Raw genomic sequence first — 72,089 nt, forward strand, 5'->3', positions numbered from 1 at the left:
CACTTAAATAAATGAAAACGTATTAGATTCTAGTGTATATATATATATATAATTCCGGCAAATTGACAACCTGTTCTTCATACAGTGTGTTTGTCTTGTTTTTCTCTTCTGTTTCTAAAAGGGAGAACGACATTTTCCCACCGAAGGTTTGGCGAACTGACCTTTCCCACCTATCAAGTTTCAAAATGACATTTGCCTACCATTCGTTATGTTTTGTTATGTTTTTTGTTTATATTTTACTGAAAAAATAAAAATACCCTTAAATATTTTACTTTATAAATTTTTTATTATTTTTTAACTAGCCAAAAGTCAAAAAAGAGAAAATAGGTAGTCCCACCCAAAAAGTTAGGAATAATGCTATGAAATTATTTAAACTTAAATAACCTTAATATTTATTTAATTATTTATTTATAATATCATCAATATCCCATCACTATTATTTAATAATCTACTAAATTTATAATGTTTTTTACTTTTACTAATTAACATAAGAAAAAAATATTTCTAATGAATTAAATAAACAAAGAAAAAAATGTATCTTTGTACTTAGACTAGTAAATAATCGAATAAAGACTTTGACTTAACTAAATTTTAATTTATAACAAACTAATTAAGAAATAAACTATTTAAGGGTATTTTTCATCTTTTCAGTCAAATATTAACAGAAAACACTAACATAACTTAACGAATGGTGAGAAAGTGTCATTTTGAAACTTAATGGGTGGGAAAGTGTCGTTTTGCTAAACCTTGGGTGGGAAAATGTCCTTCTCCCTTTCTAAAACTATAAGCGGATTAGATTTTCAAAGTAGTAAACTGTATTTAGTATACCGTGGAGTTAACAACTTTTTGCCACCAAAAAAAAAAAAAAACTTAATGACACTTTCCCACCCTCAAACTTTTAAAATTCCCCTTTACTATCCAAACATTATGTTTCACTCTAGTTTGGGTGGGAAATACAATGATTTACTCTTTTTCTTCTCTTCTTAGCTTCTTCCATTGCCAACAATTGCTGCGAGCGTTGGGGAATGCCGACGACCAAAAAATCAACAAACAAACCACAAATTCTATAAATAAATATTCCTCAATCGTCTTTCAACCCAACAAATATAAAAATTGAATGAGTCAAACCCAATTAATCAATCAAAACTCGAAAACCCTAGGGTGGGGAGGCTTCAATCGTCGGCGATTGGTGAGAAATGAGATCGAGAATGTTGGGGCTTTTGGAGAGGAAGATCAAGGGAGTCAATTGGTGGTGACAGAGACGATTTTCGGTAACAGAATCGACCGAAAAAGCACACAATTGGTTCGCATGATTCTTGTCATTTTTCGGTCGATTCAAGTGTTGGAAATCCCTTTTGAGACCACTAATCAACTCATCAGCCCCCATCTCCAAGACCCCAACCTTCTTAACTCCAATTGCACGTCGTTTGTAGCTCTCAACCAACCTAGGGTTTCACTATTTTTGCGTCGATTCCTCTTGATTTCGGCAACCAAATCCAATTTTCCACCACACTTTCAACCTTCGTCTTCCCTTTTCGAAACCCCTCAAACCCTTGTACTTGATTACTCACTATTCGTTGGTCGTGAATCGATGCCATCTGTCGTTCACTATCTTTTCGCATTTTAATTTTTGATTTCAGATGCAAAATGTTTGTCAACCATTCTGCCCTCACTTATAACAGACTTTTGACCATCTTGCCCTTATTCACAATAAAAGTTACTAACAAAATCGTGCTTTTAAGTAATAAAGTAATATTTTAATAGTAATACTACATTTACAAAGAAATCTTACAAAGATCTCCAAACAAAGTGATGTGACAAAAAATGAATGGAAGAGTGAATATAATGAGTTTAACTTTTTGTTTCACTCTTCCATTTATTTTTTACCACATCACTTTGTATGGAAATCTTTGTAAGATTTCTTTGTAAATACAGTATTATTGATATTTGAAATGTATGAGGGTGGAAAAATGTCATTAAACTTTTGTTCGAGTGGGAAAAAGTCGTTAACTCATGTATCGTGTTAAAACATACAAAATATTGTATAATTTATCAATGCATCACAAGAAAGTCTCAGTGAAACGAGTTGTAGCAAGAATTGAGGTTGATTAGCTCGTTTTGAGTTTGCAAAAATAGGTAGGATCATGGAAGAGAAACAACTTTATTATTGGAATAGAAACGATCGTATTGATGCTTGATTTTGGACACCAATGACTTGCACGTGCAAAGTGCTAAGAGAGTCTTAGAAATTACACGTGATGGATCTATGAGATTTGAATATGGAGCTGAGATTATATATGTTGCAGAAAACATAAATAATAAACTGACAAGAGAAGTTTTTATAGTGGTTCAGATGCTTAAAGCAAATCCTACATCTACTGTTATTTTATTTTCTCTGGCTATTTCTATGATATTGCCCATAAGGCATACAAAGATGGAGAAATACTTTGTTTTTCAGAGAGAAATAATGAAGCTCAAATCTATGCCTAGCTCTCATATGTCCAGCCCCCTCTTTCGTGAAGAGAAGTGCCAATTTATACGCCTCTAAGGTCAATGTAATGAGTGTTTTGTAAGTTTCCTTGACACATGGACAACTCTCATTTGTTCTTCTCTTAAAATGAGATAGGGTTGGTATAAGATATCTTTGAGGCGGTATGGGCTTGACAGGAAGTACAATTTGTCTTTTAGGCATTTATTCAGCTGACATCAGTATGACTTTTTAGGCATAACAAAACCCCCCCAGTTTTTGGAGTGCGTAATCATGCATCAAAAACTTAGGTCTTTTATCTGAATGGCTGTCGCATTGTAGGCTGCAGTCTCGAACTGAAGAGCTCGAACTATGCCTGGCGCGATCGGGTGCTGAGAGCTAGGACTACGATCTGAAATCTTGGAGCGATCCAAAGCTGAGAGCAATCTGGTAACTGACATGAAAGGTCCAATAGATGAATTCCTAGAGGGAGCTAGCGTCAGAAGCCCAAATGCACGGCTTAGAGGCCTTAAATGGATAAGCCAACTTAAAACAGCCATAACTTTTGATTCGGGAGGAGTTTTGGAGCCCGTAAGATATCCACGGAAAGCTTGTTCCAAGCTCCATGTCGTGGCAATTGGGGAACCTAGTTGGGGCAATTTTTGAGGCCAAGATCCACTGTTTCGGCATGTTTCGGGGCTATTTTGAGTTTTCTACGCGTTTTTTCTAACGTTAGCAGCTGGTCACGATTTGAGAACTGATCGCGATCTGAGAGTTGAGAACACGACCTGAAGCTGTTCACAACGTCAAAGCTAAGAGCTGATCGCGATTTGAAAGCTAGGAGTTGATCGCGATCTGAGAGTTAGGAGCTGATTGCGATTTGATAGGAGCTCGACTTGAGAGTCTAAGGCATGTGATCTGAACGTGTGATCTCAATGATCTTGAACGCGCGATCCTGATGATCTGAGCATGCGATCAGCGATCTGGTCATGCAATCGGAGAGCTTAACATCAACGATCTGAAGCTGAAGATCAAGACGATCTAAGCGTGCGATTAGCAATCTGGCCAGGCAATCAGAGAGCTAAAGATCAGCAATCTGAAGTTGAAGATCAAGCTGATCTGAGCATGCGATCAGCGATCCGACCACGCGATCTGAGAACTCTAATCCGTGCGATCAGCGATCTGGCCATGAGCTTTGAGAACTCTGATGCATGCGATCAGTGATCTGGCCACGCGATCTGAGAACTTTGATGCATGCAATCTGCGATCTGGCCGCACGATCGAAGAACTCTGACGCGTGCGATTTGCGATCTGGCCATGCGGTCGGAGAACTTTGACACGTGCGATCTGGCCATGATGTCGGAGAACTCTGACGCGTGCACTCTGGGATCTGGCCACGCGATCGGAGAACTCTGACGCGTGCGATCAGTAATTTGGCCAAGCGATCGGAGAGCTAAAGATCAGCGATTTGAAACTGAAGATTAAGACGATCTGAGTGTGCGATCAATGATCTAGCCACGTGATCTGAGAACTCTGATGCGTGCGGTCAGCGATCTAGCCATATGATCTAAGAACTCTAATGCGTGCGATCTGCAATCTAGCCACGCGATCGGAGAACTTTGATGCATGCGGCGTGAGATCTGCGATCTGGTCATGCGGTAAGAGAACTCTGATGCGTGTGATCTGCGATCTGACCACGTGGTCGGAGAACTCTGATGCGTGGGATATGCAATCTGACCACACCGTCAGGGAACTTGGACGCAGGTTTGAGACCTGCATGAGCCACCAAACTGTTGATGCTTGATTTTGGACACCAACAACTCGCATGTGCAAAGTGCTAAGAGAGTCTTAGAAATTACACATGATGGATCCATGAGATTTGAATATGGAGCTGAGATTATATATGTTGCAGAAAACATAAATAATAGACTGACAAGAGAGGTTTTTGTAGTGGTTCGGATGCTTAAAGCAAATCCTACATTCACTGTTATTTTATTTTCTCTGGCTATTCTATGATATTGCCCATAAAGTATACAAAGATGGAGAAATACTTTGTTTACAGAGAAAAATAATGAAGCTCAAATCTATGCCTAGCTCTCATATGCCCAGCCCCCTCTTTCGTGAAGAGAAGTGCAAATTTATACACCTTTAAGGTCAATGTAATGAGTGTTTTGCAAGTTGCCTTGACACATGGACAACTCTCATCCGTTCTTCTCTTAAAATGAGATAGAGTTGGTATAAGATATCTTTGAGGCGATATGAGCTTGACATGAAGTACAATTTGTCTTTTAGGCATTTATTGAGTTGACATCAACGTGACTTTTTAGGCATAACAGATCGGCACGTCAAAAATAGTATGTTTGTTTCATTTATAGCTATCCATTTTATTCAAACTTAGATCATATGGTTGAAAATTAAGTGATATAAATGAAATGGTGTTAAGAAACTATGAGATGGTAAGGTACTAAAAAATTCTTAGAGAATCTGCTGTCACACATGAACATTTTCTTGCATGCAAAAGACTTTTTTTTTTTTTTTTTTTTTTTTTTAACCCCAAAGGGTTAGCCTGATGATCAATGAGATTTACTTCTTTCATTGATTTCTTGGATTCAAACCTTGAAATCATCAATTACATTTGTGGTTGACCTTGGAATATTGGGCTTGTAAGGTATTCAATAGGTCTTAGAGACTAATTAAGGTGTGCGCAAATTGGCCCGAACACCCCGGTCATCCAAAACAAAGAAAAAAAAAAAAACCATATTTTTTCATATATGAAATCTAGTGTTCAATTATGTTCTAATACTATTTGAGGTGCTGAAATTTGCTTTACAATAAGAGATTGTCCCAAAGTCTCTTTCAGCCATAGGTGAAGTTGTTTTAGCCAGCAATTTTTAAGATACCTGGACACATTTTGAATAAAAAATGATAACGGTTTGCTTCCACTATATTAGCTAGCCAGGATTGACTGCAAACTTGCACATTCCATTTCTACTTTAGCAAAAAGCCTAAGAATATTGAGTGTATTAGAGAATTTCATAATGTTCCCTCAATCAATCTCCTAACCAAAGTTTTATTGTATAAAGATGAAATTTGAACAACTGAATACACTCATATATTCTCTTTTCCAGTAAAGAATACAACTGAATACACACCAACATTTACCACAAGTACTTAATATGCATATACACATTGTCATAAAGACGACGTTTATTTATGTGCCAATTCAAGAAACTCTTGCTTTCTACAACCAAATCCTACTCTTCCATAACTTTTCCACTTCAAGCTCCTGCAACATTTTACATGGAATTAATATGTGCGTATGCATAATTTTAGTAAGCATTTAAATTTTCCCATGTTGAAAGTTAGTTTAAAACCGGTTGATTTCGAATTAGTTTGCATACCTTGGTCATATATTTTTCAACCACAGAGGGAAGGTCAAAACGGGGCTTGTAGTTTCCAAAGAATGTGCCCTTGAGTGTTCTTTCATTCAGTAAATTCATAGGGTGAGTCTTGAACACAGCATCTTTATGAGGAACCCCCACAAGAACAGCAACACTCCAACCCTGAGATTAAATTTTATTGCTCTTTAGCATTCTAAAATAAACATGTTTGGACTAATAGTTCATGCTAAATTTAGTTTGATGTAGGAGGGATGTGAACTTTATGAACTTACATCATGGACACATTCAAATGCAGAAATCATGGCGTCAACATTTCCAGTACATTCAACGCTTCTGTCTACTCCTCCATTGGTAATCTCAGCAATCACCTAGTATTTCAGCAATGTGCAGGATAATTGTTTAGATCATTATCAGATATTAGATCAGAAATATTAATGTGAACACTAGTAGGAATATGAGGAAAAAGAATCTAGAGACAAACCTCTTGAACTGGTTTCTTGTGATCTTTTGGGTTCACAAATTCAGTCACTCCAAACTTCTTTGCTGAAAAAACAAAGTAAAATCTCAGAACTGTAGCAAGCAATGGTTCTTTCACTGATAGATTTTAACTCTTAGTTATAGTTATATATTGTAAGAAACAGATAGTTTACCTTCTTTAAATCTATTTGAATTCAAATCAACACCAATAATCCTAGAAGCCCCAGCAATCCTTGCTCCTTCAGCAGCCTATCGAATGTAACAAACATAAATTTCATATGGTCATTGAAAATTTTAGTGAAAGACACTAAAACAATTCATATGGGCAGTAAAAATACACACAGCAAGCCCCACAGCACCCAAGCCAAAGATAGCAACTATTGACCCTTTTAAAAGTTTTGCAACATTAAGAGTGGCACCAAGACCTAATAAAAAACAACAAAAATTAATTCATAACCAATTCAACAAAGAATTGAGTTTTACTGGAATAAAAGAAAAAAATATTCCCATGTTTCTGTACCTGTTGAAATTCCACAGCTGAGCACACAAACTTTGTCAAGAGGAGCCAAGGGGTTGATCTTGGCAACACAACCAACATGGACCACTGTGTACTCACTAAAAGTTGATGTGCCAACAAAATGGTAAATTGGTTTGTCATTGATGGAGAATCTTGATTTACCATCATTGGGCATAACACCCCTGTCAGTGTTGATCCTAAGAAGATCACACATGTTGCTCTCTTCAGACTTACAGTGAGCACAGTCTTTGCATTCCCCGGTGATCACAGGGAGCACATGATCCCCCGGTTTGAGATCAGTCACCCCCTCACCAACACTCTCCACAATCCTATGCACCAATAATCACCATACAGAATCAAATCAGCATATGCATGAACGAAATGTACATTCAGATATTTAAAATGGTGCACAAATATAAAAGTTCACATACCCTCAAGCCTCATGGCCGTAGATTCTAGGAAATAGAGGATTCTGCTCCTGAGAAATAAAAATAATAATAATAATAAAAAAGATATCATTTCGATGAATTCAGAGTGTATACAAGTCACTACAAAGCGTTTTTGTTTACAAAATTGTGAAGATATTTACCTTGGCTTCCCAGAAGTAAACATCGGTATGACAAAGGGAAGTGTAGAGGATCTTCAAACGAACTTCTTTTGCTTGTGGAGGAGCCACCTCCACTTCTTCAATTACCAATGGCTTTCCAGCTTCCCACGCCACAGCAGCTACATAAAATGATATAAAACTCATTAGTTGCTAAGGAAAAAAAAAATATATATATATAATAGAGGAAACTTATGAAGCATAAACTCTTGAACTTTAGAAACGTAAAATGATCAAAACAATGTACCTTTCAGCGTATGACCTGACTAGCAGTGCATGCCATCTCTTCCTATACTTCGAAATTGACAACGAAACACAGAGTTGAAAGATTAAATTTTGGGCAAATTTTTATAAGCTTTAGTAGTCTTTGCTCTTGGTGGGTAATGGTTGTACTTTGAGGGGATACTTATACCCCATGAAAACAAACAAAGGGTTACATTTAAGGTATTATATTAATGAGATTCTTATTGGCTTAATTTCCTCTTTTCAACCAAACAGTTTCCGAAAACAACATGGAATTGGCGGCTGTGACAATACCGTTGCCAGATTTTGTTTCGAGCTTGGATACAAAACCATTCCCAGTTTTGGTTCCTGGGATTTATGCCCCTGGTTTAGTGGTTTTATTGTTGGTTTATCTTTAATTTAATACAAAACCATTCTCAGAGTTAACGACTTTTTCTGACCCAAAAAATAGTTTACTGACATAAAGGGCTGTAATTGAGCCGAGCCGAATTGAGTATTTGGCTAATCAAGTTTGGCTCGATTACAAATGGTTAGAGCTCGAGTTCGAGCCAAGCTTATCAAGCTTTGGATTTCAGCGCATGGCTCGAACTCGAATTGTATAACGAGTTCAAGCTGAGTTGACTTGGCTCATCTTGAGCCGAGTTTTTTTAAGTCCTACATGAGCCGAACCGATAATATAATATTGAATTGAATTAGTAAGTTGCTGTTATCTTGCTTAGGGTCGTGCTAGGATTACAGGATTTAGCAGGGCAAATCCGTCACATACTTAGGGAATATTCTAAGCGTATCCCTAATTTAATATATTTTTCCATAATAATATTAATATATAATTACAATTTCCCAGATTTTTTTGAAAGTCAAACTTGCAATTCTTCTCTCTCTGTAGAGGTGAGTTGAAACGTTCATGAAAGGCACCTTGACACGCTAATCACAAGTCCATAAAATTGCATAAATAATAAAGCTCGAGTAAACAAATGTCAAATCTTAAGAGAACTACTTACAAAGTACCAAACTAATTTATTTTATTACTATTTAATAAAACAAAATTTTAAGAATGAATTAATTAAAAATAAAACAAATTAAAAACTAAACGAAAGCAAAATTTTATTAATACTTTGAAAAAAAGATCAATATGACTAAACCTAGGATATATATTTTACACCAATTTAATCCTATGCATTGACAATTATTGCTAACTTAATTAAGCTTATTCTAAAGGCTAAACTCCATAATATTTCACTAACTTTCTCTCGAATAATTAGTAAATTAATCCTTAAGCAATAACCCAAAATATCTCTAAAGTGGATTTAGAAGCTAAGAGATCATTAAGTTCTATAGAATTTACCAGAGCCTCAAAGATCACGATAACCTATCTCTAACGTTCACTCAATTTATGGTTTTATTACCTTAGACTAATCAGGTTTCATCTCTCGATTTTAACCTAACTCATAAAATCATTCAACTCTCAGGCCCTTAAGAATTGAAAGCATTATACACAGTAATAAAACTAAGAATTAATGCTAAATGAAAATTAACAACAATAAGGTCAACACATATTCATAAATTGGGCTACATCTTTAGCCCTAAAAAAGGAATTTAGTCCATAATTGCAGTAATAAAAACAATTATTGTATTAACAAACATGAGTTCGAGAAAGAAAATAGAAAACTTCTTTAATTGGTGAACGAAAACTGCAAGAATTCCGATCTCCAAAATAATAGCTGCTCTTTCTCCTTCTCTAACCTCCCTAAAAACTAATTAAAGACCCTTATTTATAGTGTCAAGGTTTGGAGGTTAATTAGGAAAGAATTAATTGCCTAAACCATTTCTATCATCGCGATGATAGTTCTTTCTGTCCCAAAAGTCTAGAATATTCAGAATCTAGTGAAGTCATCAACATGAACTTGTAGCTCTGTAAATAAGCTGTCCAATACCACAAGAATCATCGAATTAAGATTTCTATAGCTCAAGTTATGATAAAAACATCGAAGCATGCTTATCTTGACAAATTTCCATGTTTTATGTTTTATCTTTAACACGTCACAACTTTCTCGTTTCAACTCCGATTCTTGTACCGTTTGTTCTTACTCGTCATGAATTCCATCGAAATCATTCTTCTTCATTCCAATATCGTTTTTAACCTCAAAATACACCTGTGATCTCATAAAAGGTATTTATGAAATAATTAACTCAAATTTCATAATAAAAACACATTTTTCCACAAATAATTCAATTGAATCACTAACAAAACATGTATTTTCAAGCTCTTATCACATCTTCTCTTCTTAATCCTAGTTTCGTGTTTGAGATTGAAGACAGTTAAATGAAAAAAACTTCCACAACCCTCATTTTCCTCTGACCTTCCTTTTTCTTTCAATTTTTTTTTGTGCGAATTTCTTCAACCCTAGCTTTACGAAGAAACAAACAACTTCCTTTTTCTTATTCTCTAAACTTCTACTAATTACTTCTCTTCTTTATCTACGTGCACCATTATTATTCCCTTGATTTTTCTTTTCCCTTATCTTTATATCCTCTTGGACTAGACTCACTCTAGATCCTCATTCTAGATCCATTCACCCACGAACGCTAAAACTATATTTTTTCCAATTAAATCATGGATTTTTGGTCAAACAAAGAAGGCTTTGTTGAAGAAGATTAGATTTAGATGGTTCAAGCTGCCAAACTTCATTTCTCATACTGAAATTACTGAAATTTCAGCTGATAATGATACCTTTGCACAACTCTGTCGCAAAACGTTTTTAGGGATTTCAAGGTTTAGACTTCATACTCTATTTTCGATTTGGGAAATTTGGTTTGGGGGGCTTATTTCATGTTTTTTCATTAACTACATTGGGGTGAAATGTTATTTTTACCAATTTTTAAGATTGAAGATAGCGTTTTACTACCCCATAGTTTGTAAAAGTCACTAAAGTAACCTTGCATATACGAACCAGCTCAGGCTCGCGAGCCGCAAGTTCGAATTGAGTTAACTTGGCTAATTTCGAGCTGAGTCTTTAACAAACTTTAGAAGAGTCGAGTCAGCCGCGAGCTGCTCGGCTCATCTAACAGTGTTAAATTTGACATGTTCCCATCCCCACACTTTTAAAATACCATTTTACTACCCAACATTAGCAATTTTCATTGTGAGGAAGGGCAAGATGATCAAAAGTTAGTCAAAATTGAGGGCAGGACGGTCTTTTGACTTCCTTAATCACTCCTAAAAAGCCAGCTGTCTTTAGCAATTTCTCAACCTTTTTCCAGCCACTTTCTCCACTGAAAATCATCCCCACCTCGCCATTCGACTCATTGTTGAGGGCGTTAGCCCCATTAGTGACGATCGTCATAAAATTAGGTTGTTTTCAAATGGTTGGGGTTGCAAAAAAGCGACTGTCTCGCGGCAACAATGGCCGGTTGTAATACCCAAGATGTTAAAGGCATGTTCCCAACTCAAAATAGTCATTTAGATGTTAATTTTATGTTAAAAAACATAAAATCTAACTAAGGACAAAATAGTCAATTCATTTGTAACGGTATGAATCAATTATCCATAAACAGGTATTAGGGGCAAAATAGTCATTTTTCCTATAGATAAGAATTGAAAAGGTCAAGGATTAATAGACTTAATTGCATTAATTAAGTAATAATTATGTCTAGTGTGAAATGACCAAAATGCCCTTATATGAAAAATTAAGGACTAATGAGTTATACAATTAAAATAATTTGCCAATAGCATAATTTTGGAAAATTAATGAAATATTTTCCAATAAATGAGAGGAAATTCGTTCAACCTAAAAGAGATATCATTTCTTCAACCTTTCTTCCATTTTCTCTCAAATCTTCCATGAAACAAGCTTTCTCTCTCTAAGTTTTAAAGGAGTTTTGCATAATTTTTCAAGGAGAAGAAGATAGGAGCCTTGGATCTTCAAGTTGAAGGGTTTAAGGTGAGAAATAAAAACCCTAGTTTTGATCAAGTTGAAGGGTTTAAGGTAAGGAATAAAAACGCTAGTTTTGATGTAATTTGAAGATTTGAGGTAGATGTTAAGGTATAATGTTATATATGTACGAATAAGGTGTAAAAGAAGATAAAGGCAAAGGATTTGGTGGGGGAAATCTTTAAAAAGGTAAGGAAGAACCTCCCATGACTTTAGGAATTATGCTAGGATTTGTAGATTTTAATGAAACCTTGAATTAAGGCTTTAAGGCATGTAATTAGTTGATGACACGTGTAGTTGAACTCATTAATGTTATTTATTGCCTTGAATTCATTATACATGAAGTTATTGCCATTTGTGTTTTATGAGTTGTTGTGTTTAATTGAAGAAAATGAACTATTGATGTTGATTGTGACAAAACTTGTAGTATTGAAGGCCACATGGTGTTGAATGGTTGCTATTAGAAGTGTTGATGTGTTATTTGCATTAACTTACAATGTTACAGCAATGATGGATGATCATGGGAGTGAGGTTTTACACTTTCCTTAAGATGTTAAAGACTATCAAGGGGAGGTTTAATTCCATAAGTTGACATATTTGTTAATTGTCAATAGAAGTTTATATGGCATGGTTTAATATGAAAAATTCGGATTTGGCAATTTTAGGAGTTATGTTAAACATGCTTAAGTATTTCAACCATAACTTGACTTATAAAAATCAAAATGAGATGATTCTTGAAGCATTAGAAAGTTAAGACATAACCCTATAACTTTTATGTTTATGCCAAGAGCCAATTCACTTGAGAAATTGATGGAAAATGGCCTGAAGAATAAATTTCTAGTTATTAAAGTTTAAGATTTAACATGATCAATTCTTATGATTATGAATTGATTATTAATGTATTGTTGTAATTAAGCCATGTTCTAATATTTACCCATTAGTTTGATGATCTTTGAAAGATATACATGGTCATGGATGCGAATGCATGATTAATGTTATGAAATGGCATGAAGATGTAATGTAATATATGTTTCAAGATGATGAATGTGAGCAAGAGGTAATATAAATGGATTGATAATCCATAGATGAATCAAAAGTATTAAGCTCACTAAAACATGTATTTAAATGCCATAAAATGTTAGAGATGTATATAGATAGGATAGAAAACACGTAAGCATATCCTTGTATACCGGTTGAGGAAAGATGAATATATGCTTTAGATGCTAAATAACGCGTAAGCACGCCTCTCAATGATATGAGCTCTAGATGAATTTGATGCTAGATGACAGGAAAGATAAATATATGCTTTAGATTCTAAATAACGCATAAGCACGCCTCTCGGTGATATGAGCTCTAGATGAATTTGAGACTAGATGATATGAAGTGCTTAAGATGCTAAGAAAAGTTTGATCGGCTAGATTAGGGGTGTAAACGAGCCGAGTCGAGCCGAGTATCACCTTAAATGAGCCTGGCTCGGTTAAGCATTAGACGAGTTTGAGTCGAGTCATGAGTCAACCGAGTCAGGAAAATTCAGCTCGTGACTAAACGAGCCGGCTCGTGACTCGACTCGTTTAACACGAGCTCGAATTAGCTCGATTATGAGTCGATTACGGCTTGTTTGGCCCTTTTTTAATATAATCTGTCGATCTTGTTTTACACAAATCAGATTCAATTTTTAATAAATTTGCATCTAAATCAACATAAATCACATCCAAATCAACATAAACAACGTATTACACAACAAATTATATAATCCAAGACAAAAAAAAAAAAAAAAAAAAAAAACCGCAAATGTCCATCAAAATTATCATCAAAACGGCGTAGAACTCAAACTTTCAAGTTAAATCTCTAATGATTACTTCTGTTCTGAATTTTAAAACAAAAAAAAAAAAAAAAAAAGTTAATATCAATGTTAGAATGAAATAAGAATAATATAATAAATATATTAAATTACAAGTAGCTTTAAAGAGATTTTGCCACAACTTTGTTGCTGTAAAACTAAAGTTTATCTACTTACGCTACAAATTTTAATTATTCTACTTAGGCTTAAAATACTTTTCATTTCCCAAATTTCTTTTGAGCTAAAAAATTTCCTCTTTTTTCTGTATTAATTTTAATTGTCTGTATCATTTATCTTCAACTACTAGATTAGAATTTCATATTCTGTCAAACTAAATTAGCTTTTGGATTCTTATGTTAATATAGTAGATTGGAGGAAGAGCTACCAAATCAATCCTCTTTATGAGCTCTTCCATGGCTGCCTAAATCTCCAACTAGCAAATCAGCCGTCAACATAGTTGTTAATATATTTCCTATTTTAGTTTTATAATCCGAATGAGCAGCAGCTGAACAAGATCTACAGACTACAGCTATAACCATCATTCATTATTCAACTGCGCATCACACCAAAAATAGTTTTACAGTAGTTGTCCATTCCCTAAACCAAATCAAAACAATTTTCTAAACATCTCTGCACTAACCTAACTACAAATAACCAAACACAACTACAATAATCCAAAAAAGAAACCCAACTACAAATGAAGGAACGAACCTGTTGTCGTCAAAATGCACAACTCCTCACACATTCTGCGCAAAAATCAGTGTCGTCGGCAATGAACAGGGCAACAAAAAGCAGTGGTTATCGGTGATTGGGTAGTTCTTGTGTTTGTGGGTGGCTTGGTGTGATAATAGGGAAATTATTTTTTGGGTTTCTTGTTTTAGGGTTCTTGATTTGGGGAGACTGAATTTTCAATTTTCCACGATTTGATTTTGGCTTTGGGTTAATTGGTTAAGGGTTTATTTGTGATTTTTTAAACCTTTTAATCTTTTACATGTCAAAATTCAAAAAAAAACCAAAAACTTGTATTTATGCGCAGAAAAACCCTAAACGAGCCTCTATTGGCTGGCAAGTCGAATCGAGCCGAGTCGGGATAGACTCGAACTCAGCTCGGTAACTTACTCGAGTCGAATTCGAGCCAGCTCGGCTCGATTATAATTGAGTCGAGTTCGAGTATTTAACGAGTTGAGCCGAGCCGGCTCGCGAGCAGCTCAGCTCGACTGACAGCCCTAGGTTAGATGTTGGACGATTCATATGCATTTAGTTGCATTACATGAGTTATGATGTTATTTACATCATGAGATGATTTGTACTCATGTTAGATGATATTTAGATGTTATGTCTTGACGTGTGATGTGTATGCACTATGTTTACATACTTTTTTGTTTGTGTACACTTAATGTTTTATATGACCATGGGGAAGATGATGAAAAATATATTAGTTAGTAAAGAAAAAGAACCATACTTAGATGCAAAAGAGGTGTGGTATGTGAATGAATGTGTTTGAATGAATGTCAAATAACATACTTGGTATTAAATGGATCATTCCTTAATGAGTAATTAGCGCTCACCCTTTCATGGTTGAATGTTTTACAGGTAATCCAGAAGCAAGGGATGCTGGAGATAGCAAGGCTATGCATGAGGGGAGATAATTTATTGTCATCCTGACGTTTTATCTTGATATAAATAATGTAAATGACAAATATTTTTGAAACACCTTTTTGAAGCTTCCACCATATGAATGAAAATAGCATTAATATGTTTTGATTGATTGATGCCCAAATGAATTTAAGTTTTTACTTTTATTTTTGAAGGTACAAATTTTGATCCTACGGTACATCTTATAGTAATGTTTCGGACATTATTATTACTCTTCCACATGTTTTCTAGATACAACTCGTTCTCCAGACATGAATTCTCTGGATTCTCATTGAGAGATATTCAAGGGTACGTGACTAAGGAGGGGTTTTACACAGGTCACTGGCGGCAAACGGCGAGATGGGAGGGCGAGTGGAGGTAGGGGTTTTGAAGAGGTGAGGATGGGGATTGGAATGGTGGTGACAATGGTGATTTCTGGTGTTAATAACGGCTGGAATCTAGCCATGAAACAGTGAGATCGCGAAACAACCAAATAGATGAAAGATGGAATGCATAGAGAATGATGTATGTGATACTATAACATGTATATTCATATTTTGCAAAAAAAAATTCAATTAAATTGAAAACAAATAAGGTATAACTTGTTACCTTAAGCCCTTAGCAACCTTGGAGACTTTTAATTTCAAGAGAAATTAAACAAAAGAGTATCCACACTAAGATAAAAGAAGAATTAGGCCAAGAGAGACATTTAGGGTTCTAAGAAATTTTGATTTCTATCTTAAAATTGGTTTATCATTTTCTTTATATATGTAGCATTGTAAACAATTCAATAATTGTTTTAGACTTCCTTAAACAATTCCATAATTGTTTTAGAGTTGTAAATAATTTCATAATTATTATGAAGTTATTAAATTTCTTTAAATAATAACATTGGATTAACATTTAATCACAATTAATAATTTAACTCTTAAATTGTTTACATAATAATTTAACCCTTAAATTGTTCATATGTTTAAAATTACAACTCATTGTTAAATTCAATTTAATATAAAGAAAATGATTAATTATGAATTGGAATTCTATTTAATTCCAATTAGCAATTTAACTCTTAAATTATTCATAATAACTAATATAACCTTCAATTGAATCTAATTCAATGATAATAATATAAATAACTTTATTACTCTTGGTAGGTGCTAGCCAACCTTCGATAATCAACTCTCTTTGGTTATTTCTTCATTCTCCTTAGTTTTTTATGTGTGACCTCTTAGGTTTACTGTGGCCCAGTTGTGGGCCCAATATCATAGTCTATTCTGATATGTTTTGTCATAACTCTTTATGAATAAAACTCCCACCGATTATTGTAGACATCTAGCAATGTTCCATAACCCCTAAGTCACAATGAAGATATACTCCAACGAACCCTTTTATAATCATGTGCGTTGTATAATCAAATCTTTCTATTGTCTAATCCCAATTAAGAATGGATTCATGGTATGTCAAAATCCTTATCTTAATTTTATATCAAATTGACAATCAATACATATGGAACGTGTCACCATGAAACAACCTTTCAGATAACATTTTATATACCCCGATCGGACCCTTTTCCAATGTATCTTGACATTTGTCTAGGAACTTAATATTAATCTATACCAAGTCAACGGATCCCATCTTGACTATCACTTGTCCTCATACATAAACAACACATGGCCAAATCGACTTATTAACACATGACATGATTAGCCTCGTGTTTATACATCATATGAACCATATGCATTTATGCAGAATCTAACCATGATATCTCTGGTTTAAGGATTAATAATACACTAGTATGATCTTATGATGAATCATTTACTACATTTTAAATATCCATGTGATTTATCATAAATGGTCATATTCGATAAACAGTTCACTAACCGCTTATCCATGCTAATGTCCTAGTGATATAACTTTTATAATTACCCACACTAATACCATCACATGATATTTTACGGAGGCATTCAACATGCCTACTATATAATATTATTGCCCAATTAATATTATCTATGTAGGGAATACTTTGATGATTTTGATATTTTAAAGATTTGTATCATCCGGATATTTCACATATAATATAATATAAATGAAGCAATAAACCACATGTGAAATAAGAACATTTTTTTTTATTGATAAGATAAATATGTACTGTATATACAAAATATATACATTAACATATATATACAAAACATAATACCTTGGAACCGACGACACGATTGGTTCCTAGGGCATACACTAACAATAGGTAGCGGTCGGCGAACGGTGAGTGATCAGGCACCAAAAGGTTGGGGGTTTTGTTAAGGGGTTGATGGTGAGTCTAGGGGTGGTGTCAATTTTGATTTTGGTTGTCGAAAATCACCAAAATCCGGCAAGAGAAATAACGCGAACCCTAGCGGCAATTGGCATAAAATTGGGTGGAATCAGGTGGGGAGAGAGGGAAAATGGGGAAAGTGGTGTCAATTTTATGTCGATTTCCCGTGCCAAAATTTGGTTGAGGTGCGTTGCGGTTGCCGATGATTGGGGGTCAATCTTTGTTGGGGGTATTTTTGTCCTTATAATGTATTTAATAGAAATTGTTAAAGGAATATAATTTTTGGGTGGTGAAATGGTGTTTTAAAAGTGTGGGGATGGGAAAATGTTTGTGAGCTATTTTTTGCGTGGGAAAAAGTTGTCAAACTCTTAATTTAATGATACCAAACAAATGATAAACACAGAAGATGGATGTTTCTGGAGTAATTTAAAATCAAGATGCTCGACACCTAATCCAATAACATATGAGATCAAGCGGACGGCTATTTGCGTAATATTCAGACCCCATCAACCTTTATCAGTTTTTTTTTAATTGCTTCTCTTCCCGGGTACAAATAAATGAAGAGTAATATTATACTACTCTTTTACACTATTTTCATTATATTATGATGTAGCATATGTTATAATCATACAAATTTTTAATTTTTTAATTTTTTTAATATTATAAAAGAATTTGTATAATTGTGACATATGCTATATGATGATATAATAAAAATTGTGTAAAAAAATGATGTAAATACAGCATTACTCATAAATGAATAATCAAAGAATAGTGCCGTTGTTTTGTAATGAACAAACAAGATTATAATAAGCGACTGCAGCTCTGGAAGTTGAATTTGTTTGTAGTTTACTGTAATTATTGCTTAAAAATAAGCATAAAGCTATGCTAATGAATTGTAGATCTGTAATTATTATTTCTTCTTCATACATATATCACCACAAAATCTTTCACATATAATATTCAATTTTTTCTTTGTATTTCTCTTTTCAGTTTTTCAGCAAAGTCTCCTGAAATCCCCAATTCTATTGGAAAAGACTCAAGGTACTTGTGATTGAGCTTAAAAAAAAAAAAAAAAAAGGGAATAGTTAACGAAGTTACGGAGTAGTAGTATATACGTCAACTTTTATTAAATTATTTCTTCACTTTCATGAAAGACAAATCCAATAATCTCCAGTCTCATCTTTTGTGCATAATAATATATTTGGGTCATTGGCAACTTGTTATTTATATCCAATGTGTTTTGTCTTCTTTCTCTTTTCTGGTTCTAGATGTAAGCGGATTAGATGTCAAAGTAGTATACTGCATTTAGGGTCAACTTTGAGAGACATATAAAGTTAAAAACATACAAAAATACCGTATAATTTACAATCATCAAAACAAGTCTCAGTGAAAAGGCTCTGGCGAGAATTGAGGTTGACAAGCTAGTGGAGTTTGCAATAATAGGCAGGACCGTGGCTGGAGACAACTTCTTTTGTTGGAGGAGGCATAATTATAAAGTCAAATATAGAAGACATAGCTATACGGTGTATACTGGTGTCTAAATTATTGAAGTTGAATTTGTCCCATATCCTAATTTGGTGGACTGTTATATTATATATATGGTTGGCTTCTCTTATCCCTTGAGCTGTTTTGTGGAATAAGTTTTATCAAAGCCCACTTTATAATAGTATTAGAGTCAGTTTATTGGCGATGAGGGTTTGGATCTGGCCTTGCCACGCGCAACGTGAGAGAGGGTGTTGAAGTTGAATTTGTCCCACATTGTTATCATGGTATTAAGGTCAGATGAGGGTTTGAACTCAACCTTTCACATTGAGCGTGAGAGAGTATACTGAAGTTGAATTGTCCTACATCGCCAATATGGTATCACTCTACCTTTCATGCCGAGCGTGAGGGAGTGTACGTGGTATTACTCGACCTTTCATGCCAAGCATGCCGAGTGTGATCGATGGTGTTAAAGTTGAATTTGTCACATCGCTAACATGGTATCAGAGCCAGATGATGGTGTTGGATCGTATTGAAATTGAATTTGTCCAGTATCGCCAACATAGTATCAAGCTAGATGATGGGTTTGAACCCGACCTTGCATGCCAAGCCTAGGGAGTGTATTGAAGTTGAATTTATCCCACATCGTCAAATGGTGGACTATTGGACCCAACCTTGCACACCAAGCATGAGGGAGAGTATTGAAGTTGAATTTGTCTCGATCGCCAAGTTGGTGAGCTGTCATGATTTGGACCCGGCCTTGCACGCGATTGTGAGACAGGGTATTGAAGTTAAATTTGTCTCACATCATCAAGTGGTGGCTGTATAATGTATATATGTGATTGGACTATCTCTCCCCATTAGCCAGTTTTTTAGAGTGAATTATACCCAAACTCACTTTACCATAAATTATCTTTATCAAGATAGATGCCAATGTTTGTTTCATTTATAGCTATCCATTTTTATTTAAACTTTGATCATATCGATGAAGGATGCGAAGAACTATGAGTTGTTAAGGTACAACAAAATCTTAGAGAATCTGCTGTCATACAGTTCCTCTTCTCCCTCAATTTACGAATATTTATTGTGCAAAGTCCATATTTTCTTATATGAAATCCAGTGTCCCATTATTTAAGACAGATATGTAAAAGTCATCAGACTTATTTCTAATGCAGTTGAAGTTCTGAAATTTGCTTTACAATAAGAAATTGCCCTAAATCTTTTTCAGCCATATGAAGTTGTATAAGCCAGCAATTTAAGATACCTGGACACATCTGAATGAAAAATGACGAAGGGTTTTGCTTTTGCCATATTGGCTAGCCAGGATTGACTAAAAACTTGCAATTCCATATCTATTTTAGCAAACAGCCTAAGAATGTTGAGTAAAACAGAGCGCACAAAATGTACCGTAACTGAACCGAAAATTGATCTTCCAACAAAAAATTATTGTATAAAGATGAATAATAAGCCGAGTGTGAACAACTGAATACAATACACAACATTTAACAAAATGTAAATACTTGGATATTATCATAATAAAGACAACTTTAATTATGTGCCAATTCAAGAAACTCTTTTTCCTTCAACCAAATTCTACTCTTCCATGCGGATGATGCATCGAAGGCCTTCGCCTTAAGCATATACTCAAACGCCTTGTTGATCCTGAGAAGGAACTGAATGGGTGATGAACTTTCCACTTCAAGCTCCTGCAAAAATTTACATGGAATTAATATGTGCGTATGCATAATTTTAGTAAGCATTTAAATTTTCCCATGTTGAAAGTTAGTTTAAAACCGGTTGAATTCGAATTAGTTTGCAGACCTTGGTCATATATTTTCAACCACAGAGGGAAGGTCAGAGCGGGGCTTGTAGTTTCCAAAGAAGTGCCCTTGAGTGTTCTTTCATTCAGTAAATTCATAGGGTGAGTCTTGAACACAGCATCTTTAGAGGAACCCCCACAAGAACAGCAACACCCAACCCTGAGATTAAATTTTATGGCTCATTAGCATTCTAAAATAAACATGTTTGGACTAATAGTTCATGCTGAATTTAGTTTGATGTGGAGGGATGTGAACTTTATGAACTTACATCATGGACACATTCAAATGCAGAAATCATGGCGTTAACATTTCCAGTACATTCAAGCTTCTGTCTACTCTCCATTGGTAATCTCAGCAATCACCTAGTATTTCAGCAATGTGCAGGATAATTGTTTAGATCATTATCAGATATTAGATCAGAATATTAAGTGAACACTAGTAGGAATATGAGGAAAAAGAATCTAGAGACAAAACTCTTGAACTGGTTTCTTGTGATCTTTTGGGTTACAAATTCATCACTCCAAACTTCTTTGTGAAAAAACAAAGTAAATCTCAGAACTGTAGCAAGCAATGGTTCTTTCACTGATAGATTTTAACTCTTAGTTATATATTGTAAGAAACAGATAGTTTACCTTCTTCAAATCTATTTGAATTCAAATCAACACAATAATCCTAGAAGCCCCAGCAATCCTGGCTCCTTCAGCAGCCTAATAAAATGGAACCAACATAAATTTCATATGGTCATTGAAATTTTAGGGAAAAACACTAAAACAATTCCTAGGGCAGGAAAAATACTCACAGCAAGCCCCACAGCACCCAGACAAAGATAGCAACTGTTGACCCTTTTGAAGGTTTTGCAACATTAAGAGTGGCACCAAGACCTAATAAACAATAAACAAAATTAATTCATCACCAATTCAACAAAGAATGAGTTTTACTGGAATAAAAGAAAAAAAAGTATTCCCATGTTTCTGTACCTGTTGAAATTCCACGCTGAGAACACAAACTTGTCAAGAGGAGCCAAGGGGTTGATCTTGGCAACACGCAACATGGACCACTGTGTACTCACTAAAGTTGATGTGCCAACAAAATGGTAAATTGGTTTGCCATTGAGGAGAATCTTGATTTTCCATCATTGAGCATAACACCCCTGTCAGTGTTGATCCTAAGAAGATCACACATGTTGCTCTCTTCAGACTTACAGTGAGCACAATCTCTGCATTCTCCGGTGAACACAGGGAGCACATGATCCCCGGTTTGAGATCAGTCACCCCCTCACAACAACTCCACAATCCTATCACCAATAAACACATACAGAACAAATCAGCATATGCATGAACGAAATGTACATTCAGATATTTGAAAGGTGACAAAATATAAAAGTTCCATACCCTCCAGCCTCATGGCCGTAGATTCTAGGAAATAAGGATTCTGCCCCTGAGAAATAAAAAAAAAAAAATTAAAAACAAAAAAAAAGATATCATTGATGAATTCAGAGTGTATACAATCACTACAAAGCGTTCTTGTTTATCTAATTGTGAAGATATTTACCTTGGCTTCCCAGAAGTAAACATCGGTATGACAAAGGGAAGTGTGAGGACTCAAACGAACTTCATTTGCCTGTGGAGGAGCCACCTCCACTTCTTCAATCACCAATGGCTTCCCAGCTTCCCACGCCACAGCAGCTAACATAAAAGAAAACAAAACTGATGTTACAATAAAGAGTGATAACTGAGACACATAAAAAGCCAACTTGAGTCCAATAAACATAAATTCTTGAACTTTTTTATGTAAAAGAACAAAACAATGTACCTTTGCAACGAATGACCTGACCAGCATGCATGCCATATTTTATTTTCTTGGACTTTGAAATTAAGAAAAGATTAAACACAGAACTGAAAGATTAAATTTTTTATAAGCTTTAGGACTCTTTCTCTTGGTGGGTAATGGTTAGATCAGTTTGAGGGGATATTTACCCCATGAAAGCAAACAAAGAGTTACATTAAGGTATTATATTAATGAAATTCTATGGCTTAATTTAGAACTTTTCAACAAAACAGTTTCTGAAAACAACAGGCAGCTGGCGGCTGTGACAATACCATTCCCAGATTTTGGTTCATGGGATTTATAAGTCCCTGGTTTAGTGGTTTCACTGTTGGTTTATTCTTTTTTGATCAAGACTAATATAAAGACAAAAGGTGACGATGTTCCTGGAGTATTTTAAAAGTGAAGATGGATGCCAATTGATAAAAGACCCCACCAATCTTTTCAATTGACACTTAAATAAATGAAATGTATTAGATTCTAGTATTAAATAAAGATTAACACAAGTATTATCTTTTGATTATTATTATTTTTTATATTTAAATTGTTTCTTTAAAAATTAAATAAAGAAATAGTGAAACCAGTGTTAAACAAAATAGTTATCAAAGATTAGGAGTAATCACTATTTTGTAGTTTTATATCGAACTTTCATTATACATTATTTCTTGACTTTCTTGCCAAAACAACATAAATAAAATGCTTCAGTCTCATCCGTCGGCATAAATATATATAATTCCGGCAAATTGACACTTGGTCTTCACACAGGTTTTTCTTTTCTGGGTTTCTAAACTATAAGCGGATAGATTGTCAAAGTACTATTGTATTTAGGTCCAACTTTGAATTAATATATCGTGTTAAAAACATGCGAAATAATATAATTTATCAAATACACCACAACAAAGTCTCAGTGAAAACGAGTTGTAGCAAGAATTAAGGTTGATTAGCTGGTCTAAGTTTGCAAAAACAGGCAGGACCATGGAAGAGAGACAACCTTATTATTGGAATAGAAAGGATCGACACGTCAAAAATAGGTTTGTTTCATTCATAGCTATCTATTTTATTCAAACTTAGATACTATGGTTCCAAAGTGATATAGAAAACGATGTTAGGAAAGAGTAAACGACTTTTTTCCCACCTAAATTATGGTCAACAACACTTTCCAACAAAACATAACTTTACTATCCAAAGCATTATTTCGTTGGTAAATTTCGTTGTGAGGAAAGACAGGATGACAAAATTCCGTTATATGTAAGGGTAGGATGGTCAATTTAAAATTCCACTTTGTTGATAAAAAACGAATAGGGAAAGAAGGCGGCGATTCATGGCCGACGAACGGTGAATAACCGAGTGTTGGGGAGGGGTTTTGAAGAGGGGAGGTTAGAGGTTGAAAGGTGGTGAAAGATTGGATTTTGGCGTCAGAATCAGCAGAGTCGACACAAAATAGTGAAACCCTAGGTGGTAGAAAGCGGCAAACGACAAGAATTGGGTCAGGAGGTTGGGGGTTTTGGAGATGGGAGGCCGATTAGTTGATTGGTGGTCTTAAAAAGGATTTTCGACACCGAAAGTAACGGGAAAGGGCAAGAATTGCGTGAACAACTGTGTGCAATGGCAAGCAAGTGGAGGGGTTAAACGGATGGGAATGGGGAGTGGGAGTGGGAGAGGTTTTGGTGGGGATAGTGAGGGAAGTATTTTGGTGGTGGGGGAGGGCTCAACGATGTCGGATTTAGGCTGAAATGGCCTAAAAATGGTGGTCGCGTGGTGGGCGCGGGTCATGGGAAATCGGCGATGGTTAAACTAATTTTGCTTGGTTTTCCATGAAATCTGATGGAAATCTTCTCCCATTCATCGATGTGCCTTTTTTCCAACTTAATGTCTTTAATTTGGCCAACATGCGCTTTTCTTCTTGGAAAACCCTCGATTGATGTGTGACCAAGGCCAAATCGGTCTTTTTTCGGTGTCGTCGATCTCCCCTACCACCACCAAAATACTCCCTCACTTCCCTCACCAAAACTCACTATCGTCCCACCCTTGTCTGCCCGCCATTTGTGTTGTCGGCTCAATTGGTTTTTGCACATCGTTTGCTTTTTCGGTCGATTCTGTCACTGAAAATCGTCCCTATCACCACTAATCGACTCACTGGCTTCCTCTCCAAAAGCCTCAATATCCTAATCCCGTTTGCTCACTAATCGTTGATGATGAAGCTTCCCTACCCTAGGGTTTTTTGAGTATTGCTTGATGAATTAGGTTTGATTCATTGGGTTGAAAGACGTGAGGGAAGCTTTATTTGAAGCGTTTGTGGTTTGTTTGTTGATTTTTCGATTGTCAACACTCGCCAACGCCATCAACTTCCACAGTTCCTAGAGTCACACACTAGCTCTTCGACAAAAGGTTGCTGACAATTGCCAACAAAGAAGAGGCTAAGAAGAGAAGAGAATAAGAAAGAAGGGGATTTTCGTCTTCACAATGGATATCACTGTATTTAACAAAATTATTAACGGAACATAATGTTCGGCTGGTAAAGTTGTATTTTGAAACTTTGTTGGTGAGAAGTGTATTAGACCATTATTTGGGTGAGAAAAATTCGTGTACTCTTCCATCTAGTACCTTACCATCTCATAGTTTCCTTCATCAGGCATTATTTGGGTGGGAAAAAGCGTTAGGCCAATATTTGGGTGGGAAAAAGTTGTTACTTGATTAGGAAACTATGAGATGGTAAGGTACTAGATGGAAGAGTAAACGAATTTTCTCACCCACAAAGTTTCAAAATACAACTTTACTACTCAAAGCACAATTCCGTTAGTAAATTTCGTTGTGAAAAGGGCATGTGATCAAAAGTCTGTAGATAAGAGCAAGATAGTCAATTAACATTAATTTTGTTTTTCTCCTTTTCTCTTTGCCCTAACAACGCGTTTCCTTTTTTGACCGATTGACTGTTATAAGAAACTTTCGGCCTTTCTGTGACCACCACAAGAAACCTCGAGTCCCACCATCAAAACCCCATCCTTTCCCCTCGTCGCACCCACGTTAGTCGTCCATAACCGTCGATTTGGGCCACTATCCTTTGCCGTTAGCCAATTTGGGAGACAAAACTCCTTCCATGACCACCCCTCGACTCACCGATGTCTCCCTTCCAAACCCCTATCCTCTCCGACCACGTCAACCATTGTCCGTCGTTCATCGCTCAACCATGGTTTTTTTTTTTTTTTGGTGTGTATTTTCTTGAAATTGGTTGTTTGTTGAAATTGAAGCTTGGGGTTGTTTGCTTGGTAATTGGAGTGTTTTTGACCGAAAATCCCACCAATCACCCTCCCCTTTAGCTACCCACCACTTGTTTGTTGTTTTCCCTAACCAAACCTAGAGTGAGTGGAGGCCGGTGAACGGTGGAGCAATCGTGTCAGGGTTGTTGGGGGTTTTGGAGAGAAAGTGCCGGTGGTTCAAAAGGTGGTGTTGAGAGGGATTTTCAGTGTCGGGAACAACCGGAAAAGCTTAAAGCGCGCAAGCCAAACCCAATGGTGGTGGTTGACGAACAACGGGGTGAGAAGGTTGATGGTGGGATGAGTTTTGGTGAGGGGGCTATGGGGAGTGGTGATGGGGTTGCGGGGCTGGTCAACGACGTCGAAAACAGGCTAATTTGGCTTGGTCGACGGCTTGCGGTGGGTGTTTTTGTGACAAATCGCTCAAATTCCGGCCATATTAGGATAAATTGGTTGGGAGATGATTGAGAAGATGAAAGAGTATTTTTGTCTTCACAATAAAATCATTATATTTAACAGAAATTAATAACGGAATATGATATTTGCGTAGTAAAATTGCATTTTGAAACGTGGAAAAGTGTCAGTAAGCCATTTTTGGGTGGGGAAAAAAGTCGTTTACTCTTTGCGTTAGCAAAATAGGCAAGACCATGGAAGAGAGAACACTTTATCATTGAATAGAAATGATTGACACGTCAAAAATAGTATGTTTGTTTCATTATAGCTATCCATTTTATTCAAAGTTAGATCAATGGTTGAAAATTAAGTGATATAATGAAAGGGTGTTTAGAAAACTATGAGTCGGTTAGGTACTAGAAATCTTAGAGAATTGCTGTAATACATAAACATTTTCTTGCACACAAAAGACCATATTTTATTTTTTCAAGAGGTAGGCAGTCAAGAGATTACTCTCTTTATTGATTTATTGAGTTTAAACCTTAAGATCATTTACCACATTGGTAGTTGAACTTTGAAGATTAAGTTTGTAAGGTGTTAATTGGGCCTTAAGGCTATCAAGGTGTACGCAAACTGATCTAAAATCCAATATTAAAAATAAAAATAAAAAAACCATATTTTTCTTATATGAAAACTAGAGTTCAATTATTTCTAGTACTAGTTGAGGTGCTGAAATTTGCTTTACAATAAGAGATTGTCCTAAGCAACTTTTAAGATACTTCCGACACATTTTTAAGAAAAATGATAACGTTTTGGTTCCGCTATATTAGCTAGCCAGACTGCAAACTTGCACATTCCATTTCTATTTTAGCAAAAAGCCTAAGAAATTGGGTGTAATAGAGATTTTAGAATGTTCCCTCAATCATCTCCTAACCAAAGTTTTATTGTATAAAGATGAAAGTTGAACAACTGAATACATTCATATCTCTTTTCAGGCAAGAATGCAATTGAATACAATACACAACCAAACTTTACCACAAGTACTTAATAGCATATACCACATAGTCATAAAGATACCTTATGATGTGCAATTCACGAAACTCTGTTAATTTCCTTCAACCAAATCCTACTCTTCCTGCGGATGTGCATCGAATCCCTTCGCCTTAAGCATGTACTCAAACGCCTTGTTGATCTCAGAGAATGGAACTGAATGGGTGATGAACTTTTCCACTTCAAGCTCCTACAACATTTTAAATGGAATTATATGTGCGTATGCAAAATTTTAGTAAGCATTAAAATTTCCATGTTGAAAGTTACTTTAAAACCGGTTGAATTCGAATTAGTTTGCATACCTAGTCATATATTTTTCAACCAGAGGGGAAGGTCAGAACGGGGCTTGTAGTTTCCAAAGAATGTGCCCTTGAGTGTTCTTTCTTTAGTAAATTCATAGGGTGAGTCTTGAACACAGCATCTTTATGAGGAACCCACAAGAACAGCAACCCCCAACCCTGAGATTAATTTTATGGCTCATTAGCATTCTAAAATAAAACGTGTTTGGACTAATAGTCATGCTAAATTAGTTTGACGTAGGAGGAATGTGAACTTTATGAAATTAATACATGGACACATTCAAATGCAGAAATCATGGCGTCAAATTTCCGGTACATTCAACGTTCTGTCCACTCCTCCATTGGTAATCTAGCATCACCTAGTAATTCAGCAATGTGTTAGGCAATGTTTAGAACATTATCAGATGCAAGATCAGAAATATTAATGTGAGCACGTAGTCAATATGAGGAAAAAGAATCCAGAGACAAAACCTCTTGAACTGGTTTCTTGTGATCTTTTGGGTTCACAAATTCAGTCACTCCCAACTTCTTGCTGAAAAAACAAAGTAAAATCTCAGAACTGTAGCAGCAATGGTTCTTCACTGATAGATTTTAACTTTAGTTATAGTTATAAATTGCAAGAAACAGATAGTTACCTTCTTTAAATCTATTTGAATTCAAATCAACACCAATAATTCTAGAAGCCCCAGCAATCCTTGCTCCTTCAGCAGCCTAATCGAATGTAACAAACATAAATTTATATGGTCATGAAAATTTTAGTGAAAAACTCTAAAACAATTCAATGGGCAGGTAAAAATGCTCACAGCAAGCACCACAGCACCCAAGCCAAAGATAGCAACTGTGACCCTTTTGAAGGTTTTGCAAACATTAGAGTGGCACAAAAGCCTAAAAAAAAACAACAAAAATTAATCATGACAATTCAACAAAGAATTGAGTTTTAACTGGAATAAAAGAAAAAAATATTCCCATGTTTCTGTTACCTGTTGAAATCACAGCTGAGAACACAAACTTTGTCAAGAGGAGCCAGGGTTGATCTTGGCAACACAACCAACATGGACCACTTTGTACTCAACTAAGGTTGATGTGCCAACAAAAATGGTAAATGTTTGCCATTGATGGAGAATCTTGATTTTCCATCATTGAGCATAACACCCCTGTCAGTGTGATTCAAGAGAAACACATGTTGCTTTTCGACCACAGTGAGCACAATCTTTGCATTCCCCAGTGAACACAGGGAGCACATGCTCCCCGGTTTGAGATCGATCACCCCCTCACCAAACACTCTCCACAATCCTATTCACCAATACAGATCAATCAGCAAATGCATAATGAAAGGTACATTGAGATATGAATACAAATGCAAAATTCATACCCTCAGCCTATGGCGTAGATTCTAGGAAACAGAGGGTTCTGCCCCTGTAAAAGAATAAAATAAATCATTTGGATGCATTCAGATAGTGTGTCCAAGTCACTACAAAATGTTCTTGTTTATCAAATTGTGAAGATATTACCTTGGAGCTCCCCCAAGAAGTAAACATCAGTGCGACAAAGGAAGTATAGAGGATTCTTCATACGAACTCTCTTGCTGTGGAGGTGCCACCTCCACTTCTTCAATCACCAATGCTTCCCAGCTTCCCACGCCACAGCCAGCTAAATAAAAGAAAACAAAACTCATTAGTTATAGTAACGAGTGATAACTGAGACACTAAAAATTCTAACTCCAGTCTACATTAAACACATAAAATTCTTGAACTGTATTCATGGAAAAAGTGAAAACAATGTACCTTTGCAGCGAATGACCTGACAGCAGTGCATGCCATCTCTTCTTAAACTTTGAAATTGAGGAACAAATCAAACACAGAACTGAAAGACTAATTTCTTATAAGCTTTATGATCTTTGTTTCGGTGGTAATGTTCAGTTTGAGGGATATTTAATCTCAATGAAGTAGACAAAGAGTTAAATTGACGGTTAATGAATGAGATTCTTACTGGCTTAATTTAGACTTTTCAAATAAACAGTTTTGAAAACAACATGCAATTGAGGTTGTGACAAAACCACTCCAAGATATTGGTTCACGGATTTTTTAAGTCCCTGGTTTTGTGGTTTTACTGTTGGTTAAGGATAAAGATAAGATAAAGGAAGGATAAGATAAAAGACGATTGATGTTTCTGCAGGTGTTTAAATGTCTAAGTCAATGTGTTTGAAATTTTCACCTGTTAAATCAAAATGGATGCCAATAAGATAAATTAGACCCCACCACCTCTTTCATTTCATGTATAAAATAAAGATTGATTTTTTAAATATTATAACTTTGTTAACCACTATGCAATTTGCAAAACCTGTAATTGATTTCCAGTGTGTTTGCCTGTTTTACCTTCATAGTTTTAATTGTCTCATACTGTGAATTAAATGTACTTATTTACAAAAGGCATGGCCCAAAATCTCAATTTCTAGTGACATGTGAATAATTATATTAGACATAGACAACATATTCAAGATAGGTGGGACTTTTTGAACCAGATGATGAAATGGGTTTTGAATTTGGTTAAGATTAGGCAGCCAGGATTGATGACTGAAATTTGGGGCAGATGGGTATTTATGGTACCTGTAAGAATGACGAAAAGATAGAATATTTGGGTTAATATCAAAAGATTATTGGAATTATCATAAAATCATATTGGTAATGCCATTTGACGTTTTAAATTATTAATTATATATTTTGTGATCAAAGATATTCAAGTCAGTTTACTGTATTTAATTATCTTTCGGAACTTTAAAAAAAATACTAGTAAAATCTTCTTAATAAATCATTCTCATTAGGCTTGCAGAGAATGAATTCAAAATCTATATTAGGTTCTTTTGTTCTTTATCATCAGAGGAACAGGATGGTTTAATGCATGACTTGGTAGCTATTTCCAAATTAGATTTTTAATTTGCAAGAGAAGACGACAATACATGACATCTTGTTGGGTTAATGCAAGTCTATTAATTGTTACAGTGGGCTTTGAAATGAAAGAGGCCCATGAAGGGCCCAAGGGATGAAGCAGTAGTAGTAGTAAGTGGGGGTGGGGCAAAGCAAAAGGAGGGAACGGTGATGATGGGGAATTAATAAGAAAAAGTGGGGTCGACGAAGCATGCGTTGCCAGCCGTTGCCCACATGTCATATCACTATCAAATCTTAGAAACAAAAGAAATATGACAAAATAGTTGCCCCTTATTTACGGACAAACACCTTCCACTTTTCTCACTATTCTGTGTCCCTTCCAGGCCTTCAACCATATTCCTCTTTGCACTTTCATTTCTCACATCACATCTCCCATCTTCTATTTTATAAAAAATTAAAAAAAATAAAAAATAAAGGAAAGTTTCATCATGAATTGTGCTTATAACTTGAAGCATAATTCTCTTTAACACAATTTCATCATTCCACCAACATGGATAAATCACACCCTTGATTTTTATTCAGATTCAGCTCTACCAATCATATTCTTTTTTTTTTTAAATGGATTCCAGCCACGCTGCTGATAATTGAATAAAAATAACTTCAAGTTTTCAGTTCTCTTGCATAAGATTTATGAAGAAAGTGACAGAAGCTTGGTATGTTATTGTTTGGCCCTTAATTTATAAGTTGGAAAGCTACCAAACTTTTTAAGTAGAAAAGCTGATTTTAGCTCTGTGCTACTGCTTCACTACAACTCAACTTTATTGAAAAGCCCATCACTGTACAATATTGGGCGATCATTCCCACTAGATTTCCAATTTCTTTTTTCAGATTCTCAATCATCTCATTCAACCTATGCTTTTTCCCATCGAATAAGGTAAAAAAAATGTTAATTTCTATAATATTGTTCAATATATTCAAAGAAGAAGAAGAAGAAGCAGAGAGTTTTTGTTTTAACTGGCACATGAAAATGATTCAAATAAGTTAAAGGAGCCATTGTCGCTGCTTCAATACTTTTATAAGCTTAGGAACAGCCTTTCCTGCGACTGATTATTCTGGCAATGGGCAGTAGGGTTGTCTTACTTATTCTTTTTAACTTCTTGTTTGGAAAAAATATCATAAACACATTTGGTTTTCGGAATATTTTATTACTGGGAATGTTATATTAATAGAAAACCATATTACTTTCAAGATTATTGAAAATGTTTAGGGAAATATGTTTGGTTGGTTGGAATAAATTAGTAGATATCTTATATTGATATGTTTGGTTGGGAAAAATAAACTGGTGAGTACATTATATAGATTATTAAATTGATCTTCTTTATAAATAATATAATATTATTATTATTATTATTATTTTAATCATTCTTTTAACCCCTTACATTTGAGATTTTGTTAAAACACCTTGGTCATATAAAAGTTTAATTTATAACAAAATCAACCCCACCCACCCTAAGTCATTGACGAAAGTTGGCTACCACCGTTAGCCGTCATCAATAATCATCATAACGATGCAAGATCGGCTAGTCGTATGCCAATCTGGTCGTTTCTGGCCAGATAAATGGTCGGAAATGGCCAGATGGTTATGGATCTAGTTAGTAATGGCTAAATATTCTGGTTGTTTTCGACTAGATCTGTGGTCATTGTGCGTCATGGATTTGGCCATTAATGGCCAGATCTATTTTGGCACACGGTGCCATGGATTTGGCTGTTTTTGGCCTACAGTCATTTGGTTGTTTCAGATTATCGATCTCTGGCTAAAATGGCCAGATCGTTGCACATAATAGATCTGGTCCTTAACGGCCATGGATCTAGTTGTTTCCAACCAGATTTACAACTATCAATCTAGCGGGAAATGGCCAAATCGATGTAGGCCAGTCAAATCCGACCGGTCGTGTGTCGTTCCGGTGATGGTAGCTGGCGGGCGACGGTGGTCTTGGGTGGCCTACAATTTGTTTTAAATATAAGGACATTATTTTTTAAAAAACTTAATTAATTAGGGGTAAAATTGTAATAGTAGGTTCATGTAAATTAATTTAAAAAATAAGGGCATTGCTGTCTAACAATTTTAATAGTTAAGGGTAAAATTGTAACAAAAATAAAATTATCAAGTAATCTTAAAATATCTAAGAAAATAAAGGTAATCAAATTATTTCATGTACAACTAAAAGTAATTATTATTGATGTTGAAACTTAAAAGATTATAAAAATCTTATATTACTTAACAACTAACCCCCAATCAAACACACCCTTAAAGTTTTTGAATTTATTCATTCATATGGTAATTTTTGCAATTTTATAATCAGATGGACACTCAGAGTTTGAAAATTGTATTATAAATACCATTTTATCCGAACTCTGTTATGTTACCATTTGTGATAATATTCTTTGCCATGTTGTTAAATCCTTAAGAATAATAAATAAATAAAAGGAAAAAGAAGAACTAGTTGAATCTTGAATTTGCTTCTTTCTTTGTTTGTACTTCATTTTTCATTGCAATTTTGAGTAAAATATTAAATAAAAGAGGAGAGTCATTATCAGTGATTCCTATATTTCCTAACTCATCAACTACTTAATTATTAGAGGAATAAGTAAGGTCGGGTTGCCCTGCCTCCATATTTACTCCATAAAATAAAATTAATTATTTCATATAAATATGTTTAATTACTAATTAATCAAGCTGATTTATGGAAAAATCATCAACACCAATAATCCTAGAAGCCCCAGCAATCCTTGCTCCTTCAGCAGCCTAATCGAATGTACCAAACATAAATTTCATATGGTCATTGAAAATTTTAGTGAAAAACACTAAAACAATTCATAGGGCAGTAAAAATACTCACAGCAAGCCCACAGCACCCAAGCCAAAGATAGCAACTGTTGACCCTTTTGAAGGTTTTGCAACATTAAGAGTGGCCACAAGACCTAATAAAAAAACAACAAAAATTAATTCATACCAATTCAACAAAGAATTGAGTTTTACTGGAATAAAAGAAAAAATATTCCCATGTTTCTGTACCTGTTGAAATTCCACAGCTGAGAACACAAACTTTGTCAAGAGGAGCCAGGGGGTTGATCTTGGCAACACAGCCAACATGGACCACTGTTACTCACTAAAGGTTGATGTGCCAACAAAAGGTAAATTGGTTTGCCATGATGGAGAATCTGATTTTCCATCATTGAGCATAACACCCTGTCAGTGTTGATCCTAAGAAGATCAAACATGTTGCTCTCTTCCGACTTACAGTGAGCACAATCTTGCATTCCCGTGAACACAGGGAGCACATGATCCCCCGGTTTGAGATCAGTCACCCCCTCACCAACACTCTCCACAATCATTACACCAATACAGAATCAATTCATCAAATGCATAAATGAAATTACATGAGATATTGAATACAAATGCAAAATTTCACATACCCTCCAGCTCATGGCGTAGATTCTAGGAAAAAGAGGGTTCTGCCCCTGTAAAAGAAAAGAATCATTTGGATGCATTCAGTAGGTGTCAAGTCACTACAAAATGTTCTTGTTATCAAATGTGAAGATATTTACCTTGGCTTCCCAGAAGTAAACATCAGTGTGACAAAGGGAGTATAAGGATCTTCTACGAACTTCATTTGCTTGTGGAGGTGCCACCTCCACTTCTTCAATCACCAATGGCTTCCCAGCTTCCCACGCCACAGCAGCTACATAAAGAAAACAAAAATCATTAGTTACAGTAACGAATGAAACTGAGACACATAAAAAATCCTAACTCGAGTCCACATTAAACATAAAATTCTTGAACTGTATTCATGGAAAAAGAAGAAAAACAAGTACCTTTGCAGCGAATGACTGACAGCAATGCATGCCATCCTTCTTAAACTTTGAAATTGGAACAAATTAAACACAGAACTGAAGACATAATTTTTATAAGCTTTATGACTCTTTTGTTTCGGTGGGTAATGGTTCCAGTTTGAGGGATATTTATACTCATGAAAGTAGACAAGAGTTAAATTGATGGTAATATATAATGAGTTCTTACTGGCTTAATTTAGACTTTCAAAGAACAGTTTTTGAAAACAACATGCAATTGGCGGTTCACTGGATTTTTAAGTCCCTGGTTTAGTTGTTCACTGTTGGTAAGGATAAAGATAAAGTAAAGATAAAAGATGATGTGTTCTGCAGGTGTTTAAAAGTCTTAAGTCAATGTGTTTGAAATTCTAACCTGTTAAATCAAAATGGATGCCAATAAGATAAATTAGACCCACCCACGAGCCTTTTTCATTTCATGTATAAAATAAGATATGATCATTTAATTTAAAATATTTAAATTTGTTAACCACTATGCAATTTGCAAAACCTGTAATTGATTTCCAGTGTGTTTGCCCTGTTTCAACTTTATAGTTTTAATTTGATCATACATGTGAAATTAAATGTACTTATTTACAATAAGGATGGCCCAAAATCTCATATTTCTAGTGACATGTGAATAATTATTATAGACATTAGACAACAATATTCAAGATAGGTGGTGACTTTTTGAACCAGATAATGAAATGTGTTTGGATTTGGTTAACATAGGCAGCCAGGATTGACTGAAATTTGGGGCAGATGTGTATTCCATGGTACTGTAAGAATGACGAAGCAAGAATATTATGGGTTTAAATATCAAAAGATTATTGGAAATTATCGTAAAATCATACTGAAAATGCCATTGACTTTTTTTTTTTTTTTTCCAAAGTATTTGAATCAATTTACACGTACTTAATTAATCCTCGAAATCTTAAAGTAAAAATCTAATAAATCATCTTAATAATCATCTTCATAAGTGCTTGAAGAGACTTAAACTCAAAATCCATATTAAATATTTTACTCTTATCATAGGACGAACTAATGGTGATTTAATGCCATTGACTTGGTAGCTAATCCAGATTTTAATTTGAAAGAAGAAGACGACAATACATGACATCTTGTGGGTTAATGCAAGTCTATTAATTGTTACAGTGGGCTTTGAAATGAAAGAGGCCCATGAAGGGCCAAGGGATGAAGCAGTAGTAGTAGTAAGTGGGGGTGGGGCAAAGCAAAAGGAGGGAACGGTGATGATGGGGAATTAAAAGAAAAAGTGGGGTCGACGAAGCATGCCGTGGTTGAAATTGAAGCTTGGGGTTTGTTTGCTTGGTTAATTGGAGTGTTTTTGACCGAAAATCCCATCCAATCACCCTTCCCCTTTAGCCTACCCACCACTTGTTTGTTGTTTTTCCCTAACCAACCCTAGAGTGAGTGGAGGCCGGTGAACGGTGAGCAATCGATGTCAGGGTTGTTGGGGGTTTTGGAGAGAAAGTGCCGGTGGTTCAAAAAGGTGGTGTTGAGAGGGATTTTCAGTGTCGGGAACAACCGGAAAAGCTTAAAGCGCGCAAGCCAAACCCAAGGGTGGTGGTTGATGAACAACGGGGTGAGAAGGTTGATGGTGGTATGAGTTTTGGTGAGGGGGCTATGGGGAGTGTGATGGGGTTACGGGGCTGGTTAACGACGTCAAAAACAGGCTAATTTGGCTTGGATCGACGGCTTGCGGTGGGTGTTTTTGTGCAAATCGGCTCAAATTCCGGCCATATATAGGATAAATTGGTTGGGAGATGATTGAGAAGATGAAAGAGTATTTTTGTCTTCACAATAAATATCATTATATTTAACAGAAATTAATAACGGAATATGATATTTGCGTAGTAAAATTGCATTTTGAAACGTGGAAAAGTGTCAGTAAGCCATTTTTGGGTGGAAAAAAGTCGTTTACTCTTTTGCGTTAGCAAAAATAGGCAAGACCATGGAAGAGAGAACACTTTTATCATTGGAATAGAAATGATTGACACGTCAAAAATAGTATGTTTGTTTCATTTATAGCTATCCATTTTATTCAAAGTTAGATCAAATGGTTGAAAATTAAGTGATATAAATGAAAGGGTGTTTAGAAAACTATGAGTCGGTTAGGTACTAGAAAATTCTTAGAGAATCTGCTGTAATACATAAACATTTTCTTGCACACAAAAGACCATATTTTTATTTTTTCCAAGAGGTTAGGCAGTCAAGAAGATTTACTCTCTTTATTGATTTATTGAGTTTAAACCTTAAGATCATTTACCACATTGGTAGTTGAACTTTGAAGATTAAGTTTGTAAGGTGTTTAATGGGCCTTAAGGCTAGTCAAGGTGTACGCAAACTGATCTAAACATCCAATAATTAAAAATAAAAAATAAAAAAACCATATTTTTCTTATATGAAAACTAGAGTTCAATTATTTTCTAGTACTAGTTGAGGTGCTGAAATTTGCTTTACAATAAGAGATTGTCCTAAGCAACTTTTAAGATACTTCCCGACACATTTTGAAGAAAAAATGATAAAGGTTTTGCTTCCGCTATATTAGCTAGCCAGGACTGCAAACTTGCACATTCCATTTCTATTTTAGCAAAAAGCCTAAGAATATTGGGTGTAATAGAGAATTTTAGAATGTTCCTTCAATCAATCTCCTAACCAAAGTTTTATTGTATAAAGATGAAAGTTGAACAACTGAATACATTCACATATTCTCTTTTCCAGGCAAGAATGCAATTGAATACAATACACAAAAAACTTTACCACAAGTACTTAATATGCATATACACATAGTCATAAAGACAACCTTTATGATGTGCCAATTCACGAAACTCTGTTAATTTCCTTCAACCAAATCCTACTCTTCCATGCGGATGATGCATCGAATCCCTTCGCCTTTAAGCATGTACTCAAACGCCTTGTTGATCTCAGAGAATGGAACTGAATGGGTGATGAACTTTTCCACTTCAAGCTCCTACAACATTTTACATGGAATTAATATGTGCGTATGCAAAATTTTAGTAAGCATTAAAATTTTCCCATGTTGAAAGTTACTTTAAAACCAGTTGAATTCGAATTAGTTTGCATACCTTAGTCATATATTTTTCAACCACAGAGGGAAGGTCAGAACGGGGCTTGTAGTTTCCAAAGAATGTGCCCTTGAGTGTTCTTTCATTTAGTAAATTCATAGGGTGAGTCTTGAACACAGCATCTTTATGAGGAACCCCCACAAGAACAGCAACACCCCAACCCTGAGATTAAATTTTATGGCTCATTAGCATTCTAAAATAAACATGTTTGGACTAATAGTTCATGCTAAATTTAGTTTGACGTAGGAGGAATGTGAACTTTATGAAATTACATCATGGACACATTCAAATGCAGAAATCATGGCATCAACATTTCCAGTACATTCAACGCTTCTGTCCACTCCTCCATTGGTAATCTCAGCAATCACCTAGTAATTCAGCAATGTGTAGGCAATTGTTTAGAACATTATCAGATGCAAGATCAGAAATATTAATGTGAACACTAGTAGCAATATGAGGAAAAAGAATCCAGAGACAAACCTCTTGAACTGGTTTCTTGTGATCTTTTGGGTTCACAAATTCAGTCACTCCAAACTTCTTTGCTGAAAAAACAAGGTAAAATCTCAGAACTGTAGCAAGCAATGGTTCTTTCACTGATAGATTTTAACTGTTAGTTATAGTTATATATTGTAAGAAACAGATAGTTTACCTTCTTTAAATCTATTTGAATTCAAATCAACACCAATAATCCTAGAAGCCCCAGCAATCCTTGCTCCTTCAGCAGCCTAATCGAATGTACCAAACATAAATTTCATATGGTCATTGAAAATTTTAGTGAAAAACACTAAAACAATTCATATGGGCAAGTAAAAATACTCACAGCAAGCCCTACAGCACCCAAGCCAAAGATAGCAACTGTTGACCCTTTTGAAGGTTTTGCAACATTAAGAGTGGCACCAAGACCTAATAAAAAACAACAAAAATTAATTCATTACCAATTCAACAAAGAATTGAGTTTTACTGGAATAAAAGAAAGAAAATATTCCCATGTTTCTGTACCTGTTGAAATTCCACAGCTGAGAACACAAACTTTGTCAAGAGGAGCCAGGGGGTTGATCTTGGCAACACAACCAACATGGACCACTGTGTACTCACTAAAGGTTGATGTGCCAACAAAATGGTAAATTGGTTTGCCATTGATGGAGAATCTTGATTTTCCATCATTGAGCATAACACCCCTGTCAGTGTTGATCCTAAGAAGATCACACATGTTGCTCTCTTCAGACCTACAGTGAGCACAATCTTTGCATTCCCCAGTGAACACAGGGAGCACATGCTCCCCCGGTTTGAGATCAGTCACCCCCTCACCAACACTCTCCACAATCCTATTCACCAATACAGAATCAATTCAGCAAATGCATAAATGAAATGTACATTGAGATATTGAATACAAATGCAAAATTTCACATACCCTCCAGCCTCATGGCCGTAGATTCTAGGAAACAGAGGGTTCTGCCCCTGTAAAAGAATAAAATAAATCATTTGGATGCATTCAGATAGTGTGTCCAAGTCACTACAAAATGTTCTTGTTTATCAAATTGTGAAGATATTTACCTTGGCTTCCCAGAAGTAAACATCAGTGCGACAAAGGGAAGTATAGAGGATCTTCATACGAACTTCATTTGCTTGTGGAGGTGCCACCTCCACTTCTTCAATCACCAATGGCTTCCCAGCTTCCCACGCCACAGCAGCTACATAAAAGAAAACAAAACTCATTAGTTATAGTAACGAGTGATAACTGAGACACATAAAAATTCTAACTCCAGTCTACATTAAACATAAAATTCTTGAACTGTATTCATGGAAAAAGATGAAAACAATGTACCTTTGCAGCGAATGACCTGACCAGCAGTGCATGCCATCTCTTCTTAAACTTTGAAATTGAGAACAAATCAAACACAGAACTGAAAGACTAATTTCTTATAAGCTTTATGACTCTTTTTGTTTCGGTGGGTAATGTTTCCAGTTTGAGGGGATATTTATACTCCATGAAAGTAGACAAAGAGTTAAATTGACGGTTATATATGAATGAGATTCTTACTGGCTTAATTTAGACTTTTCAAATAAACAGTTTTTGAAAACAACATGCAATTGACGGTTGTGACAAAACCACTCCAAGATATTGGTTCACTGGATTTTTAAGTCCCTGGTTTTGTGGTTTTACTGTTGGTTAAGGATAAAGATAAAGATAAAGATAAGGATAAAGATAAAAGACGATTGATGTTTCTGCAGTGTTTTAAATGTCTAAGTCAATGTGTTTGAAATTTTCACCTGTTAAATCAAAATGGATGCCAATAAGATAAATTAGACCCCACCAACCTCTTTCATTTCATGTATAAAATAAAGATTGATTTTTTTTAAATATTATTAAACTTTGTTAACCACTATGCAATTTGCAAAACCTGTAATTGATTTCCAGTGTGTTTGCCCTGTTTTAACTTCATAGTTTTAATTTGATCATACATGTGAAATTAAATGTACTTATTTTACAATAAGGAATGGCCCAAAATCTCATATTTCTAGTGACATGTGAATAATTATTATTAGACATTAGACAACAATATTCAAGATAGGTGGTGACTTTTTGAACCAGATGATGAAATGGGTTTTGAATTTGGTTAAGATTAGGCAGCCAGGATTGACTGAAATTTGGGGCAGATGTGTATTTCATGGTACCTGTAAGAATGACGAAGTAAGAATATTATGGGTTTAAATATCAAAAGATTATTGGAAATTATCATAAAATCATATTGATAATGCCATTTGACTTTTTTATAATTATTATTATTATTATTATTTTGTGATCAAAGATATTCAAGTCAGTTTTTATGTACTTTAATTAATCTTTCGAAATCTTAAAATAAATAATCTAGTAAATCTTCTTAATAATCATTCTCATTAGTGCTTGCAGAGACTTGAATTCAAAAATCTATATTAGTTCATTTTGTTCTTTTATCATCAGAGGAACTAAGGATGGTTTAATGCCATTGACTTGGTAGCTATTTTTCCAAATCTAGATTTTAATTTGCAAGACGAAGACGACAATACATGAGATCTTGTTGGGTTAATGCAAGTCTATTAATTGCTACATTGGGCTTTGAAATGAAAGAGGCCCATGAAGCAGTAGTAGTAGTAGTAAGCGTGATTATTAAGTGGGGATGGGGGGCAAAGCAAAAGGAGGGGACGGTGATGATGGGGAATTAATAAGAAAAAGTGGGGTCGAGGAAGCATGCGTTGCCAGCCGTTGCCCACATGTCATATCACTATCAAATCTTAGAAACAAAAGAAATATGACAAAATAGTTGCCCCTTATTTACAGACAAACACCTTCCACTTTTCTCACTATTCTGTCAGTGTCCCTTCAACCATATTCCTCTTTGCACTTTCATTTCTCACATCACATCTCCCATCTTCTATTTTATAAAAAATAAAAAAAGTTTCATCATGAATTGTGCTTATAACTTGAAGCATAATTCTCTTTAACACAATTTCATCATTCCACCAACATGGATAAATCACACCCTTGATTTTTATTCAGATTCACCTCTACCAATCATATTCTTTTTTTTTTAAATGGATTCCAGCCACGCTGCTGATAATTGAATAAAAATAACTTCAAGTTTTCAGTTCTCTTGCATAAGATTTGTGAAGAAAATGACAGAAGCTTGGTATGTTATTGTTTGGCCCTTAATTTATAAGTTGGAAAGCTACCAAACTTTTTAAGTAGAAAAGCTGATTTGAGCCCTCTGCTACTGCTTCACTACAACTCAACTTTATTGAAAAGCCCATCACTGTACAATATTGGGCGATCATTCCCACTAGATTTCCAATTTCTTTTTTCAGATTCTCAATCATCTCATTCAACCTATGCTTTTTCCCATCGAATAAGGTAAAAAAAATGTTAATTTCTATAATACTGTTCAATATATTCAAAGAAGAAGAAGAAGAAGCAGAGAGTTTTTGTTTTAACTGGCACATGGAAATGATTCAAATGAGTTAAAGGAGCCATTGTCGCTGCTTCAACACTTTTATAAGCTTAGGAACAGCCTTTCTCTGGCAAATGGGCAGTAGGGTTGTCTTACTTAATTCTTTTTAACGTCTTGTTTGGGAAAAATATCATAAACGTGTTTGGTTTTTTGAAAACTGTATTATTAAAAATATTATATTAATAAAAAGATATATTACCTTCAAGATTATTGAGAATGTTTAAAAAAATATGTTTAGTTGGTTGAAATAAATTAGTGGATATATTATATTGATATATATTGATATGTTTGGTTGGGAGAAATAAACTGGTAAATATATTATATAGATTATTAAGTGGCTCTTATTTATAAATATTAATATAATAATATTTTTATTATTATTTTTTTAATCATTCTTTTAACCCCCTATATTTGAGATTTTGTTAAAACACCTCAACCATATAAAAGTTTAATTTATAATAAAATCACCCCCACACACCCTAAGCCACTGCCTAAAGTCAGCCACCACCGTCATGAATCTGGCCATTAATGGCCAAATCTATTCCGGCACACGGCGCCATGGATCTAGATGTTTTCGGCCTACAGTCATCTGGTCGTTTCCGGCTATCGACCTGGCCGAAATGGCCAGATCGGTGCACATAATAGATCTGGACCTTAACGGCCATGGATCCAGTTGTTTCCAACCAGATTTATAACTATCAATCTAGCTGGAAATGGTCAGATCGACGTAGGCCAATCAGATCCGGCCGGTCGTGCACCATTCGAGCTATGGTAGCTGGCGGGCAACGGTAGTCTTGGGTGGCCTATAATTTGTTTTAAATATAAAGGTATTATTTTCTTAAAAAAATTTAATTAATTAGGGGTAAAATTGTAATGACAAGTTCATGTAAATTAATTTAAAAAATAAGGGCATTATTGTTCAAAAATTTTAATAGTTAAGGGTAAAATTGTAACAAAAATAAAATTATCAAGTAATCTAAAAATATCTAAGAAAATAGAGATAATCAAATTATCTCTTATATAACTAACAGTAATTACTATTAATGTTAAAAGATTATTAAAATCTTATATTACTTAACAACTAAACGTGATAATCAAGTAATATAAGATACATTACTTTAGTAATAAGGGATTACCCCGAACCAAACACACCTTTAAAGTTTTTGAATTTATTCATTCATATGGTAATTTTTGCAATTTTATAATCAAATGGACACTCAGAGTTTGAAAATTGTAATATAAATACCATTTTATCCGAACTCTGTTAATGTTACCGTTTGTGATAATATTCTTTGCCATGTTGTTAAATCCTTAAGAATAATAAATAAATAAAAGGAAAAAGAAGAACTAGTTGAATCTTGAATCTGCTTCTTTCTTTCTTTGTACTTCATTTTTCATTGCAATTTTGAGTAAAATATTAAATAAAAGAGGAGAGTCATTATCAGTGATTCCTATATTTCCTAACTCATCAACTACTTAATTATTAGAGGAATAAGTAAGGTCGGGTTGCCCTGCCCCCATATTTACTCCATAAAATAAAATTAATTTTTTCATATAAATATGTTTAATTACTAATTAATCAAGCTGATTTATGGAAAAATCATTCTGTCTAGACCTCATCAAACAACTCATCTCAATCTTTTTTTTTTTAAGCACATCTCTGTTTAAATTATTAATTATAAGCTAACTTAGTTTCCTATTTTAATAGCTAATCTTTAATTAATATTAGAAAAAATCGTAATGATTGTATAAATTATATAGATAATCTTTTTGTTCTTTTGTGGGTATATATGTACAATATATAATTAATTATGTCACATAAATTATAATATCAAAGCCAAATATAAAACATTGATTTTAAATGTGTCCGCCAATTACACATATAAATTATTTTGTGAAAAGGGGTTTCCATGGACAGGGGCAGCATCATTAATTTTCAACAAGGATGTTTAATTTTTTATCTTTATATATCATGCTTGAGATTAATTGTCATCATATTAATTCATGTATTATCATGCCACAATATTGGTCGGCCGATCGTGCGGTCTAGATTGATTCCTCAACTAATTTTAACGAGTTGAATAATGTAAAAGAAAGATGAGTAATCTTTTATGGGTTCAAAAATGGAATTTCCTTAATAAGCTAATGAGTGTGGCAGTGGCACATTCAACTAAAATCATTAAAAACAATTGTCGATATTTTCCAAAGTGCTTTTCATTATTGCTGTTCTCATTTCACTTATATTTACTAGTTTCAAAAGATGTAGCAAAATAATTTACCAATTCCCACCACAAAATATTTTCGGTGACATTCAATATTATTAACTTATTAGATGAGTAAACCACTTTTACCCACCCATGGTTTGCCTTAATGACACTTTCCCTCCCAAAAAGTTTTAAAATATTATTTTTTATCCAAAGTTTATATTCCGTTAAAATACTCTTCCTCACCATCGTTTGAACCTTCAGTCTCCTCTCTACAAAATATCTCTCACTTGGGCCCCTGATTTATTACTGATTGTCAGTCATCGCAAAGCTAAGGTTTTCTGTTCTTAGCTGATTTCCGTCTGATGGTGAATAATTAATCAATCACCATTATTCGATTCGCCGACTTCCACTTTACAAAACCCCTTTCACCTTGGCTCTTGATAACTCGTTGAACGCTGGTTAAGAAAGTGAAATGTATTTTGAGATATAAACTTTGGGTACGACAGTAATATTTTGAAACTTTTTGAGTAGGAAAGTGTTATTAAGACAAATCTTGGGTGAGAAAAAGTCGTTCACTACTATTAGAATTATGTATATATATTAAATCAAGTTGTAAATTATTCTACATACATTCATTTTACAACTTACTCTATTTCATTTCTTGATATTCGACGTACTATAAAGAATGTTTTGGAATGAAAATTTATAGACATATTAAATTACTTAATTTATGGGTCTGTCTTGAATATATATATTTATAAGAATGGAAGAAATATTTAATTTATTTATTTTACTTTTTTGACAATAATCCTCATATATATATATATATATTGTATGTCTGTATATACTCTTCACAATAAATATATTGAATATTTAGGATAATGGTACGTGTAGAATGAATTAGCTAATTATATATATAATGAAATAATAAGATCTTTACTTAGTTTGCCTCGTGGACAATTGAATTAAGCAATCCTCACAACATGATTCACCACTAACCTTACCAACCGAAATTCCCGCTAACAACAGTACCTCTCCAGTAAATCACAAACTTTCCCAAGGTCAAATCCGTCCACAATTCTCCTATATAAACACGCACCTCAATGCAAATTTACATAAACATAAATCTCCCTCAATCAAACTCACCATCCTCTCAAAATGATAACTGCAGATGATTTTTACAAGGTCATGTGCGCCATGGTGCCTTTATACTTCGCAATGCTGGTGGCTTATGGCTCCGTCAAGTGGTGGCGAATCTTCACGCCCGACCAGTGCTCCGGCATCAACCGGTTCGTCGCCGTTTTCGCTGTTCCCGTTTTGTCCTTCCACTTCATCGCTCAAAACAACCCTTACCAAATGGACACCAAGTTTATTTTGGCCGATACTCTGTCCAAGATTTTTGTTCTTTTCTTGCTCTCTATTTGGGCCGTCTTCTTCCATGGTGGCTTGGATTGGCTCATCACTCTTTTCTCGGTCACCACTTTGCCTAACACTCTCGTCATGGGCATCCCTTTGCTCAACGCCATGTACGGCGAGTTCACTCAGAGCCTCATGGTGCAACTCGTCGTTCTTCAATGTATCATCTGGTATAATTAATTACTTTGTCTTCTTCTTTGGCTAGACTACTTTTCAATGTACCTGAAAAGTTTAAATTTTGAAAACACAACCAAGATCAAAAACACATCTTTAGCTGAAAAGCAATATTCTTTTTACGCTTAAAAAAGCTAACTTTCTCTAACAAATAAAATAAAAACACAAAGAAAACAAGAACATTTTACACATTTTCATGTTGTTTCGTTTTTTTCCTTTTGCAGGTATACACTTTTGCTTTTTCTCTTCGAATACAGAGCGGCGACTCTTTTAATCCAAACACAATTTCCTGGCCCTGCAGCAGCCTCCATCACCAAGTTCGAGCTCGACAACGACGTCATCTCCCTCGACGGCCGTGACCCACTTAAAACAGAGTCCGAAACCGACGGAAACGGCCTTATCCGTGTCCGTATCCGGCGGTCCACTTCATCGGCCCCAGACTCAGCTCTATCATCGTCCATATGTCTCACTCCCAGAGCATCGAATCTCTCCAACGCTGAGATATTCTCCATTAACACTCCGGCTCCATTGCACGACTACCATTACAACTCAAACAACGAAATCGTATTCTGGGGCTCCGCCACGAGTCCGCGGTTGTCGGGGTACGCGTCCTCTGACGCCTACTCGTTGCAGCCCACCCCACGCGCCTCGAACTTCAATGAAATGGATACGATCACCGTCATGACAACGAACACTCCTACGTGGGCACGTTCTCCGGTTAACGGGAAAGTCTACCGGCAGCAGTCTCCGGTGGTCCCTGGCGTGAAAAAGATGTGGGAGTCGCCAGGGATGTCTCAAGGTGACAGACAGAGCTGCAAAGACGTTGCGGGTACGTTCACATTACTTTCTTAATTCTCTCTCTAAACGTTGTCGTTACACAAAAGAAATGTTAAGATAAAATTATAGAAGAGATTAGTTATATCTAAGGAAACGGAAACATGAGCAGCTTTTAGAGGAGGTGATGGATTGTACGGAAAGTCTTGGAAGAAGATGAATGTAGTTGTTGTCGGAATCTGAATCTGAATCTGAAACCAACAGATTCACAAGATTTTGTTTGGTTTCGTGACATGATAATAACGGAATTAACTAACAATTTTACGTAATGGAATGGAAGGAGTTAAACTTGATTGGGTTTTAGAGTAGAGGTGGCCCCAGTTAATTCCAAGTTTAATTTCAATCTAGCCATTGATTATATTAATTAGAGGTTTTTGAAGATTTATTATTTTATTTTCTCTCTTTTTTCACCCAAGGCCCCAAAGACCATCTGAAAACATACAAATTATCAGTTTTCAAAAATTATGTATAAAAATTTGACAAAAATATTTTTAATAGTGTAAATATTTGATTTTTTTTTCATTTTCCAAAAATATTTACTACCAAATAATTTTTATTTTTTTATTTTTATAAGATGAAAAGTATCTTAAATAATTTTTAGTTTAAAGTAACTTTCCAAATTCAGATTTATCAAATACGTTTATTAATTTAAATTAGTGAAACGAAAAAAAAAAAAATGTTTTTTCAAGAATTATTAATACCATTATTTGTTGAATTGACCATTGTAATTATAGAATTAGAATCTCTCCTCGCCTAAGGGCATAATATTTATCCAATGATACAAATATTTGACCACCTTCAATATTTCTAGTAAGATCTTCAAAATCTAATATAAAATTAGACAACCAAACACATGTACATATGTAACCTGGATAAATAATATTTTGTTCTCTTTTGTCCTAAGTTTCCTCATATAAAATTAAAATTAGGCAGACAAAGAAAAGTGGCCTAATATAATATGGTCAAAAAATAATTTAAATTTTTATCATCTAATGTCAAGGATCTTATTAATTCATACACAACATCATTACCTTTGAGCACGTGTGTAATGATAAGGGGGTGACCTAATTATTAATTAATTCTCTAATTGGCTCTTTTAACTAAAGATTCTCGTTAATTAAAGTAGTAATTAATACTAATTCTAACACACCAAATCTTGGTCGGCCATTATTTTTCACTTTATAAATGTTTTCCATTGACCTTTTTATATTTTTTGCACCAATTTCTTCTTTCTTTTTGGGTTAAAACTTTTGACATCTTTTTATTTTTGTCATATACATTAATCAACTTATTTTTTATTTACCCTATAGACTAGGTTTCCATATTTGTGTTTTTTTGTTTTTTTTTAATATGATTTTAATTAACTTTACTGAGTTATCAAGTCAATAACATTACATACTTTTATAAATAATAAAATTGTTTTCTTTTTTAATTTTATTAACAGCATACTTGAGTTAAATTATTGATATTATATTATGTTTGGGTTCAGAAGCAGTGATTTAATTTTTTGACAGCCTTTCTGAGTTGTTCATCGAATAATGAAGAGAGGTGTTGCCTTTAATAAAGATGAATGATTCACAAATAATGTTAAAAAATAAAATAAAAAATTAAAGTCACGAATTTTCAGAGGATTAGCAATATTGATAATTTTCTTTCATGAATTTTCAGAGAAAGAAATAAGTTTCAGAGACAATGCAAAAATTCCAATGCCGGAGGATACAGAAGCCAGAGAAGCAGCAACAGATCAGAAAATGCCACATGCCTTAGTGATGATTCGACTCATTCTTACAGTAGTTGGAAGGAAACTTTCTCGGAATCCAAACACATACTCAAGTGTTTTAGGCCTTCTTTGGTCTCTAATCTCATTCAAGTGAGTCCATTCATTCATTAATCACATTACTTCAATAAAATTTCCCCAGTTGAGAACCTAAAATGTGGACACTTATAAAAAGATTTGCTGGATTTCTCTTAACAGATGGGATGTGGGGATGCCCAGTTTGGTGAAATATTCAATCAAAATAATTTCAGATGCAGGCCTTGGAATGGCCATGTTCAGTTTAGGTATTTTATTTTCAGCCTTTTTCACATAAGTTCACATGGTTTAGCAGCAACATAAATGTCAGCATTTATGATTATCATGTTACCTTTCGCATGAATTTTACTGCTGAAATTGTGCCTCAATATTTTATCGAATTGGGTCGGTGTGTTTTTGAATTGCAGAAATGGTAACTCTGATTAGGACTGATATGCCTAAATTTGCAGGGTTGTTCATGGCCCTGCAGCCCCGGATCATTGCCTGCGGCACCAAAAGGGCAACCGTGGGGATGGCAATCCGGTTCATCTGTGGCCCCATTGTAATGACCGCCGCGTCCCTTGTCGTTGGACTGAAAAGTGTTAAGCTCCACGCTGCCATTGTGCAGGTATAATAATGTCCATGCTTTTAAAGGTAACTGCATTTTATGAAAGATTTGACATTTTGTTAATGGTGAACTTCAGGCAGCTCTTCCTCAAGGGATTGTACCATTTGTTTTCGCCAGAGAGTATGGGTTGCATCCTGATATATTGAGTACAGGGTAAGTAAAAATCAGATTGAAATTGTGTTACCTGATCTGACTTCATAATCCTGAGAAAGCGATCTACTTTGCTTTTATGACAACTTTAAGAAAGCATAAATCCTGAGAGCTTTAGGAAAAGGAATGTTAATTATACATTTTGGTAATGTGGAGGCACAACTAATTGGACATAATTATGAATCTGTGACTGAAAAGCTCATTTCGACCTTTTCTTTTAGTGGCAATAATCATACATATTCACAGAGCACTTCAAAACCTGATACATATTTTTAAATTTCTGGCTTTGCAGGGTTATCTTCGGGATGTTAGTTTCCTTACCAGTAACCCTCCTCTATTACATATTTTTAGGCCTGTGAAACTAAAAATATTGGAAAATATGTCACAGAGAGAGCTTATGATTTGACGTTCAATATTGGAAAATATAATCTTTGCCTTGAATTTCGCCTACGCCGACGATGACGACGTCTACATCCTGGATTTATTAGCCATTATACAACAAGTGATTGATTAGCAAGATCGAAAAGTGGTATCAGTGAAAGCAGACTGACTTGTATGATTTTGAAAAGTCAAAAGTGTTATAAGTTTTAGAAAATGACAGGATGAAATTGATTGTAGAAATGCATGCTCAGGTCAGAGCTTAATGTGATGTAGTTATTCTAGTACATAGAGTAGTGGTGGCCGAAAGAAGAAAACAAAAAAAAAAAAAAGGGAAAAATCATGACTTATGATTAAGTTAGGAGACTTATTTATCTTGTTGTTGGAGGTGGGTAAAGTAAAGTTGCTACAACAATATATAAATATGTATGTTTGGACTCAAGATGAAACCAAAAAAAAAAAAAAAAAAAAAAAAAAGCAGAAAAATTATATATGTTTCTGCTTCTACTTTTGCTTCCTTTTTTTTTTTTTTAATAGGATTATTGTCAAGAACGAGTTGAATGCCTTCTTTTTGAAGCTTTGTGAAGAAAAGAGAGGTTAATTCTTGATTTGATGTTGATATACTAAATGTAAAAAGAAGGTAGAATTTGGATTACAGGCCAAAACCCAAAAAGCTTAAACATCAAAATCTTTGTCATCGATTAAAGAATTTGATTAACATAATAATGTGTTTCATATACTGATTAACTACTCATTTTGGACATTCAAAAAGGCCATTAATATGCAATATTTAATTAAATGATATACAGTTAGCTTTAGTCAAGCTTAGAATTGGGCTCCAATTAAAACTAAAGGATTTATATGTTACCAGTATCATTGTAGATTTGTAATATAACAGATTCAGATATTCTGATAATGTTTATTGAATTATTATTATGGTAATGTTTTAATATAAAATATAAAGGATGGATAACACAATTAAAATATTAGGAAAGTCCCTTAATGTTAAATTGGATTGATACCATATTGCAATTAAACTTTAGTAGCAACACATAGTACAAACCATAATTAAGGAACTTAATAGAGTGAGATTGTTCACATAATCATTAAAATTTTGATTTTTAATATATATATATATAATGATTGATTTTAGAAAAAAATCATATTTACGATATGTATAAACAATTTATATGTATAGTATTATTATAAAAGTACATTAGAACCTCTCTATAATGATATTATATATAAGAATAATCTCCATATAGTAAAAAAAAATTATAGTTCCAACTTGAGTCAATTATAAATAAGAATAAATTTCATATTATAATAAGTTATATTTTTTTAGGTCCTGTCTTACGGAATTTGCTTCCACATAGTAATAATTACATGTATATTGTAAAAAATATATGCTATGTTACAGTAAAAGTTTAAGATAAAATAAAAATATATATCTAAAATTGTTTGGGACAATGATTTATGCTTTAGAGTTATCACCACATCTTTTATATTGTGAGTACGTAATAAGCCGTTAGTATGAACACCTTCTTGTTGAAGCTAAAATATTTCTAACTTCTCAAGTATGTTTAAAGCTTCTTGACACGAAACTTTTGGTATTTTCGTACTATCATCCTTAGGATCATCTCCTTCTTTATCTTGTCTAATTTCAACAATGATTTTTTTTTAGTTAAAACGTATATGACTTGTTGCTCAAATAATATTCCTAACAATTACACTTCTATTAAGTTATAATCTCCTCGTAGTAATAAAATTAATGGGTTCAATATTATATATATGGAATATAGAGTGGTTCTACTTTATATACTTTCTCCTATTCAATATTGTAAACACATTAATTGAGATCCACACATAATATTATTGGAAAAATTAAATATAAAGTATAAAATTAAATGCATACAAGTCAACGTATATAATATACTTTATCCTGAATGGTTGGTGTTAATGGATAAGTAATAGTTTTGTTGTTTCTGGATTTAGGAAATGATAAGAAAATCATATTAACTGCATGGCCCGTGTCTCCTGAAGACCCCAAGAAGTTCTTGCTGTGCTTAGATATTGCATTAGTATAAATACGTAATAAACACATTCATTACTGCACCATCTAACACCTAAACATAATTATGTCTACCAGGGCTGGTCAAGTCATTCGTTGCAAGGGTATTTCTTTTTCATCTCTTGCAGAAAATTTGATTGTTTCATTTTTTTTTTTTTTTACAAGTGTTCAGAGCTGTTATCTGATTGTATAGTATTCTTTGTTAGTTCTTTTATCAGGTATGTAAGCTTGGAATCATATGGTGTGTTGTTCTTTATTTAGAACCGTCTTTTCATGGTTAATTATGACATGGATAACGTTTACTGTTATCCAATTTAACAAAACACAAAATCAAAACCAATATCTGAAACCTTAATTGCTTATTGGTTTGTAATTTAGATCCAAATTATGACGAAATTTTATATTCAGTGTTAAAGGGACATTAGCTAGATGTTGGTCCGCCCTTTAGGTCTTGATCCGCAACTTGGGTTACACCATGTAGTTATATTGTAAATTGACTGTGGTTTGTTCATGACATTGCTAAATGAGATGGTGTCTTTGCAAATTGAATTTTAGAAAGGTTGAAGTTTGCATTGTGTTTGTGGAAATGACTTTAGGATGATTTTTACATAATCCCTGAGTCACTTTTCCAAAATAAGTTGATTTTCATGTTTAAGTTTGTTGTAAATTTGAGGATTTTTGTCAATATTTGATGTAATGAGAATAATTTTTGTCAATATTTGATGTAATGAGAATAATTTTAAGTAGCTTCTGGTAGAATTCTTTCACTTATTGGGATCTTGTAGTGAGTAATATGCCGCATTGGGTGTATTTGGTTGCAGCTGCTGTGGCATGGGAGGCTGGAAAGCCACTGGTTATTGAAGAAGTGGAGGTGGCACCACCACAGAAAAATGAAATTCGATTGAAGATTCTATTCACTGCTTTATGCCACACTGATGTTTATTTCTGGGAAGCCAAGGTAACAACAAATTTTTATCATCTTTATACCTCATGCTCAACATCGACTATATGGTTTCCTATATAATGCAAACAAGAATGAGCATACTGTGAAATGTTGCAGGGACAGACACCTTTGTTTCCTCGCATTTTTGGTCATGAAGCTGGAGGGTATGTGCATCTTTGAATCGCCTTTAGACACAAACTAAATGTTAGAAGTAGAAAAAGAATGCACTTCAATTGTTTTTGAAAACATTTTTTCAATTATTCAATACTATGAAGTCACTTCCTTTTTGGTCCATGCTTCTGTGTTATTTAGAGTTGTAGAGAGTGTAGGGGAGGGGGTGACTGATCTCCAACCCGGCGATCATGTCCTTCCGGTGTTCACCGGAGAGTGCAAGGAGTGTCCCCATTGTAAATCAGAGGAAAGCAACATGTGTGACCTCCTTAGAATCAACACTGACAGAGGTGTTATGATTAATGATGAAAAGTCTAGGTTTTCTGTCAATGGAAAGCCCGTATACCATTTTCTTGGCACCTCCACATTCAGCGAATACACTGTCGTCCATGTTGGCTGTGTCGCCAAGATCAATTCTGCAGCTCCTTTGGAGAAAGTTTGTGTTCTTAGCTGTGGAATATCCACAGGTTTGAAAAAGTTCCTTTTTCTTAAATATATATGATACTAACAATACTAGTAACATTACAAATTTCTAAATGTTACTGATCTATTTATCTTCTTTCTTCAAGGTCTTGGCGCTACGATTAATGTTGCAAAACCAAAAAAGGGCCAATCTATTGCTGTTTTCGGACTGGGAGCTGTAGGTCTTGGGGTGAGTTACTTCCTTCCCTTCATCTCTAATTATATGGAACTTCCAGGTCCATAAAAGGACTGTAATGAGCTATATCATTAAGCATCTATTTTTGTTTCTAGGCTGTTACAGGGGCAAGGATAGCAGGGGCTTCAAGGATTATAGGTGTTGATATGAACCCCAGCAGATTGGAAGAAGGTAGAGTCATTTTCATATAAATGAATATACAAATAAACTTCATCCTCAATTTCCAATTTCCACAGATGCATATTTTCCCAAATGTCATTCATATGAGATGCTATTTATTTATTGATGGAGCTCCTTTCATATTCTTATTTCTGCAGCTAGGAAGTTTGGATGTACTGAGTTTGTGAATCCAAAAGATCACAAAAAACCAGTTCAACAGGTGTGGTTCTAAAACCTAATTTCAAGTTATTTTGCACATGATTGCATAGTCTTACTTCCTTTCTGTCCTTGTTATTTGTACATTGATGTGAATTTTAACAGAGAATTTATGTATGGTTTTGATGAACAGGTGATTGCTGAGATGACTAATGGTGGAGTGGATCGGAGTGTTGAATGTACTGGAAGTGTCCAAGCCATGATCTCAGCATTCGAATGCGTCCACGATGTAATCATCTTTACTCTCCAGAAGATATAAAATCCCAAGTAAATTAATAACATTGTTCGCAATTCTAAAATCTGTATAATCTCAGGGTTGGGGTGTGGCTGTGCTGGTTGGTGTTCCAAACAAAGATGATGAATTCAAAACTCATCCCATTAATTTCCTTACCGAGAGGACTCTCAAGGGCACCTTCTTTGGCAATTTCAAACCTCGTTCTGATATCCCAAATGTTGTGGAAAAATATATGAAAAATGTAAGATTTACATCTCAATGCAAAGCAAATATGAACCAATATCATCTGATGCCAATTCTTCTGACATTACTGAATCCATTGTGTTGATGTTGCAGGAACTGGATTTGCAACTGGAGAAATTTATCACTCACTCAGTGCCATTCTCAGAGATCAATAAGGCATTTGATTACATGCTAAAAGGAGAAGGCCTGAGGTGAATCATTCGCATGGAGGGTTAGATATCTACAAGATTAAGTATGAGTGTGTGACTAGTTGAGCTATATATTGCCAGAGAATAAGTATGGCTTTGTAGATTTGACTTATAAGAGATTGGTTTTTAATAATAAAATATTTCCTAATTTTGCTCTATGCCTCTTTCCATTTGTTTCTGAAATCCGACGTTTATACCAGCTACACTGAACATAGATTTTGATTGCTATTAAAAAAATGCCAAAATTACAACTTACAATGCATAATGTTTGATCTTTTCCTAGTTGTTTTATTTACATATGACTGTCTGCTTGTTTACACTAACATTTAGGATAATATAAATTAAGACAATGAACTTGAATATATATTACTTAATACAAACAAGCAACGAAATGACCAAAGGCCACTCAGGCCTATACTATTTATTTTATTAATTTGTTTAGTTTATCTTCTGTTTTCCTACTTCTATTATGCTGGTATTGTTATATCATTTTAATGTATGAATTTAATTTATGTACACTATTATTTATATAAAAAATATTGATTCCATGTAAATGAAATTGTGAAACAACCACCATTAAGTGGTTTGATGATAAAAAAAATAAAAAGAGGTTTATGAACTCTCTTGAGTCCGTTGTATTTATTTTTTCATTTATTTTTTGTTATCTCATTTTGTATAAAATTTTTTATAAGATTTCTTTATAAGCGTAATATTATTGTAAAATCAAATACTAACACTAATCTTTTTTTCCTAATTTCATTTAAACTAAAACTCTTAATTAGTCAAACATTAATACTTATTTATTTAAACAACATTAACAAGACTTTTAATAAAAATATTAAAAAATGGAAAAGATAAGACAATAACATGAGGCTCCATGTGGTTTAGCACCTTAATTTGAAGTCAAAAGTCAAGGGAAAACATAAATTGATAAACCACAATCCCACCCTTGGTTTCTCTCTATCAAACCGTGTGCTTTTCTCTCTATCAAACCGTGTGCTTTGCTTCAAAATTCTCTATTTACATAAAATTTCCTATTTTAAATTGCAACTCTATCTTTCATCAATTGTAACAAATAATATGGTTAAATGTTTAATTAATTTTTATAAATTTATCATTTTATATGACAATGACATATTATAAGAATTTTTAAAATACAAGGGAATACGTCATGGCATCCCACTATACCATTTGATTAGTTAAAAGAATAAAATTAACTCAAAGAGTAAACGACATGTTCGTCCCCACCAAAGGTTTTGAGAATCTACAAGTTCCAGTTCCCACCCTGGTTTCATAAATTTCATATTCCCACCCTTAAATTAATACTGTCAGTCATTTTTTGGTTCAGACACAGTATACATAGTGCTATTACCAAACTGTCCTTAACAAATAAATTAATAAATTACTTTTTAACCCCAAATTAATAGAATTAGAAAAATAACTATCACACTTCCAAATTCATTTCAATAACACCATTTTCTTCAACTTGGGCAATACGTGGGGTAGGCAGTGGATGACAACAATGGCAAGGAAAATCAGTGGCCGATAGCAGGGAAAACAGCAAGAAAAAAACCACAACCAATCAACAAATCAAATTCACTCCAAAACACAACAAAACCCCAACAAATCGAACCCTAAACGAAGGCTCCAAATCAACCCAAACCAAGTTGTCGTGCAAAAAGATGGGGAAGTGACAGACGACGACAGGCAACCAAACGATTTTCAGAGTTGAAGGAGTTTTTGTGTGGGGAGGCCGGTGAGGTGAATGGCGATGACTGGAGGGATTTTCGTTGCCGGAATCGATAGGAAAATGGCAAACAATATTTCAGCTCATTTCAATCAAAGGTGTTTCATAAATTCAAAAACTAAAAACTACATCTATTTCTATAATCTCGAAATTCAACTCAACCAAGGCATGAGTAGCCAAAGCCAACATCCTTCCATAAATACCAAACTGTGACTTCTTCCTTTTACCAAACTTCTTCAATTCTTTCCACAAAAAATCACAGAACATAATCCTGAATCAGCATCAACCTATAAAAATTTTACAAGAAACTATCACACCCATTGTTATGCCTAAAATAACGATTGACCTATGTTGATGTCAATGAGCACCAATCAGAATTCAGGAAGCCTTCTCACTGTCTAGAATCTGCCACGTCTCCAAAGACATAAAGAATATGGTTGTCAACAACCCAGCCAACTCAAGTTTTGCCTATGAATAAATTTGGTTCGCACACCTGTCCAAGCCTTATTTAAATTAAGGATATTCTTTGAGTTCTCAACGAATGGGAAGGCAGGAGACATTTGCATGACACCAATCCACTTACAAAAGTGTAATCATTACCTTGATCACAGCAGGTATAAATAGACAACTCTTCCTCACAAGATCGGGATCAAACCTTTTGAATTCAACAAAGAAAACAACAAGGACACGCTACGAGAAAGAGATTGGGTTGACATTCTCTAAGAACACTTTAAACACCAAACACTTGTAACATCAGATCGCAGTTTGCAACCTATTGTAATATTGGCTAATGACTAGGAACACACTCATATAAAAGAATACAGTGGATAGAGAATTCGCTTTAAGCATTTGAACTAATATAAAAACCCTACTGTCTCCGTTATTATTTTAAGTTTTTGCACGCTACTGTGAAAACCATACCATAATCAACTCTCATAATCATCTCGCGTGTGATCTCTTAGCATTTTGTATGTGCGAAGTCGTTGGTGTCAAAATCACATAAAAACACCCACCAAACTTTTCACTCTCTTTCTTTGATACCAAACTCTCCCACTTCTTTTCCTCTTCACTTTCTTTAATTTCAACCCAAAAAGATGGTCATTGCTATTAGCAAACCGGCTTAAAGATTTGGTGTGTTGGTTAAGGCAAAGAAATCAGGCAGTTGGGCGCCGCACTCACGGGAAAGGCAAAAGTTGTGTGGTGAAGAAGAAAAAATGGAAAAATACGAGAGGGAGATGGACAATCACGACTAGATCTAGGCTAGGCAAGTCTGACCAGTGGCTAGGTAGACACAATCACCGGAATGGACTGAAAAATGGCGAGCGATGGTGGTGGCGCCAATAAAGATGAGGGAAAGCAAAAGAGGAAGAGATTAGAGTTGAGAGAGTTTTTTTTTTTTTTTTTTTGGGATTCTCTCTCTTCTTTCTTCCTCCCCAAAAATGAGTAATTTAACCATTCATTGTTATATTAAAGGATTTTCTATTAGTTTAAGGGTGGAAATATGGAATTTATGAAACCAGGGGTGGGCATTGGTCGTTGGCGAAACCTTGGGTGGGAGCATGTTATTTACTCTTAACTTTTATTCATCAAATACACGAGAAAGTGTAAAGTTAAAGCCGCGTCGTTGCCGGTGATTTGTCCCTCGAACACACCACCACGTCACTATATAATCAAACCACGGAGAACACGTGTCGCTTCATGAAGAATTCAGGGCGCCCCCTGTATTCTATGCCAAAAACAAAACAGTTGTATCAGTACGCAGAAAGGTGAAAAATAACTTTGAATTTGTTCCGTCATAACACATTAATCTTGCTATAAATAATAACTCAGAGACGCCTCTTTTCTTCACTTCAAACACAAACTATTTTGTTCATCTTCAACTTAAAACATAATGTCTACCAAAGCTGGTCAAGTCATTCGTTGCAAGGGTAATTCTTTTTTTCTGATTGTTTATCTCTGTTCAGTGTTGATGTTTCTTGATCGTGAAACGTTCTTTGTTGGTTGTTGGCAAAAGGTTTTTTTTTTTTTTTTATTCGATTGAAGATTCTATTCACTGCTTTATGCCACACTGATGTTTATTTCTGGGAAGCCAGGTAACACACAATTTTATCATCTTTATACCTCATGCTCAACATCGGACTATATGGTTTCCTATATACTGCAAACAATGAGCATACTGTAAATGTTGCAGGGACAGACACCTTTGTTTCCTCGCATTTTGGTCATGAGCTGGAGGGTATTGCATCTTTGAATCGCCTTTAGACACAAACTAAATGTGAAGTAGAAAAAGAATGCACTTCATTGTTTTTGAAAACATTTTTTCAATTATTCAATACTATGAAGTCACTTCATTTTTGGTCCATGCTTCTGTGTTATTTGAGTTGTAGAGAGTGTGGGAGGGGGTGACTGATCTCCAACCCGGCGATCATGTCCTTCCGGTGTTCACGGGAGTGCAAGGAGTGTCCCCATTGTAAATCAGAGGAAAGCAACATGTGTGACCTCCTTAGAATCAACACTGACAGAGTGTTATGATTAATGATGAAAAGTCTAGGTTTTCTGTCAATGGAAAGCCCATATACCATTTCTTGGCACCTCCACATTCACGAATACACTGTCCCATGTTGGCTGTGTCGCCAAGATCAATTCTGCAGCTCCTTGGAGAAATTTGTGTTCTTAGCTGTGGATATCCACAGGTGGAAAAGTTCCTTTTTCTAAATATATATGATACTACAATACTAGTAACATTACAAATTTCTAAATGTTACTGATCTATTTATCTCCTTTCTTCAAGGTCTTGGCGCTACGATTAATGTTGCAAAACCAAAAAAGGGCCAATCTATTGCTGTTTTCGGACTGGGAGCTGTAGTCTTGGGTGAGTTACTTCCTTCCCTTCATCTCTAATTATATGGAACTTCCAGGTCCATAAAAGGACTGTAATGAGCTATATCATTAGCATCTATTTTTGTTCTAGGCTGTTCAGGGGCAAGGATAGCAGGGGCTTCAAGGATTATAGGTGTGATATGAACCCCAGCAGATTGGAAGAAGGTAGAGTCATTTTCATATAAATGAATATACAAATAAACTTCATCCTCAATTTCCAATTTCCACAGATGCATATTTTCCCAAATGTCATTCAATGAGATGCTATTATTATTGATGGAGCTCCTTTCATATTCTTATTTCTGCAGCTAGGAAGTTTGGATGTACTGAGTTTTGAATCCAAGATCACAAAAAACCAGTCAACGGTGTTGGTTCTAAAACCTAATTATCAAGTTATTTTGCACATGATTGCATAGTCTTACTTCCTTTCTGTCCTTGTTATTTGTACATTGATGTGAATTTAACAGAGAATTTATGTTGGTTTTGTGAACAGGTGATTGCTGAGATGACTATGGGGAGTGGATCGGAGTGTTGAATGTACTGGAAGTGTCCAAGCCATATCTCAGCATTCGAATGCGTCCACGATGTAATCATCTTTACTCTCCAGAAGATATAAATCCCAGTAAATTAATACATTGTTCGCAATTCTAAAATCTGTATAATCTCAGGGTTGGGGTGTGGCTGTGCTGGTTGGTGTTCCAAACAAAGATGATGAATTCAAAACTCATCCATTAATTTCCTTACCGAGAGGACTCCAAGGGCACCTTCTTTGGCAATTTCAAACCTCGTTCTGATATCCCAAATGTTGTGGAAAAATATATGAAAAATGTAAGATTTACATCTCAATGCAAAGCAAATAACCAATATCATCTGATGCCATTCTTCTGACATTACTGAATCCATTGTGTTGATGTTGCAGGAACTGGATTTGCAACTGAGAAATTTATCACTCACTCAGTGCCATTCTCAGAGATCAATAAGGCATTTGATTCATGCTAAAGGAGACCCTGATGTGTATCATTCGCATGGAGGGTTAGATATCTACAAGATTAAGTATGAGTGTTGTCTAGTTGAGCTATATATTGCCACAGAATAAGTATGGCTTTGTAGATTGACTTATAAAGATTGGTTTTTAATAATAAAATATTTCCTAATTTTGCTCATGCCTCTTTCCATTGTTTCTGAATCCACTTTTATACCAGCTACACTGAACATAGATTTTGATGCTATTAAAAATGCCAAAATTACAACTTACAATCATATTTTTGATCTTTTCCTAGTGTTTATTACATATGACTGTCTGCTGTTTTACCATAACATTTAGGATAATATATTAAGACAATGAACTTGAATATATATTACTTAATACAAACAAGCAACGAAATGACCAAAGGCACTCAGGCCTATACTATTTATTTTATTAATTTGTTTAGTTATCTTCTGTTTCCTACTTCTATTATGCTGGTATTGTTATATCATTTAATGTATGAATTTAATTTCTTGTACACTATTATTTCTATAAAAAATATTAATTACATGTAAATAAAATTGTGAAATAACCACCATTATGGTTTGATGATAAAATATAAAAAAAAAAGTTTATGAGCTTCTTGAGTCTGTTGTATTCACCATTCTTTCATTTTTTTGTTTATATAAATCTTTGTAAGCGTAATATTATGTAAAATCAAATACTAACACTAATCTTTTTTTCCTAATTTCATTAAACTAAAACTCTTAATTAGTCAAACATTAATACTTATTTTTTACAACATTACAAGACTTTTAATAAAAATATTAAAAATGGAAAAGATGGGACAATCATGAGGCTCCTTGTGGTTTAGCACCTTAATTTGAAGTCAAAAGTCAGGGAAAACATAAATTGATAAACCACAATCCCACCCTTGGTTTCTCTCTATCAAACCGTGTGCTTTCTCTCTATCAAACCGTTTGCTTGCTTCAAAATTCTCTATTTACATAAAATTTCCTATTTTAAATGCAACTCTATCTTTCATCAATTGTAACAAATAATATGGTAAATGTTTAATTAATTTTTATAATTTATCATTTTATATGACAATGACATATTATAAGATTTTTAAAATACAGGGAATACGTCATGGCATCCCACTATACCATTTGATTAGTTAAAAGAAATAAATTAACTCAAAGAGTAAACGACATGTTCGTCCCCACCAAAGTTTTTGAATCTACAAGTTCCAGTTCCCACCCTGGTTTCATAATTTCATACTCCGAGAAAGAGTTGAATGCCTTCTTTTTGAAGCTTTGTGAAGAAAAGAGAGGTTAATTCTTGATTTGATGTTGATATCCTAAATGTAAAAAGAAGGTAGAATTTGGATTACAGGCCAAAACCCAAAAAGCCTAAACATCAAAATCTTTGTCATCGATTAAAGAATTTGATTAACATAATAATGTGTTTCATATACTGATTAACCACTCATTTTGGACATTCAAAAAGGCCATTAATATGTAATATTTAATTAAATGATATATCGTTCATTTAATTGTGGTAACACACTCCTGCATTTATTAATATGAAATTAACATATCGTTCATTTTGAAAATTTATTTATTTTGCTTCATGAACAAGATTTATATGTTACCAGTATCATTGTAGATTTGTAATATAACAGATTCAGATATTCTAATAATGTTTCTTGAATTATTATTATGGTAATGTTGTAATATAAAATATAAAGGATGGATAACACAATTAAAATATTAGGAAAGTCCCTTAATGTTAAATTGGATTGATACCATATTGCAATTAAACTTTAATTGCAACACATAGTACAAACCATAATTAAGGAACTTAATAGAGTGAGATTGTTCACATAATCATTAAAATTTTGATTTTTAATATATATATATAATGATTGATTTTAGAAAAAAATCATATTTACGATATGTATAAACAATTTATGTGTATAGTATTATTATAAAAGTACATTAGAACTTCTTTATAGTGATATTATATATAAGAATAACGCCCATGTAGTAAGTAAAAAAAAAATTATAGTTCCAACTTGAGTCAATTATAAATAAGAATAAATTTCATATTGTAATAAGTTATATTTTTTTAGGTCCTGTCTTACGGAATTTGCTTCCACATAGTAATAATTATATATATATTGCAAAAAATATATGTTATGTTACAGTAAAAGTTTAAGATAAAATAAAATATATATCTAAAATTATTTGGGACAATGATTTATGCTTTAGAGTTGTCACCACATTTTTTATATTGTGGGTACGTAATAAGCCGCTAGTATGGACACCTTCTTGTTGAAGCCAAAATATTTCTAACTTCTCAAGCATGTTTAAAGATTCTTGGCACGAAACTTTTGGTATTTTCGTACTATCATCCTCAGGATTATCTCCTTCTTTTTCTTGTCTAATTGTAACAATGATTTTTTTTTTTAGTTAAAACGTTCATCACTTGTTGCTCAAGTAATATTTCTAGCAATTACACTTCTATTAAGTTATAACCTCCTCGTAGTAATAAAATTAACTGGTTCCAATATTATAAATATGGAATATAGAGTGGTTCTACTTTATATACTTTCTTCTATTCAATATTGTAAACACATTAATTGAGATCCACACATAATATTATTGGAAAAATTAAATATAAAGTATAAAATTAAATGCATACAGGTCAACGTATATAATATACTTTATCCTGAATGGTTGGTGTTAATGGAGTGAGTAAGTAATAGTTTTGTTGTTTCTGGATTTAGGAAATGATAAGAAAATCATATTAACTGCATGGCCCTTGTCTCCTGAAGACCCCAAGAAGTTCTTGCTGTGCTTAGATATTGCATTAGTATAAATACGTAATAAACATATTCATTACTGCACCATCTAACTCCTAAACATAATTATGTCTACCAGAGCTGGTCAAGTCATTCGTTGCAAGGGTATTTCTTTTTCATCTCTTTCAGAAAATTTGATTGTTTCATTTTTTTTTTTTTTTTTACAAGTGTTCAGAGCTGTTATCTGATTGTATAGTATTCTTTGTTAGTTCTTTTATCAGGTATGTAAGCTTGGAATCATATGGTGTGTTGTTCTTTATTTAGAACCATCTTTTCATGGTTAATTATGACATGGATAACGTTTACTGTTATCCAATTTAACAAAACACAAAATCAAAACCAATATCTGAAACCTTAATTGCTTATTGGTTTGTAATTTAGATCCAAATTATGACGAAATTTTATATTCAGTGTTAAAGGGACATTAGCTAGATGTTGGTCCGCCCTTTAGGTCTTGATCCGCAACTTGGGTTACACCATGTAGTTATATTGTAAATTGACTGTGGTTTGTTCATGACATTGCTAAATGAGATGGTGTCTTTGCAAATTGAATTTTAGAAAGGTTGAAGTTTGCATTGTGTTTGTGGAAATGACTTTAGGATGATTTTTACATAATCCCTGAGTCACTTTTCCAAAATAAGTTGATTTTCATGTTTAAGTTTGTTGTAAATTTGAGGATTTTTGTCAATATTTGATGTAATGAGAATAATTTTTGTCAATATTTGATGTAATGAGAATAATTTTAAGTAGCTTCTGGTAGAATTCTTTCACTTATTGGGATCTTGTAGTGAGTAATATGCCGCATTGGGTGTATTTGGTTGCAGCTGCTGTGGCATGGGAGGCTGGAAAGCCACTGGTTATTGAAGAAGTGGAGGTGGCACCACCACAGAAAAATGAAATTCGATTGAAGATTCTATTCACTGCTTTATGCCACACTGATGTTTATTTCTGGGAAGCCAAGGTAACAACAAATTTTTATCATCTTTATACCTCATGCTCAACATCGACTATATGGTTTCCTATATAATGCAAACAAGAATGAGCATACTGTGAAATGTTGCAGGGACAGACACCTTTGTTTCCTCGCATTTTTGGTCATGAAGCTGGAGGGTATGTGCATCTTTGAATCGCCTTTAGACACAAACTAAATGTTAGAAGTAGAAAAAGAATGCACTTCAATTGTTTTTGAAAACATTTTTTCAATTATTCAATACTATGAAGTCACTTCCTTTTTGGTCCATGCTTCTGTGTTATTTAGAGTTGTAGAGAGTGTAGGGGAGGGGGTGACTGATCTCCAACCCGGCGATCATGTCCTTCCGGTGTTCACCGGAGAGTGCAAGGAGTGTCCCCATTGTAAATCAGAGGAAAGCAACATGTGTGACCTCCTTAGAATCAACACTGACAGAGGTGTTATGATTAATGATGAAAAGTCTAGGTTTTCTGTCAATGGAAAGCCCGTATACCATTTTCTTGGCACCTCCACATTCAGCGAATACACTGTCGTCCATGTTGGCTGTGTCGCCAAGATCAATTCTGCAGCTCCTTTGGAGAAAGTTTGTGTTCTTAGCTGTGGAATATCCACAGGTTTGAAAAAGTTCCTTTTTCTTAAATATATATGATACTAACAATACTAGTAACATTACAAATTTCTAAATGTTACTGATCTATTTATCTTCTTTCTTCAAGGTCTTGGCGCTACGATTAATGTTGCAAAACCAAAAAAGGGCCAATCTATTGCTGTTTTCGGACTGGGAGCTGTAGGTCTTGGGGTGAGTTACTTCCTTCCCTTCATCTCTAATTATATGGAACTTCCAGGTCCATAAAAGGACTGTAATGAGCTATATCATTAAGCATCTATTTTTGTTTCTAGGCTGTTACAGGGGCAAGGATAGCAGGGGCTTCAAGGATTATAGGTGTTGATATGAACCCCAGCAGATTGGAAGAAGGTAGAGTCATTTTCATATAAATGAATATACAAATAAACTTCATCCTCAATTTCCAATTTCCACAGATGCATATTTTCCCAAATGTCATTCATATGAGATGCTATTTATTTATTGATGGAGCTCCTTTCATATTCTTATTTCTGCAGCTAGGAAGTTTGGATGTACTGAGTTTGTGAATCCAAAAGATCACAAAAAACCAGTTCAACAGGTGTGGTTCTAAAACCTAATTTCAAGTTATTTTGCACATGATTGCATAGTCTTACTTCCTTTCTGTCCTTGTTATTTGTACATTGATGTGAATTTTAACAGAGAATTTATGTATGGTTTTGATGAACAGGTGATTGCTGAGATGACTAATGGTGGAGTGGATCGGAGTGTTGAATGTACTGGAAGTGTCCAAGCCATGATCTCAGCATTCGAATGCGTCCACGATGTAATCATCTTTACTCTCCAGAAGATATAAAATCCCAAGTAAATTAATAACATTGTTCGCAATTCTAAAATCTGTATAATCTCAGGGTTGGGGTGTGGCTGTGCTGGTTGGTGTTCCAAACAAAGATGATGAATTCAAAACTCATCCCATTAATTTCCTTACCGAGAGGACTCTCAAGGGCACCTTCTTTGGCAATTTCAAACCTCGTTCTGATATCCCAAATGTTGTGGAAAAATATATGAAAAATGTAAGATTTACATCTCAATGCAAAGCAAATATGAACCAATATCATCTGATGCCAATTCTTCTGACATTACTGAATCCATTGTGTTGATGTTGCAGGAACTGGATTTGCAACTGGAGAAATTTATCACTCACTCAGTGCCATTCTCAGAGATCAATAAGGCATTTGATTACATGCTAAAAGGAGAAGGCCTGAGGTGAATCATTCGCATGGAGGGTTAGATATCTACAAGATTAAGTATGAGTGTGTGACTAGTTGAGCTATATATTGCCAGAGAATAAGTATGGCTTTGTAGATTTGACTTATAAGAGATTGGTTTTTAATAATAAAATATTTCCTAATTTTGCTCTATGCCTCTTTCCATTTGTTTCTGAAATCCGACGTTTATACCAGCTACACTGAACATAGATTTTGATTGCTATTAAAAAAATGCCAAAATTACAACTTACAATGCATAATGTTTGATCTTTTCCTAGTTGTTTTATTTACATATGACTGTCTGCTTGTTTACACTAACATTTAGGATAATATAAATTAAGACAATGAACTTGAATATATATTACTTAATACAAACAAGCAACGAAATGACCAAAGGCCACTCAGGCCTATACTATTTATTTTATTAATTTGTTTAGTTTATCTTCTGTTTTCCTACTTCTATTATGCTGGTATTGTTATATCATTTTAATGTATGAATTTAATTTATGTACACTATTATTTATATAAAAAATATTGATTCCATGTAAATGAAATTGTGAAACAACCACCATTAAGTGGTTTGATGATAAAAAAAATAAAAAGAGGTTTATGAACTCTCTTGAGTCCGTTGTATTTATTTTTTCATTTATTTTTTGTTATCTCATTTTGTATAAAATTTTTTATAAGATTTCTTTATAAGCGTAATATTATTGTAAAATCAAATACTAACACTAATCTTTTTTTCCTAATTTCATTTAAACTAAAACTCTTAATTAGTCAAACATTAATACTTATTTATTTAAACAACATTAACAAGACTTTTAATAAAAATATTAAAAAATGGAAAAGATTAGACAATAACATGAGGCTCCATGTGGTTTAGCACCTTAATTTGAAGTCAAAAGTCAAGGGAAAACATAAATTGATAAACCACAATCCCACACTTGGTTTCTCTCTATCAAACCGTGTGCTTTTCTCTCTATCAAACCGTGTGCTTTGCTTCAAAATTCTCTATTTACATAAAATTTCCAATTTTAAATTGCAACTCTATCTTTCATCAATTGTAACAAATAATATGGTTAAATGTTTAATTAATTTTTATAAATTTATCATTTTATATGATAATGACATATAACATATTATAAGAATTTTTAAAATACAAGGGAATAGGCCATGGCATCCCACTATACCATTTGATTAGTTAAAAGAACAAAATTGACTCAAGAGTAAACGACATGTTCGTCCCCACCAAAGGTTTTGAGAATCTACAAGTTCCAGTTCCCACCCTTGGTTTCATAAATTCCATATTCTCACCCTTAAATTAACACTGTTAATCATTTTTTGGTTCGGACACACTATACATAGTGCTATTACCAAACTGTCCTTAACAAATAAATTAATAAATTACTTTTTAACCCCACATTAGTAGAATTAGAAAAATAACCATCTCACTTTCAAATTCATTTCAATAACACCATTTTCTTCAACTTGGGCAATACATGGAGTAGGCGGTGGGTGACGGCAATGGCAAGGAAAATCAGTGGCCGATAGCAGGGAAAACAACAAGAAAAAACCCACAACCAATCAAAAAATCAAATTCACTCCAAAACACAACAAAAACCCAACAAATCAAACTCTAAACGAAGGCTCCGAATCAACCCAAACCAAGTTGTCGTGCGAAGAGATGGGAAAGTGACGGACGATGACCGGCAACCAAACGATTTTTAGAGTGGAAGGAGTTTTTGTGAGGGGAGGCCGGTGAGGTGAATGGCGGCGACAAAATGTAATACTTTCTTTCTAACTAGTATACTCGTAAAAGAATCAGTAAAATTCATTAAAAATATATATAACAAAATACACATATAAACGAGTAATAAAGTATGAGTCCATATTTAATTTTTATTTATATACAAATATACTAAAAATAGCAATTTGACAGTGTAGCCCAACCCTTCCATCGCGTGACATTCTGAGTGACCGCAACTCACCTATTACCTGCAAAAACATTAAAAACAACGGAATGAGTACTAATTGCTCAGTAAGTAAACCCGCTATGCTACCCTTCGCTCTCCGTTGCTTAAGTTCTGAATTTTCTTTCCTTACATCACACTTCCAGATTATTCTCTATTCTTTCTATGTTCTTCTCTCTATTCTTTCTCTGTTTTTCTCTCCATTTTCTAATTTATCACTACTAATGATAATGAGCATGGTCTTATGCGTATTGTTAGAATTTGAGGTGGGCCTGACTCCTCACCCAATAAGGCCTTGTTGAATGGGAGGATTACCCCCTCTTATAACTCAATAGGCTTGAGCGTGCGTAGTCGATATGGGACTCCAACACTCCTCCTCATGGTCAAGCCCATATGTTGGGTCATACCTGTTATTGGAGGTAGTTGTTGGCTCTAACTCCTCACTCGCTGGTCAAGCGCTCAGCTCAACTAAACCTGGGCTCTGATACCATGTTAGAATTTGAGGTGGGCCTGACTCCTCACCCAATAAGGTCTTGTTGAATGGGAGGATTACCCCCTCTTATAACCCAATAGGCTTGAGCATGTCTAGTCGATGTGGGACTCCAACACATATTCATGATGCAAATAGACAAATGCATAGATTATGCATTTTCTTTTCTATTTTTCTTATTCTGTTTCTGTTTCTGTTTCTTTATTTATTTATTTCTTTTCTATTCTTTCTTTCTATTCTTTCTTTTCTATTCTTTCTTTCTTTTCTTTTCTATTCTTTATTTCTTTCTTTTCTTGCCGATTGGACTCGGTTGAGGCATGGATTTGGAACCCTGGCTGTGTGAGTGAATTCTCTAATTCTGGGTACAGTCCTCATCCACACACACTTCTAACAGACTGTACAATTATTCTTTCTGAATTCTGAAGCTGCTCACTAAAGGCGGCGTGCATGTGGGGCTATGTCACTCACGGGCTCCCCATCATAACAACCTTCTCTTCTTTTTATCTTTTTACACTTCTTTAACTAAAAATTCAGATTTGAATATCTTTAATATTCTCATTTCTTTATATTTTCTCTTTAACATATTTTAAAACATTATCATACTCTTATGAATATGTATGCATGTAGATGGTTTCATGCTTATAATTCTTCTTAAATTCACATGTTTAAATGCAATTATGTATTATGGAATTCAAACATGTCATTCTCTACTATCTACAAACTCATCTCAAAGTAACACATAATCATACTCATACATGCACTTCTCTTTGACATTTTATCAAACAATTTATGTGCACAAATCAACATTAATTTGGCTACACTTCTATCTCTCTTCTAGGCCACCAAAAATTTGGAATAAAATCCTCCATAACTAACGCCAAATCTACCCAAAATACACACTCCAAAATTTCAACTTCAATTCTTTCAAATTTCAACCAAACATTCATCAAGTATCAAATACACCAACACAACTTCTCATGGATAGGTTATAATCATCATTCAACACCAAATCCATCAACAATTCTACATCTACACATATATACATAAAGAAAATTCTCTACACAACATAACTTAAATCATACTGATGGTAGGATTTACTTACCTTTGATATGAGCAATTCAACCCTTTAAGAATCTCTTTGATCAAACTCTCTTCCTCTTAAATCCTATGAGCACAAACCATCAAAATTCAACACTTCAAAAATTAATATCACTTCATAGTGCAAAGATCTTATCTAAAGATGCTTGGGATTGAAAATCCACTCAAAAACACCCAAAATCTATGAATTTCTTTTGAAAAAGAAGTGAAGAAATTGAGAGGATTTGGAGGAGAAGGTGGCGTGAAAATGGGTTGAAGAGTGGCTAGGGTTTCACTCTTCAATCCTTGATATAACATAAAATTATATATTGTTTCCCATTTTGCCCTTGCACTTTCTTTAAAATTCTATCTATGTCCCTTAGTCAATTACCATAAAGCCCTCATTTTTATTGCATTCTCCATGAAATTCTATCTCTTTTCACTCCCCACAATTTCAACTAATTTTGAGTGAAAAGATCATTTTACCCTTAATGCAAGTTTAAGGCATTTTTTTTCACATTTTCTCAAAATAACTTTAGCAAAAATCAACTAAAGGTATAAGAGTATAAATTAAATTACGTACCTCCATGTGGGTGTTACACTAGAGGGATTTTCGTTGCCGGAATCGACAGAAAAATGGCGAACAATATTTCAGCTCATTTCAATCAAAGGTGTTTCATAAATTCAAAAACTAAAAACTACGTCTATTTCTATAATCTCGAAATTCAACTCAACCAAGGCATGAGCAGCCAAAGCCAACATCCTTCCATAAATATCGAACTGTGACTTCTTCCCTTTACCAAACTTCTTCAATTCTTTCCACAAAAAATCACAAAACATTATCTTGAATCAGCATCAACCTATAAAACTTCTAAAAGAAACTATCACACCCACTGTTATGCCTAAAATAACGGTTGACCTATGTTGATGTCAGTGAGCACCAACAAGAATTCAGGAATCCTTCTCACCGTCCAGAATCTGCCACGTCTCTAAAGATAGAAAGAATATGGATGTCAACAACCCAGCCAACTCAAGTTTTGCCTATGAATGAATTTGGTTCTCACACATGTCCAAACCCTATTTAAATTAAAGATATTCTTTGAGTTCTCAACGAATGGGAAGGCAGGAGACATTTGCACGACACCAATCTACTTGCAAAAGTGTAATCATTACCATGACCACAACAGGTATAAATAGACAACTCTCCCTCACAAAATCGGGATCAGACCCTTTGAATTCAACAAAGAAAACAACAAGGGCACACTACGAGAAAGAGATTGGTTTGACATTCTTTAAGAACGCTTTAAACACCAAACACTTGTAACATCATATCGAAGTTTGTGACCTATTATAATATTGGCTAACGACTAGGAACACACTCATATAAAAGAATATAGTACATATAGAATTCGCTTTAAGTATCTGAACCACTATAAAAACTCTACTGTCTCCTTTATTATTTTACGTCTTTACATGCTACTGTGAAAAGAATACCATAATCAACTCTCATAATCATCTCGCGTGTGATCTCTTAGCATTTTGCACGTGCGAAGTCGTTGATGTCAAAATCACGTATAAACACCCACCAAACTTTTCACTCTCTTTCTTTGATACCAAACTCTCCCACTTCTTTTCCTCTTCACTTTCTTCAATTTCAACCCAAAAAGATGGTCATTGCTATTAGCATTCAGCAAACCAGTTTAAAGATTTGGTGTGTTGGTTAAGGCAAAGAAATCAGGCAGTTGGGCGCTGCACTCATGGGAAAGGCAAAAGTTGTGTGGTGAAGAAGAAAAAAATGGAAAAATACGAGAGGGAGATGGATAATCACGACTAGATCTAGGCTGGGCAAGTCCGACTAGTAGCTAGGCAGACACAATCATTGGAATGGATTGAAAAACGGCAGGCGATGGTGGTGGCACCGATAAAGATGAGAGAAAGTAGAAGAGGAAGAGATTAGAGTTGAGAGAGTTTTTTTTGGATTCTCTCTCTTCTTTCTTCCTCCCCAAAAATGACTAATTTAACCATTCATTGTTATATTATAGGATTTTTTATTAGTTTAAGGGTGGGAATATGGAATTTACGAAACCATGGGTGAGATCTTGTGGTCTGCGAAACCTTGGGTGGGATCATGTTATCTACTCTTGACTTTTATTCATCAAATACACTGAGAAAGTAAAGTTTAAGCCGCGTCGTTGTCGGTGATTTGTCACTCGAACACACCGCCACGTCACGAAGGTCGCTTCATGAAGGATCCACAGCGCCCCTTGTATTCTATGCCACAAACAAAACAGTAGTACAGTTGCATGAACAGTATGCAGAAAGGGAAAAAACAACTTTGAATTTGTTCCTTCATTAACACATTAATTGTGCTATAAATAATAACTCAGAGACGCCATTCTTCTTCACTTCAAACACAAACTATTTTGTTCATCTTCAACTTAAAACATAATGTCTACCAAAGCTGGTCAAGTCATTCGTTGCAAGGGTAATTCTTTTTTTTCTGATTGTTTATCTCTGTTCAGCGTTGATGTTTCTTGATCGTGAAATGTTCTTTGTTGGTTGTTGGCAAAAGGTTTTTTTTTTTTTTTAATTACTATGTTTAGATTTTAATAATGGTTTTCATCATCACTTCGATCCGTGATAATTCATAGTGTGAGTGATTATATGTTTTTCTTTTTAAATTTTTTTTTTTTTTTTTATTTGGTCAGTTGGATTCTCGAGATGTGAATATGCTGTTTCCATGTTTTGCAGTTCAATTAAATAGATTAGATTTATAATTTTTTTTTTTTTTTTTTAAAATAACTAGGTACTGTCACCTGATCATCATCTACCATGTATATAATTTCTTTTGAAAGATACTGTAAAAACGATTGTGCTTTTTTCATGATAGTGTTTAATGGGATGATGGGCTTGTTGATTGAATTCTAAAAGGTTGGAACTTTGTGTTTGTGAAATAGATTTTGGGATGGTTTTTACGGACAATTGGACTTCTTTTTTGTGCAATAAGAAGAAAATTTATTCATGTTTTACTTCGTTATGAACTCGTTGATCTACATGATCACATTGAAATTTTTGACAATTTTGATGTAATGAGCAGAGCTTCAGGTAGCTTCTTGATATAGATCTTAATTTATTGGGATTTTTCTGTGAGTTGTATGCTTCATTGGGTGTATTTGGTTGCAGCTGCTGTGGCATGGGAGGCTGGGAAGCCACTGGTTATTGAAGAAGTGGATGTGGCACCGCCACAGAAAAATGAAGTTCGATTGAAGATCCTCTTCACCTCTTTATGCCACACTGATGTTTACTTCTGGGAAGCCAAGGTAACTACAAATTCATATCGTGTTTAAACATCATGATTAACATTAGGAAATTGTATGTATTACTACGAAGAATG

General features: G+C 34.3%; 6 protein-coding genes and 3 pseudogenes across 6 annotated transcripts in view; 5 read left to right on the top strand and 4 right to left on the bottom strand.

The window, feature by feature from the left end:
• Positions 1–5,868: 5,868 nt before the first annotated feature.
• On the bottom strand, positions 5,869–7,613 carry LOC116117533 (alcohol dehydrogenase 1-like; the record flags this gene model as incomplete). Its single annotated transcript, XM_031403545.1, has 7 exons — positions 7,432–7,613; positions 6,866–7,191; positions 6,688–6,770; positions 6,519–6,594; positions 6,350–6,411; positions 6,141–6,236; positions 5,869–6,030 (listed from the first exon to the last, which is right to left on the bottom strand). Coding segments are annotated over exons 1-7 (987 nt in total), but the record flags the coding sequence as incomplete, so codon positions are not given.
• Positions 7,614–20,382: 12,769 nt separating this feature from the next.
• LOC116117518 lies at positions 20,383–29,224 on the bottom strand (annotated as a pseudogene).
• Positions 29,225–33,162: 3,938 nt separating this feature from the next.
• LOC116117519 lies at positions 33,163–34,466 on the bottom strand (annotated as a pseudogene).
• Positions 34,467–36,956: 2,490 nt separating this feature from the next.
• Positions 36,957–39,393, bottom strand: LOC116117530 (alcohol dehydrogenase). Its single transcript, XM_031403541.1, has 10 exons — positions 39,254–39,393; positions 38,983–39,119; positions 38,840–38,886; positions 38,428–38,753; positions 38,249–38,331; positions 38,078–38,153; positions 37,909–37,970; positions 37,701–37,796; positions 37,429–37,590; positions 36,957–37,313 (listed from the first exon to the last, which is right to left on the bottom strand). Exons 1-10 carry the CDS (start codon positions 39,288–39,290, stop codon positions 37,197–37,199), a joined length of 1,143 nt encoding a protein of 380 aa, XP_031259401.1. The 5' UTR covers positions 39,291–39,393; the 3' UTR covers positions 36,957–37,196.
• A 5,364-nt stretch (positions 39,394–44,757) lies between these two features.
• Positions 44,758–49,438, top strand: LOC116117513 (auxin efflux carrier component 6). Its single transcript, XM_031403532.1, has 7 exons — positions 44,758–45,207; positions 45,436–46,040; positions 47,714–47,915; positions 48,021–48,106; positions 48,308–48,465; positions 48,542–48,618; positions 48,908–49,438. The coding sequence occupies exons 1-7, from the start codon at positions 44,780–44,782 to the stop codon at positions 48,972–48,974; spliced, it is 1,623 nt and encodes a 540-aa protein (XP_031259392.1). The 5' UTR covers positions 44,758–44,779; the 3' UTR covers positions 48,975–49,438.
• A 1,555-nt stretch (positions 49,439–50,993) lies between these two features.
• Positions 50,994–54,033, top strand: LOC116117515 (alcohol dehydrogenase 1-like). The gene is made up of 10 exons (XM_031403534.1): positions 50,994–51,168; positions 51,886–52,022; positions 52,125–52,171; positions 52,320–52,645; positions 52,748–52,830; positions 52,932–53,007; positions 53,154–53,215; positions 53,345–53,440; positions 53,526–53,687; positions 53,783–54,033. The coding sequence occupies exons 1-10, from the start codon at positions 51,132–51,134 to the stop codon at positions 53,882–53,884; spliced, it is 1,128 nt and encodes a 375-aa protein (XP_031259394.1). The 5' UTR covers positions 50,994–51,131; the 3' UTR covers positions 53,885–54,033.
• A 4,119-nt stretch (positions 54,034–58,152) lies between these two features.
• On the top strand, positions 58,153–59,541 carry LOC116117520 (annotated as a pseudogene).
• Positions 59,542–62,405: 2,864 nt separating this feature from the next.
• LOC116117517 (alcohol dehydrogenase 1-like) lies at positions 62,406–65,309 on the top strand. Its single transcript, XM_031403535.1, has 10 exons — positions 62,406–62,442; positions 63,162–63,298; positions 63,401–63,447; positions 63,596–63,921; positions 64,024–64,106; positions 64,208–64,283; positions 64,430–64,491; positions 64,621–64,716; positions 64,802–64,963; positions 65,059–65,309. Exons 1-10 carry the CDS (start codon positions 62,406–62,408, stop codon positions 65,158–65,160), a joined length of 1,128 nt encoding a protein of 375 aa, XP_031259395.1. The 3' UTR covers positions 65,161–65,309.
• Positions 65,310–71,093: 5,784 nt separating this feature from the next.
• Positions 71,094–72,089, top strand: part of LOC116117514 (alcohol dehydrogenase 1-like) — a 3,534-nt gene continuing 2,538 nt past the window's right edge. Inside the window, exons 1-2 of the mRNA XM_031403533.1 lie at positions 71,094–71,180; positions 71,879–72,015. Coding sequence (XP_031259393.1) covers positions 71,144–71,180; positions 71,879–72,015 — 174 coding nt within the window. The 5' untranslated portion in view covers positions 71,094–71,143. The remainder of the gene's footprint in view (positions 71,181–71,878; positions 72,016–72,089) is intronic.

Source organism: Pistacia vera, unplaced genomic scaffold (assembly GCF_008641045.1).
Source record: "Pistacia vera cultivar Batoury unplaced genomic scaffold, PisVer_v2 Contig817, whole genome shotgun sequence".
Classification (NCBI taxonomy): Eukaryota; Viridiplantae; Streptophyta; class Magnoliopsida; order Sapindales; family Anacardiaceae; genus Pistacia; species Pistacia vera.

Bases quoted from the DNA above. Each gene is read 5' to 3' on its own strand.
- LOC116117530 (XM_031403541.1), bottom strand. From the start codon at position 39,290: ATGGCATGCACTGCTGGTCAGGTCATTCGCTGCAAAG. The intron at 38,754-38,839 runs GTATGTGAAATT...ATTGGTGAATAG, and splicing joins TACGGCCATGAGGCTGGAGG to GATTGTGGAGAGTGTTGGTG. The intron at 38,154-38,248 runs GTGAGTATTTTT...ACATTCGATTAG, and splicing joins TGGGTGCTGTAGGGCTTGCT to GCTGCTGAAGGAGCAAGGAT.
- LOC116117513 (XM_031403532.1), top strand. From the start codon at position 44,780: ATGATAACTGCAGATGATTTTTACAAGGTCATGTGCGCCATGGTGCCT. The intron at 45,208-45,435 runs GTATAATTAATT...TTCCTTTTGCAG, and splicing joins GTTCTTCAATGTATCATCTG to GTATACACTTTTGCTTTTTC. The intron at 47,916-48,020 runs GTGAGTCCATTC...TTCTCTTAACAG, and splicing joins TGGTCTCTAATCTCATTCAA to ATGGGATGTGGGGATGCCCA.
- LOC116117515 (XM_031403534.1), top strand. From the start codon at position 51,132: ATGTCTACCAGGGCTGGTCAAGTCATTCGTTGCAAGG. The intron at 52,646-52,747 runs GTTTGAAAAAGT...TCTTTCTTCAAG, and splicing joins TAGCTGTGGAATATCCACAG to GTCTTGGCGCTACGATTAAT. The intron at 53,216-53,344 runs GTGTGGTTCTAA...TTTGATGAACAG, and splicing joins ACAAAAAACCAGTTCAACAG to GTGATTGCTGAGATGACTAA.
- LOC116117517 (XM_031403535.1), top strand. From the start codon at position 62,406: ATGTCTACCAGAGCTGGTCAAGTCATTCGTTGCAAGG. The intron at 64,107-64,207 runs GTGAGTTACTTC...TTTTGTTTCTAG, and splicing joins TGGGAGCTGTAGGTCTTGGG to GCTGTTACAGGGGCAAGGAT. The intron at 64,717-64,801 runs GTAATCATCTTT...GTATAATCTCAG, and splicing joins CATTCGAATGCGTCCACGAT to GGTTGGGGTGTGGCTGTGCT.